Source organism: Dipteris shenzhenensis, chromosome 2 (assembly GCF_047967505.1).
Source record: "Dipteris shenzhenensis isolate YYH24624 ecotype China chromosome 2, Dip_SZ_1.0, whole genome shotgun sequence".
NCBI lineage: Eukaryota > Viridiplantae > Streptophyta > Polypodiopsida > Gleicheniales > Dipteridaceae > Dipteris > Dipteris shenzhenensis.
The window spans coordinates 627021-699109 of NC_141597.1; the positions used below are offsets into that span (position 1 = coordinate 627021).

General features: G+C 49.2%; 2 non-coding genes and 4 pseudogenes across 2 annotated transcripts; all 6 read left to right on the plus strand.

The window, feature by feature from the left end:
• The first annotated feature begins 17687 nt into the window (after positions 1–17687).
• Positions 17688–17806, plus strand: LOC147904179 (5S ribosomal RNA; annotated as a pseudogene).
• Positions 17807–20684: 2878 nt separating this feature from the next.
• Positions 20685–22290, plus strand: LOC147904180 (18S ribosomal RNA; annotated as a pseudogene).
• Positions 22291–22604: 314 nt separating this feature from the next.
• On the plus strand, positions 22605–22756 carry LOC147904181 (5.8S ribosomal RNA). The gene has a single exon (XR_015543656.1). It is a non-coding gene; the product is annotated as a 5.8S ribosomal RNA (ribosomal RNA).
• Positions 22757–58611: 35855 nt separating this feature from the next.
• LOC147904182 (5S ribosomal RNA) lies at positions 58612–58730 on the plus strand (annotated as a pseudogene).
• A 5899-nt stretch (positions 58731–64629) lies between these two features.
• LOC147904183 (18S ribosomal RNA) lies at positions 64630–66234 on the plus strand (annotated as a pseudogene).
• Positions 66235–66548: 314 nt separating this feature from the next.
• Positions 66549–66700, plus strand: LOC147904184 (5.8S ribosomal RNA). Its single transcript, XR_015543661.1, has one exon. It is a non-coding gene; the product is annotated as a 5.8S ribosomal RNA (ribosomal RNA).
• Positions 66701–72089: the final 5389 nt, after the last annotated feature.

The following is a 72089-nucleotide window of genomic DNA, read 5'->3' on the forward strand; positions in this document are numbered from 1 at the left end:
GGACGTGATATTGGACCGGGCCAATGTTTCCAACCCACAAGCAACATCAAATTCGAAAGAGGCCCCCTTGGCTGGATTTGCCTTGGAAGCCCACGTGCGAGATGAACAAGCCAAGCATCACCTAGCCAAAATGTCCACCCCGCTTCCAACATGATATCAAGGGACGACGCTATGCTGGGCCAATCTTTCCACCCCACACACAGCATCAACCGACCACTTGCCACCTGTCCAAGTGAAGCAACTTGCTCTTCCGGCCAGAACTTCCAACCTGCCCATAGTAAAACATGCCCCAATGGCTTGATCTTTCTTTCAACACCTGTCATCTCCATTGGCTTAGGCAATAAGCCCAAGTAACAAGGAGGAAAAGAATCCGAGCCAATACTTAGACTCGTTTTTGACTCTTCCAGTCGGATCATTACGTTAACGCACTGCTTCCATTCTTTCCATGCGTCTTGCCACGTTGACTTTGAATATTTGTGCATGACCCACGAGAGAATTTTGCGTTTTTGGAGAGTTTGATTTGGGCGCTTCGTCGTTTTCTTCACCCTTCGCGCCACTTCTCTTCCTGACCCGCTTCTTCTCATCCTTACCCGTTTTGCACAAGTCCTTCCACCTCGTCGCGGCTTCTTCTCATCACGTTCCTCTCTTGAACACCGCACTTCCTTGCACCTTGGACCTTCCGCCCTGTATCTTCTTTGCGCTCCACAACCTAGACCCGTTCTCCTCTTCGTTTCTTCATCTTGGTCCTTCAATACATAACGCCTTCCATGTTCAACTCTTAAGGCATTTCTACTCTAATAACACATATGGTAGGAAAGTCCCCCCTTCCGTCTCCCAAGTTGTAAGCCCGCCATATGAGCCGGAGGCAATTTTAAAAGGGAGAATGTTAAGGGGTAGCGTAGAATTCTATGTAAAGTTCAATGGTCGTCCTATCTCCGAATGTAAATGGCTCCCCGAAGCCTGGATGATAGACAACTATCGTGATATGGTCTTGAAATATTATGCATACGCTTGGAGAGGGCTTCAAGCTCTTTTGTAACCCGCGAGAGTATATGGAAGGTCAAGCTCTCAAGGTGCTTGAGACCCCTCTTGGCATGTATGCATTTTCTCTCATGAATAAACGTTCTAAGACCGTTCTTGTGCAAATATTTTCTATATCTCAATTCTTGATGCTCCTTTGAATGTTGGCACAATCACGCACCTTGAAACGTGGAAACGTAAGGGTGACTCACGGAAGGCAAGGGGGTGGGATGAGGACGGCACTGCGTGGGCACGGACTACACGCACCGCACTTGCACGGAGGGCCCATTGTGAGGTAAAAAATGTTCCCCTGTCAGGTTCGTTCGACATTTCTGGCCCCGTTTTGGAAAACCATAGCAGAACTGGCATTATTTGGCTAAGTGTTGGAAGCAGGACCTTACATTTATTATAAGGAAGTCAATGTTAGGGTTGACCTACCGTGAGTGTTCGGAGCGTTTTTTGGGCAAAGGAGGCGCCGCGGTGCCTAGCGGCTAGCCACTACTATAAGAAAGTCAACATTAGGGTTGACCTACCGTGAGTGTTTGGAACGTTCTTTGGGCGAAGGAGGCGCCGCGGTGCCTAGCGGCCAGCCACTACTATATGGAGGATAGTGCTCTCTCATGCTATGTTGATTTGGATGAGGAAAACATCAGCAGCTGTTTATGCTCCCTCTTGCTTGTAAATATATTCTGTTGCAATCAAGCACGTTTTAGCGACCGTTTGGCACTCCATCTAGTACCGCTCTGCCAGTAACGTCATCATGCCATCTTGTGAGTTGTATCCTCGTGGTGCACATTGAAGCGCACGCATAGGAAAGCAAAACGTGGGACGGGTTGAAGGCACGTGAAAGCGAGTGGGGAACGGTGAGGGCCATTTGCATTCTCCATACCATTGTATAAACCGTGAACCATTGGGTACCGAACCGGGACATTGGGATAGCCCGAAGGGGCCTAACGTGCTGACCCACGTAACGGTCGTTAACTGGGAAAGAAAGTGGGCTAAACAGGGCATTGCGTGGTGGATGTTCCTGTGGGTCTTGGAGACCCATGTGATTCTGCAGACCAAGGTGTGTGAAGCCTAAGGGCTTGCCCAGTGGGGCGTGGTGCTAAGTGGGGAAAACGGTAGACGGCCTGGGCAGGGGTCCTGTTGGGATAAGTTGCACATAAGGGGATTGTGGTATCAAAAGAGACATTAAGGGAGGCTGGGACTTGGAAACGGGTCCGACGTAAGGTGCTCACAACTGGAGACTAAGTCCGGAATGACCCGGCCCTTACACTTGGTATCAGAGCAAACCTCAAGGTATCGCGAGCCTTCGAGGAGGATCCTGTATCGAGGTATGGCGTCATGTGATGGACAAGGTCAATCTAACGCACAAGGGAAGGATGCAATACTACGGGCGATGAGAAGTAGGAAGTCAGAAATGGAAGCCGCAGTGGATGTGATGAGGGCAGTTCCAGAGTGGGTGAACGTCCTCTTGAGCAAGGATATGGGGTACTTGCAGCGGCTCATGTCGCGGCATGACACGGAGGGTAAAACGGCCAAGTGGCGCCGTGAATTCATGGTGGTCTTTAAGCTGGTGATGCAACTCTATGTGAAGAAGGAATTGGAAGATGATGCGGAGGAGTCCGGGAGCGAAACGGAGGATGAAACGTCGGATGAGTCAGAAAGCGGCTCAGAAAGTGAAAGTGAAGATGAGGATTGGGAGGAGGAAGAAAGACGCAGATGGAGTCAGGAATGGTGGCAGGCCCAAGCAGAAAGGAGAACAAGATCTGAAACGGTGGCCAAAGAGACAAAAGGGATGGACAGCGGAAGCATGGAAGCGGAACCGTGTCATGGGAGTGCAAGGTGTGCCCCAAGGAAGATGACCGGCAAATAGGTGATGGATGTCCCAAAGGGTGTGAAGCCCCGAGAAAACAGTGTAGGAGCCGTGAGGTGCAAAGAGAATCGTGTGGGAGCCGAGAGGTGCATGCAGGGTGTGAAGCCCCGAGTGAACGGCACAGGAGCCATGAAATGTATGGAAAATGGCGCAAAAGACGCAAGATGTGGAAGCAGTGACCCGAGAGGCACGTTTGGGAAAACAAGTGATGGGAACCCTCGAGACGCGATAAGGGTTGGGAAGACCCAAGTCGCGAGAAGTGCGGTGACAGGGACGGAAGGCGCGAAAGGTTTGAGTGGCGCAAAGCAAAGGAAGAGCAGTGTCGTTGTACCAAAGAAAGATCAAAGAAATGCTCAAGGTGAGGAGGTCGATACGAGGACCGCGGGAGGTGTAGGCCGAAGACCCAGTGACATGGTAGGCCTGGAGAAAACTCGAAGAAACGCTCAAGGCATGCAGGTCATGAAGGAAAACGTGAAAGGCATGGCGACAGAGATGGAAGGCACGAAAGGTTTGAGTGGCACGAAGGAAACAAAGAGCAATGCCGTTGTAACAAAGAAAAGTCAAACAAACGCTCAAGGTGAGGAGGTCAGGAGAAGGAGCACGGAAGGTGTAGGCCGACGACCCAGTGACGTGGTAGGCCCGAAGGAAACTCGAAAAAACGCACAAGGCGTGCAGGTGAATGATGAAAATGCGAAAGGTGCGGGAAGGAAACGGGAAAGTGCGTAAGGCACAAACGGAGGAAAGGGAGCGGAAGCGATGCAAAACGGCGAACAGGTGCAAGATGGAAGCTTGGAAGGCGAAGTGGGATGGCAAGTGGAAGCTTGGGATGAAGAAGAGGAACGGCACTGGGGCAAGGTCAAGCGAGCGATCAGAAGCCCGTGGCAACGCAAAGGCATGTGCAGAAAGGATGCCGAGACAGAAAGGGAAAACGATGATGCGATGGAGCATCAGGTGAAGGCAAGAGACATAAAGGGAAAATGGAGGTGGACAGGTGCAGGTCCAGGTAGACGTAGAGGCATGACCCGAAGGGAAGCCTTAGGGCAGAGGATAAAGCGTGAAGAAGAAGAAGAAAGGGAGAAGGTGATCACGGCCAAGGGGATGGAAGGACGTGTGATGAGGCCAAGGCGTGAAGCGCAAACGGCGAAGGATGAAGCGAAAACGATGGAAGGCGAAAAGGAAACGGCGGATGGAAAAGGAGTCAAGGCAAGGCAAGGAAGAACGGCGGGAAGAATGAGTGGAACGATGAAAAGGCCAAGGCATGAAGAGGAAACGATGGAAGGAAAAGAGGAAACGGTGAAAGATGAAGCGGAAACGGCGGTTGGGAAAGAAGAAAAGGAAAGGCAAGGTAGAACGGTGGGAAGGATCAAGGAATGGATGAGAAGGCCACGGTTTCAAGGAGAAACGGCGGATGAAGAAGTGGCCAAGATGAGACAAAGAGGTGGAAGGTGGATGCATAGGTGCAGGGTGACATGTAGGCCAAGGGAGCAGGATGAGGTCAAGAAGGACCAAAATGAAGAAACGAAGAGAAGAACGGGTCTAGGTTGTGGAGCGTGAAGAAGATGCAGGGCGGAAGGTCCAAGGTGCAGGAACGTGCAGTGTTCAAGAGAAGAATGTGATGAGAAGAAACCGCGACGAGGTGGAAGGACTTGTGCAGAACGAGTGAGGATGAGAAGAAGAGGGTCTGAAAGAGAAGTGGTGCGAAGGGTGAAGAAAACAGTGAAGCGCACAAGTCCAGTTCTCCCAAAACATAAAATCATCTCTTGGGTGATGCACCAATATTTGAAATCAACGTGGCAAGACGCATGGAAAGAATGGAAGCAGTGCGTCAACACAATGATCCGACTGGAAGAGTAAAAAACGAGTCTAAGTATTGGCTCGGATTCTTTTCCTCCTTGTTACTTGGGCTTATTGCCTAAGCCAATGTTGATGACAAGTGCCGAAAGAAAGATCAAGCCGTTGGGGCATATTTTACTTTGGGTAGGTTGGAAATTCTGGCCGGGTGAGCAAATTGGTTCACTTGGATAGGTGGCAAGCGGCAAGCTGATGCTGTATGCGGGGTGGAAAGATTGGCCCGGCATAGTGTCGTCCCTCGATATCATGTTGGAAGCAGTGTGGAAATTTTGGCCAGGTGATGCTTGGCTTGTTCATCTCGCACGTGGGCTTCCAAGGCAGATCCGGCCAAGGGGGCCTCTTTCGAATCTAATGTTGCTTGCGGGTTGGAAACATTGGCCCGGTCCAATGTCACGTCCCGATGTTACCTTTTTGGCAGGTTGGAAATTTTGGCCGGGGAATCTATCCAAACGGCTAATTTTTCTTTTTTGGAAACTATATGCATATGCGGTGACCCCTCTAAAACGTCAAAGCTTGAGGCACCGTTTGCTTTGTAAAATATGTTGTAAAATTACTTCATTCTTAACATTCTTTACCCCCCATTATGAGGAGAAGGCAAATTTTGATGCCCATGTAAAAAGTCATACTAGCGCGTGTGGCGTCACTCATTCGAGACGTTCTCGGATTGAGGTTAGGCTTTTGTGTGTGTGTGTGGCCACTCACTTAAGTCACCTTGGTGAGGCTAGGCTTTTGTGTATAGCCGGCAATGCTCTCCCTTTAATTGATGAGGAGAAGGCAAATTTTGATGCCCAACTAAGAGGTCATACTAGTGCATGTCTGGCCACTCATTCGAGACGTTCTCGGATGGAGGTTAGGCTTTTGTGTGTGTGTGTGGCCACTCACTTAAGTCACCTTGGTGAGGTTAGGCTTTTGTGTATAGCCGGCAACGCGCCCCATTTAATTGATGAGGACATCAATTCTTTTGAACCCGGGAGAGTATAAGAAAGTCAACGTTAGGGTTGACCTGTCGTGAGTGTTTGGAACGTTTTTTGGGCGAAGGAGGTGCCGCGGTGCCTAGCGGCCAGCCACTACTGTTACGGACCAGGTCTTCGGGACTTAGATTTTTCTTCTATGCAGCGGATATTTCTTGACCCGGCCCGCTAACCTCAAGCGCACCTAGGACTCACCAGCCCCAGATACACCCAGAGCTATCCGCAGCTCGTTTGCATTCCGCGACACCTTTGTGTTTTCCAGCCAAAATGGGCCCTGGCACGTCCTGCACCTAGATGGCCGTTTCCAATCCCAACCACGACGCGTCCTCCCCTAGACCGCCGTTCACGGATCCTCTGATCCCCATGCCCCTTTCATGGGCGACTGATCCCCAAACGGTTCCGGCTCCCCGCTTGTATCCCGGTCTATCGGTGAAGACACACAGACTCACGGGTCTGTGCAACACCTGACCTTCCTTGGCTAGCCTCCCCGATTCACAATTCACACAGAACACCCACCGCACGACGTTCCATCTTTAGCCCAACTTGCTTAGAGAGTTACACAACGGTTCACGAGTATTTACAATGGTATAAAAGGAATGGGCCGCTCACCGTTCCCCGCTCACGTTCACGTGCACTCATGCCCTTCCCACATTTTGCTTTCTGGTGTGTGCCCACACAAGTGCACCACAAGATCACAACACGTAAAATGGCCCGAGACGTTACTTGCAAGAAAGTACTAGAAAGAGTGCCAAACGATGGCTTGATAACGCTAGACTGCAAGAAAGAGTATTTACAAGCAACTGAGCGCACAACCGCATCATTATGTTTTCCTGCAGGATGCAACCTCACATGCAGGGAGACAACCTTCCATATACTCTCCACGGCTCCAAAAGAGCTTGAGCTCCGTCTCAAGCGTGGAGGCTTCAAAACCAAAAGCCTAACCCCAAACAAGATTGACTCGAGAGGGTGGCCACACGACGCACACAAGAGCCTAACCTCGATTCCGAAATGCCCCGAATGAGTGGCCACACACGCGCTAGCTACCTCAACGTCAAACTTTGCCTTCTCCTCATAATGGCGGGCACAATTTGACATGAAACAATATTGTTACACAATATGGGTGAATACTTACAACGGGGATATTTTTTGTACAAACGCCTTAAGCACACATAAAACGTTTGAAGATCATACATGTGAGCGCCTTAGCAATGGAGCTTTAATTGGAAGTACAAGTCCATGCCTGCATAGATGATCGTGAGTGCATTCGGCTGGGGAGTTTGGAATTAATACACAACCAAGATAGTTTATCCTGGCCAAAACTTCCACCCCGCATGAAGCGTATGGTCTGGACGTACTGCGGCGCCGGGCCAAAATTTCCAACCCGCCCATAGCATCACCTTGTAAGAGAGCCCCAACGGTGAGATGTATGGCATTGAAGCACCAATGAGAAGGTATGTCGCACCAGGCCAGTCTTTCCAACCTGCCTGCATCATCACGTTGGCGGAACACGCCAACGGCAACATATGTGCCATTGATGTGCCGATGACGAGGTATGCTACGTCTAGCCAGTCTTTCCGACTTGACTGTAGCATCACGTTGACGAAACGCCCCAACGGTGGAATATATGCCATTGAAGCACCGATGACGAGGTATGCCGCGCCAGGCCAATCTTTCCAACCCGCATGCAGCATAATGTTTGGCGGCTGAGTCCGTCGGATCTGTTCTACTGAGGTGCTTGTTTTGGACGCTGCCTCATGCCCCTGCGTGAGACTAGAGAGCAACATCCCCCTTAGTAGCCTAGTTTGCTTAATGGAGTAGTTTGGAGTGTGCACTTCTATCCTCTCACTTGGACCAACCGCTCGGTACACAATCATGTTATCACTTCTATCCCCAGGTGAGGCATCCAATCGCATCGGTGGCCAGACTTTCCATCCAACCCTCATCAAAACATCACTATGCCCTTGAGGCAAGATCAACACTATGAAGCTCCGTTTTCCCTTTACTGTCTCAAAACCCGACTTTACATCTTTATGTTCCTGGACCACTATTCTACATGCAACTCTTGACTTCCTACACCAACTCGCGGTCTTGCCGTTTCTGGGTTTGCTCCCCTGTTGCCTTTCTATGCTCATCCTCCCATTGCATGTCATTGTTTTTCTCACCCTTCGCAGCATCCCAATCCACGTTCCGGTTCTTTGTTCCTCTTTCCCTTGGCCTGTCTCCTCTTCGCGGTTCATATCATGAGCCTCATGGCGGCTCCTCCTTTGCCTCCCTGTCCACCGTCCACGTAACTTGTTCCCCCTCATCACTTGTTCATCTTGGACCTCTATGCCCAGATCTTGATTGGCCTCCCGTCCCCTTTGTCGTGACCAAAACGGCCACCTCCTCATCATGGTACCAACTTTGCTCGTTCTTTGTGTAGGTATGTTCACATTCACCTCGGGCTGTTGCATTGCACTTCGAGGCCCACTATGTCGTGACCTCATCCTCCCCATGGTCTTTCCTTCACGTTTCCAACATGGTTCCTCCCGATCCAGGGTCTCTTCCAATTGTCCATCATCCTCTGGGCTCACGGCGCCCACTTGTTCATCTTCTTTTTGTTCCCTTGGGCTGACGGTGCCCACCTGTTCATCCCTTTGCTTCTGTTCCTTGCGGCCTTGTGCGCCGCTCCGCACTGGCATACTATGGCCTTTCTCGCCATTCTTCCCTAGCACATTCCGGCTCATCTCACCCGATCCCACTTGCTCTCACTGTGGCTCATGTCGCCTCTTTGCATCTGTTCATCATGGCCTGGCTTGCCGTTTTCACCCCGACTTCGATTACCCTTTCCATCACCGACTCTGCTTGAACAGAGTCTCTACATCACGGCTCTTTCTGAGCCCACGGTTCCACTTGAACCCACACTCGGTGTTTTTGCCACGGCTCGTCTTGAGCCCACATTTCCATTCTGCGTCACTGTTCCTCTTGACCCTTCATTAGGTCTGCCCTGCCTTGGATCCACGGTTCCTCCTTGACCGTTCTTTTTCTTCTTCGCGGCTCCTCCTTGGTCGTTCACCTTTGTCTCTTGCACGGCTCCTCCTTGGCCGTTCTCCTTTGACTTCCCCACTGCTTGTGGTTCAATCCTTGACTGCCACCATCTCTGGCTCCACCGTCGCTGTTCTTCCTCTTCTAGATCTGCATTCTCCAGCTCCATCGCTGTTTCTGCTTCTGACTCTTCCCCTGAGTCCGTTTCTGAGTCACTTTTCGGTTCCACGGTCGGTCTGAATTCACCCTTGAGGTAAATATCATAGACAAGTCTGAAAACCACAAAGAACTCATGGCGCCACTTCTCAGAGTCACCCTCCATATCGAAACGGTGGACTAGCCCTTGAAGGTAGCTCATGTCCTTCTTAATCAAGACCGTCACCATTCTGGCACCTTCCCATAATCTCGACCGCCGTTCACACTATGCTCTCGTCTGCATTTTCCAATGGTAAACTCTGACCTGCTTTCATCATCATCCCCTTATCCATGGCAACTTGACTTCAGACCTTCCCACAATGTTGCGCACCACTATGGTCCGTTCTGTCACCAAGCGTCTCCCACCTCTGCGTTTCCCGTCTTCCGCGTCTTCCGTCCTCTAAGCTCTGATACCAAGTGTTACGGACCAGGTCTTCGAGACTTAGATTTTTCTTCTATGCAGCAGATATTTCTTGACCCGGCCTCCTAACCTCAGGTGCACCTAGGACTCACCAACCCCAAATACACCCGGAGCTATCCGCAGCTCGTTTGCGTTCCACGACACCTTTGCATTTTCCAGCCAAAACGGGCCCTAGCACGTCCTGCACCTAGACGGCCGTTTCCAATCCCAACCACGACGCGTCCTCCCCTAGACCGCCGTTCACGGATCCTCTGATTCCCATGCCCCTTTCATGGGCCACTGCTCCCCAAACGATTCCGGCTCCCCGCTTGTATCCCGGTCTATCGGTGAAGACACACAGACTCACGGGTCTGTGCAACACCTGACCTTCCTTGGCTAGCCTCCCCGATTCACAATTCACACAGAACACCCACCGCACGACGTTCCATCTTTAGCCCAACTTGCTTAGAGAGTTACACAACGGTTCACGAGTATTTACAATGGTATAAAAGGAATGGGCCGCTCACCGTTCCCCGCTCACGTTCACGTGCACTCATGCCCTTCCCACATTTTGCTTTCTGGTGTGTGCCCACACAAGTGCACCACAAGATCACAACACGTAAAATGGCCCGAGACGTTACTTGCAAGAAAGTACTAGAAAGAGTGCCAAACGATGGCTTGATAACGCTAGACTGCAAGAAAGAGTATTTACAAGCAACTGAGCGCACAACCGCATCATTATGTTTTCCTGCTGGATGCAACCTCACATGCAGGGAGACAACCTTCCATATAACTACTATATCGAGGATAGTGCTCTCTCATGCTATGTTGATTTGGATGAGGAAAACGTCAGCGGCGGTTTATGCTCCCTCTTGCTTTTAAATATATTCTGTTCCAATCAAGCGCGTTTTAGCGACCGTTTGGCACTCCATCTAGTACCGCTCTGCCAGTAACATCATCATGCCATCTTGTGAGTTGTGTCCTCATGGTGCACGTTGAAGCGCACGCACAAGAAAGCAAAACGTGGGATGGGTTGAGGGCACGTGAAAGCGAGTGGGGAATGGTGAGGGCCATTTGCATTCTCCATACCATTGTATAAATCGTGAACTGTTGGGTACGGAACCGGGACATTGGGATAGCCCGAAGGGGTCTAACATGCTGACCCACGTAACGGCCATTAACTAAGAAAGAAAGTGGGCTGAATAGGGCGTTGCGCGGTGGACGTTCCTGTGGGTCTTGGAGACCCCTGTGATTCTGCAGACCAAGGTGTGTGAAGCCTAAGGGCTTGCCGAGTGGGGCGTGGTGCTAAGTGGGGAAAACGGTGGAGGGCCTGGGCAGGGGTCGTGTTGGCATAAGCTACGAATAAGGGGATTGTGGTATCAGAAGAGACATTAAGGGAGGCTGGGACTCGAAAACGGGTCCGACGTAAGGTGCTCACAACCGGAGACTAAGTCCGGAACGACCGGGCCCTTACAACTACTATATGGAGGATAGTGCTCTCTCATGCGAGGTTGATTTGGATGAGGAAAACGTCAGCAACTGTTTATGCTCCCTCTTGCTTGTATATACTTTCTGTTGCAATCAAGCACGTTATGGCGACCGTTTGGCACTCCATCTAGTACCGTCTTGCAAGTAATGTCATCATGCCATCTTGTGGGTTGTGACCTTGTGGTGCACATTGAAGCGCACGCACGGGAAAGCAAAACGTGGGACGGGTTGAGGGCACATGAAAGTGAGTGGGGAACGGTGAGGGCCATGTGTGTTCTCCATACCATTGTATAAACCGTGAACCGTTGGGTACCGAACCGGGACTCGAGGTGAGCCCGAAGGGGTCAAACGTGCCGACCCACGTAACGGCCGTTAACCAGGAAGAAAACATGGGCTGATTAGGACGTTGCACGGTGGACATTCCTGGGGGTCTTGGTGACCCGTGTGATTCTACAGACCGACGATCGTGAAGCCTAAGGGCTTGCCTAGTGAGGCATGGTGCAGAGTGGGATAAACGGTGGACGGCTTGTGCCAGGGGTCGTGTTGGCTAAGCTGCGCATAAATAAAGGGGATTTGGTATCAGAACAGAGACGTTAAGGGAGGCTAGGACTCGGCAATGGGTTCCACGTAAGGGTGCCACGACTTGAGACTAAGTCCAATACTACCGGACCCTTACACTTGGTATCTGAGTAAATCTCAAGGTATCGCGAGCCTTCGAGGCAGATCCTGAATCGAGGTATGGCGTCACGTGACGGGCAAAGTCAATCTTACGCACAAGGGAAGGAGGCAATACTATGGGCGATGAGGAGTGGGAAGCCGAAGATGGAAGCCGCAGTGGACATGATGAGGGCAGTTCCAGAGTGGGTGAATGACCTCCTGAGCAAGGACATGGGGTACTTGGAATGGCTAGTGTCGAGGTATGACACGGAGGGTGACACGACCAGGTGGTGCCGTAAATTCATGGTGGTATTCAAGTTGGTGATGGAACTCTGTGAAGAAGGATTTGGAGGATGACGCATAGGAGTCCGGGAGCAAAACAGAGGATGAAACGGTGAGTTGGAGATCGGCTCGGAAAGTGAAAGTGAAGATGCGGACTCAAAGGAGGAAGAACGGCGCAAGTGGAGTCGGGTATGGTGGCAGGCCCAAAGTGAAAGGAGAACCGGATCCGAAACGGCGGCCAAAGAGACAAAAGGGATGACCAGTGGAAGTAGGGAAGCGGAACCGTGTCGTGGGAGTGTGAGATGCACCCCAAGGAAGACGATCGGCAAAAAGGTGACTTGGGGTCCAACCGAGGTGATGGACATCACAGAAGACGGGAGGCCCCAAGCGGGTAGCACAGAGTGTGCGAAGCCTCGAGTGAATGGCGCGGGAGCCGTGAGATGCCTGGGAAACAGCACAGAAGGTGCGAGGTGTGGAGGTAGTGACCCGAGAGGCATGTTGGTGAAAACAGGTGGTGCAAAACCCCAAGACGCTATAAGCGTGATGAAGACCCGAGGCACGAGAAGTGCGATAACGGTGACCAGAGGCACGAAAGGCACAGTGAAGGAGACGAGAGGCGCAAGAGGTGCGGGAGGCGCGAAAGAAAAGAAGAGGAGTGCCATTGTACCAAAGTCAAATCAAATAAATGCTCAAGGTGAGGAGGTCGGGATAAGGAGCACGGAAGGTGCAAGCCGTTTGCATAAATTCCCCGGCCAAAATTTCCAACCTGCCAAAAAGGTAACATCGGGACGTGATATTGGACCGGGCCAATGTTTCCAACCCACAAGCAACATCAAATTCAAAAGAGGCCCCCTTGGCTGGATTTGCCTTGGAAGCCCACGTGCGAGATGAACAAGCCAAGCATCACCTGGCCAAAATGTCCACCCCGCTTTCAACATGATATCAAGGGACGACGCTATGCTGGGCCAATCTTTCCACCCCACACACAGCATCAACCGACCACTTGCCACCTGTCCAAGTGAAGCAACTTGCTCACCCGGCCAGAACTTCCAACCTGCCCATAGTAAAACATGCCCCAATGGCTTGATCTTTCTTTCAGCACCTGTCATCTCCATTGGCTTAGGCAATAAGCCCAAGTAACAAGGAGGAAAAGAATCCGAGCCAATACTTAGACTCGTTTTTGACTCTTCCAGTCGGATCATTACGTTAATGCACTGCTTCCATTCTTTCCATGCGTCTTGCCACATTGACTTTGAATATTTGTGCATGACCCACGAGAGAATTTTGCGTTTTTGGAGAGTTTGATTTGGGCGCTTCGTCGTTTTCTTCACCCTTCGTGCCACTTCTCTTCCTGACCCGCTTCTTCTCATCCTTACCTGTTCTGCACAAGTCCTTCCACCTCGTCATGGCTTCTTCTCATCACGTTCCTCTCTTGAACACCGCACTTCCCTGCACCCTTGACCTTCCGCCCTGCATCTTCTTTGCACTCCACAACCTAGACCCGTTCTCCTCTTCGTTTCTTCATCTTGGTCCTTCTTGACCTCATCCTGCTCCCTTGGTCTACATCTCACCCTGCACCTATGCATCCACCTTCCACCTCTTTGCCTCACCTTGGCCTCTTCTTCATCTGCCGTTTCTCCTTGAAACCTTGGCCTTTTCATGCATTCCTTCATCCTTCCTGCCGTTCTACCTTGCCTTGCCTTTCCTTCTTTCCCATCTCACGTTTCCTCTTTTCCTTCCGTCATTTCATCTTCGCCTTCCGCCGTTTCCACTTCATGCCTTAGCGATTTCATCGTTCCCTTCATCCTTCCTGCCGTTCTACCTTGTCTTGTCTTGCCTTCTTTTCCAACCGCCGTTTCCGCTTCACCTTTCACCGTTTCTGCTTCATGCCTTGGCCTCATCACACGTCCTTTCATCCCCTTGGCCGTCACTACCTTCTTTTCTTCCTCTTCTTCCTCACACTTCCTCCTCTGCCCTAAGGCTTTACTTCGGGTCATGCCTCTACGTCTATCAAGACCTGCACCTGTACTCCACCGTTTTCCCTTTCTGTCTCTTGTCTTCATCCCATGCTCTTCCACTTCGCCGTTTTCCCTATTTGTCTCGGCATCCTTTTTGCACATGCCTCTACGTTGCCACGGGCTTTTGATTGCTCTCTTGTCCTTGCCCTAGTGCTGTTCCTCTTCTTCATCCCAAGACTCCGCTTGCCATTCCACTATGCCTTCCATGCTTCCATCTTCAACCTGTTCGCCGTTTTGCATCACTTCCGCTCCCTTTCCACCGTTTGTGCCTTGAGCACTTTCCCATTTCATTCCTGCGCCTACCGCATTTTCTTGGGTCACCTGCACGCCTTGTGCATTTTTTCGAGTTTCCTTCAGGCCTACCACGTCACTAGGTCTTTGGCCTGCACCTTCCGTGCTCCTTATCCCGACCTCCTCACCTTGAGCGTTTATTTCATTTTTCTTTGGTACACTAGCACTGCTCTTCGTTTCCTTCGCGCCACTCAAACCTTTCGCGCCTCCCATCTCCGTCACTGCGCTTCTCGCGCCTTGGGTCTTCATCACGCCTATAGCATCTCGGGGTTTCACATCACCTATTTTCACCAACGTGCCTCTCGGGTCACTGCTTCCACACCTCGCGCCTTCCACGCCGTTTCCCACACATATCACAGCTCCCATGCTGTTCACTCGGGGCTTCACACCCTCCATGCACCTCACGGCTCCCACTCCGTTCCCTTTGCACCTCACGGCTCCAGCGCTGCTCTCTCGGGGCTTCGTACACTTTGTGCTACCTGCTTGGGGCCTCGCGGCTACCCGCTTGGGGCCTCGTGTCTTTTGGGACGTCCATCACCTCGATTGGACCCCAAGTCACCTGTTTGCCGGTCGTCTTCCTCGGGGCGCATCTTGCACTCCCACAACACGGTTCTGCTTCCCTGCTTCCGCTAGTCATCCCTTTTGTCTCTTAGGCCACCATTTCGGATCCGGTTCTCCTTTCTGCTTGGGCCTGCCACCATTCTTGAATCCACCTACGCCTTTCTTCCTCCTCCGACTCCTCATCTTCACTTTCACTTTTCAAGCCGCTTTCTGACTCATTCGATGTTTCATCCTCCGTTTCGCTCCCGGACTCCTCTGCGTCATCCTCCAATTCCTTCTTCACGTAGAGTTCCATCACCAACTTGAAGACCACCATGAACTCATGGTGCCACCTGGTCGTTTTACCCTCTGTGTCATACCTTGATACTAGCCGCTGCAAGTACCCCATATCCTTGCTCAGGAGGACGTTCACCCACTCTGGAACTACCCTCATCACATCCACTGCAGCTTCCATTTCCGACTTCCCACTTCTCATTGCCCGTAGTATTGCTTCCTTCCCTTGTGCATAAGATTGACTTTGCCTATCACGTGACGCCATACCTTGATACAGGATCCTTCTCAAAGGCTCGCGATACCTTGAGGTTTGCTCTGATACCCAGTGTAAGGGCCCGGTAGTTCTGAACTTAGTCTCCAGTTTTGAGCACCTTACGTCAAACCCGTTGCCGAGTCCCAACCTCCCTCAATGTCTCTTTCTAATACCAAATCCCCTTTATGCGCAGCTTATCCCACACGACTCCTGGCCCAGGCCGTCCGCCGTTTTTCCCCCTTTATGCACGTGGGTCGGCACGTTTGACCCCTTCGGGCTCACCACGAGTCCCGGTTCGGTACCTAACAGTTCACGGTTTATACAATGGTATGGAGAATGCAAATGGCCCTCACCGTTCCCCACTCGCTTTCATGTGCCCTCAACCCATCCCATGTTTTGCTTTCCTGTGTGTGCACTTCAACGTGCACCACGAGGTCACAACCCACAAGATGGCATGATGACATTACTGGCAGAGCGGTACTAGATGGAGTGCCAAAAGGTCGCTAGAACGCGCTTGATTGCAACAGAATATATTTACAAGCAAGAGGGAGCATAAACGGCTGCTGACGTTTTCCTCATCCAACTCAACTTAGCATGAGAGAGCACTATCCTCCATATAGTAGTGGCTGGCCGCTAGGCACCGTGGTGCCTCCTTCGCCCAAAAAACGTTCCGAACACTCACGGTAGGTCAACCCTAACGTTGACTTTCCTATAACTACTATATGGAGGATAGTGCTCTCTCATGCGAGGTTGATTTGGATGACGAAAACGTCAGCGGACGTTTATGCTCCCTCTTGCTTGTATATACTTTTTGTTGCAATCAAGCGCATTCTGGCGACCGTTTGGCACTCCATCTAGTACCATCTTGCCAGTAACGTCATCATGCCATCTTGTGGGTTGTGACCTTGTGGTGCACGTTGAACTCCACGCACGGGAAAGCAAAACGTGGGACAAGTTGAGGGCATGTGAAAGTGAGTGGGGAACGGTGAGGGCCATGTGTGTTCTCCATACCATTGTATAAACCGTGAACCATTGGGTACCGAACCGGGACTCCAAGTGAGCCCAAAGGGGTCAAACGTGCTGACCCATGTAACGACTGTTAACTAAGGAAAGGTGGGCTAATCAGGACATTGCACGATGGACGTTCCTTGGGGTCTTGGTGACCCGTGTGATTTTGCAGACCGAAGACCGTGGAGCTTAAGGGCTTGCCCAGTGGCACGTGGTACAGAGTGGGATGAACGGCAGATAGCCCGTGCCAGGGGTCGTGTTGGCTACGCTGTGCATAAAGGGGATTTGGTATCATAACAGAGACGTTAAGGCCAGGCTAGGACTCGGCAACCGGTCTGACGTAAGGGTGCCACGACTTGAGACTAAGTCCGAAACTATTGGGCCCTTACAACTATTATATGGAGGATAGTGCTCTCTCATGCGAGGTTGATTTGGATGAGGAAAACGTCAGCGGCCGTTTATGCTCCCTCTTGCTTGTATATACTTTCTGTTGCAATCAAGTGCATTCTAGCGACTGTTTGGCACTCCATCTAGTACCATCTTGCAAGTAACGTCATCATGCCATCTTGTGGGTTGTGACCTTTTGGTGCACATTGAAGCGCATGCATGGGAAAGGAAAACGTGGGACAAGTTGAGGGCATGTGAAAGCGAGTGGGAAACGGTGAGGGCCATGTTTGTTCTCCATACCATTGTATAAACCGTGAACCGTTTGGGTACTGAACCGGGACTCGTGGTGAGCCCGAAGGGGTCAAATGTGCCAACCCACATAACGGCCGTTAACCGGAAAAGAAACGTGGGCTGAACAGGACGTTGTGCAGTGGACGTTCCTGGGGGTCTTGGTGACCCATGTGATTTTGCAGACCAAAGAACGTGAAGCCTAAGGGCTTGCCCAGTGGTGCATGGTGCAAAGTGGGATAAACGGCAGACGGCCCGCTGTGCCAGGGGTCGTGTTGGCTAAGGTGCACATAAAGGGGATTTGGTATCAGAACAGAGATGTTAAGGGAGGCTGGGACTCGGCAATGGGTCCGACGTAAGGGTGCCACGACTTGAGACTAAGTCCGAAACTACCGGGTCCTTACAACTATTATATGGAGGATAGTGCTCTCTCATGCGAGGTTGATTTAGATGAGGAAAACATCAGCGGCTGTTTATGCTCCCCCTTGCTTATTTATAATCTCTGTTGCAATCAAGTGCGTTCTAGCAACCTTTGGCACTCCATCTAGTACCATCTTCCAAGTAACGTCATCATGCCATCTTGTGGGTTGTGATCTTGTGGTGCACGTTGAAGCGCACGCACGGGAAAGCAAAACGTGGGACATGCCCCCCCTCCTCCCCCTTCCCTCATCCCCCCTTGTGCGCATCCTCCCCACCATCCCCCCTTGCACCCATGTGCCCCCCCACCCGCCCATCCCACTTGTGCGCATGCGCCCCCCCTTGCGCGCATGTTGCGTATCCCCCATTGCGCCCCCCCCTACCTTTACAAAATAAGACAATACTGATTTCTCACGCTTGTTTGTCATGGTGCAGTCACACCAGCGCTAATACACCAAATCCCATCAGTTCTCCGCAGTTAAGCGTGCTTGGGCCAGAATAGTACTATGATGGGTGACCTCCTGAGAAGTCCTGGTGCTGCACCCTTTTGGCCCCCGAGGTTAGCGGTCTTGCCACGCCTTGGTATCCCTGACCGTCGACCTCACCCAATACGCCCGGCCGACGCTCTCCTGTCGCGCACACCCTAATACCCGTGCGCACGTGTTGCCAAGGACCCCATCGCGCAACGTCTTGATGCCACGCTCAATATCACGCGATCACTCACAACCTCCCGATGCCATGATCGTGCCCGCAATGCCACACGCACCTGCAGTAGTGTCTTGACCCCCCGTCATAGTCCCGATGTGACATCCTGCGCACCTGTAGCATCCCATCCCCCATGATGCCATCAATGCCCCATGCACCCGCAACGTCTTGGCCCCTGAGCACCCCCGTCACCCCGATGCCTTGCGCACCTAAATGCCACCACACCCCCATCCCATGATGGTGCCTCGGGATCTCGGGTCGGGTCGGGATGCGTGGCGCCCCGAGCACTCGCGTGGCACCAAGAACACTATCCCACCCCCGGACGATGCCTCGCGTACCCATGCCTCCAAACCGATGCCATCGCGACCCCGTCCCATGGTGGTGCCTTGGGCTCTCGGGTCGGGTCGAGATGCGTGGTGCCCCAAATGCTGCCATGCCCCTTGCGATGCCCCGTGCACCCACGCCTCCAACCCAATGTCGCCACGCCCCTGTCCCACGGTGGCACCCCAGGCCCCTTAGTCGGGTCGGGATGCGTGGTGCGCCAAATGCTGCTGTGCCTCAGCCATGACCTATGGAGCCGTGCCTCCAACCCGATGCTACCGTGCCCCCGGTGATGCCTCGTGCAACCACGCCTCCAACCTGATGACACCGTGCCCCCATCCCACGGTGGTACCTCGGCCTCCCGTGTTGGGTCAGAACATGCGGCAAGGCCCCGAGCACCCATGACGCTGTCATGCCCTCGGCCACAACCTATGCGCCCATGCCTCTAACCCGAGGTTGCCGTGCCCCTGGCCACACCCTGTGTGCCTGCACCTCCAACCTGACGCTACCGCACCCCCGACGACGACCTGTGTAGCCCCGCCTCCAACCCGACGCCGCCGCGCCCCTGTCCCACGGTGGCACCTCGAGCTCTCGAGTCAGGTCGCGACGCGTGGTGCCCCGAGCACTACTGCACCCCCGGCCATGTCTTGCATGCCCACGCCTCCAACCCGATGTCGCAGCCTCGGCCATGCTCGACGTGCCCGCACCTTCAAATCGATGCTACCGTGCCCCCCAGTGAGGACCCACATAGCCCAACCTCCAACCCGAGGTCGTTGCGCCCCCGTCCCACAATGGCGCATCGGGCTCCCGAGTCGGGTCGCGACGCGTGGTACCCCGAACACTGTCTCGCCCCCGGCCACGCCCTATGCACCCACGCCTCCGACTCAACGTCGCCCCATGTTGCGCACCTCCAACCCAACGCTGCGGCACCCCCGACGACGCGACCTGCGCACACTCGTCTCCAACCCGATGCTGTCGTGCCTCCGTCCCACGGTGGCACCTTGGGCTCCTGAGTCGCGTCGCGACGTGTGGTGCCCCGAACGCTACCGCACCCCCGGCCACGTCCTACGTGCCCACACCTTCAACCCGATGTTGCCGCGTCCATTGACCATGCCCCGCGCACCCGTACCTCCAACCCGATGCAGTCGCGCCTCCGACGGCGACCCGTGCACCCCCCTCCAACCCAACGCCGTCGTGCCTTGGGCTCCCGAGATGGGTCGCGACAAGTGGTGCCCCGAATGTTGTTGCACCCTGGCAATGTCCTGTGCGCCCACGATTGCAACCTAATGCTGTTGTACCCTCAGCCTTGCCCCATGCACCTCTTGTCGTAGCAACCCGACGCCGTCGCACCCCCGTCCCATGGCACCTCGGGCTCTCGAGTCGGGTCGGGATGCATGGTTCCCCAAACATTGCCGCGCCCCCGGCCACGTCCCATGCGCCCACGCCTCCAATGCCCCCACGACTGTAACCCGATGCTGCCGCGCCCTCGACGATGCCCTGCGCACCCCTCACCGTGGCAACCCGACCCCACCGTGTCCCTGTCCCATGGTGGTGGCTCGGGCTCATGAGTCGCGCCAGGATGCGTGGTACCCCGAACGTTGCCATGCCCTCAGCCACGCCCATGCCTCCAACCCGACATCGCCCCCGACCATGCCCCACACACCCGTGCCTACAACCGACGCTGTCGCACCCCCATGATGCCCCGTGCACCCATGCCTCTAACCGATATCGCCGCGCCCCTGTCCCATAGTGGCGCCCTAGACTCCCGAGTTGGCTCGCGACGTGTGGCGCACGGAACACTGTCGCACCCCCGACCACGTCCCATGCACCCACGCCTCCAACACAACGCTGCCATGCCCCTGACCGTGCCCCGCGCACCCACGCCCCCATCGGGTTGGAAAGATTGGCCTGGCGCGGCATAAGGGTCGTGGTGTGGTGAGGCATCTGGTCCCCCACCCCTCTTGTGACTACTGAAGGCTCCATGGGTGGGTGAACCCTCCTCTCTACCGAACGTTTTGGCCGTTTTCGTGCATGCTCGTCTTGCGAGATTGGGCACGGTCGTTGCAGTCGGCGATCTAGTAGGCGATGAGGGACTGCAAGTAGCGTCTTAGATGGGCATGCCACCGTTTGGGCACTGTATGATCAAGGATTCCGTCAGTGCTTCCCATCGCGGATGGACATTGTGGCCTCTATACCTACAGATGGTGGTGAACCTTGTGCGATAGACCATTGATGGGTTCCAGCTCCGTGAGGACTTGATCCTAGGGGTTGTGAGTCACTCTAAACGGGTGTGTTTCGGAACGGGCGATCCGACCATTAATGGCATTGGGTCGCCTCGGCTCAGCCCCGAAGTGCGATAGGCAAGGCAACATGAAAGGTGCTTGGGCTGCCATTCGTGACCCTCGTGTGCCGGTGGACCTACCTTGTGCGGTACCCGGGCATGTGTAGGTGACGCGTTTTGTGGGCAAGCGAAATGCCTTTGGATGGCAGGGTGTGCCTTGGCCCTTGTCGATGAGCACGGTTCACCCTCCCGGGGTGGGTTGCCTCCCACAACCGCATGCCACATTGTGTGCAGAGAATTAGGGTTCGAATCTGGAGAGGGAGCCTGAGAAATGGCTAGCAAGTGCACAAATTACCCAATCCCGACACAGGGAGGTAGTGACAATAAATAACAATACTGGGCTTTTACAAGTCTGGTAATTGGAATGAGTACAATCTAAATCCCTTAACGAGGATCCATTGGAGGGCAAGTCTGGTGCTAGCAGCCGCGGTAATTCCAGTCCAATAGCATATATTTAAGTTGTTGCAGTTAAAAAGCTCGTAGTTGGATCTCAGGGTGGGGCGAGTAGTCCGCATCTTTTGGTGTGCATTGGTCGCTCCATTCTTTCTTTTGGGGAGACGCTCCTGGCCTTAGTTGGTTTTGGGACGTGGATTCGGCGATGTTACTTTGAAAAAATTAGAGTGCTCAAAGCAAGCCAATGCTCTGAATACATTAGCATGGAATAACGTGATAGGACTCTGGTCCTATTGTGTTGGTCTTCGAAACCGGAGTAATGATTAATAGGGACAGTTGGGGGCATTCGTATTTCATTGTCAGAGGTGAAATTCTTGGATTTATGAAAGACGAACTACTGCGAAAGCACTTGCCAGGGATGTTTTCATTAATCAAGAACGAAAGTTGGGGGCTCGAAGACGATTAGATACCGTCCTAGTCTCAACCATAAATGATGCCAACTAGGGATTGGCGGATGTTACTTCGATGACTCCGCCAGCACCTTATGAGAAATCAAAGTTTTTGGGTTCCGGGGGGAGTATGGTCGCAAGGTTGACACTTAAAGGAATTGACGGAAGGGCACCACCAGGAGTGGAGCTTGCGGCTTAATTTGACTCAACACGGGGAAACTTACCAGGTCCAGACATAGTAAGGATTGATAGATTGAGAGCTCTTTCTTGATTCTATGGGTGGTGGTGCATGGCCGTTCTTAGATGGTGGAGTCATTTGTCTAGTTAATTCTATTAACGAATGAGACGTTAGCCGGCTAACTAGTTACACGAAGGATCCTCTTCGTGGCCAACTTCTTAGAGGGACTATGGCCATCTAGGCCATGGAAGTTTTAGGCAATAACAGGTCTGTGATGCCCTTAGATGTTTTGGGCTGCACGCATGCTACACTGATGAATTCAATGAGTTTACGACCTAGACTGAGAGGCCTAGGTAATCTTTTGAAATTTCATCGTGATGGGGATAGATCATTACAATTATTGATCTTCAACGAGGAATTCCTAGTAAGCACGAGTCATCAGCTCACGTTGACTACGTCCCTGCCCTTTGTACACACTGCCTGTCGCTCCTACCGATTGAATGGTCCGATGAAGTTTTCGAATTGCAGCGACGCCGGTGGTTCGCTGTCGGTGACGTTGTGAGAAGTTCATTAAGCCTTATCATTTAGAGGAAGGAGAAGTCGTAACAAGGTTTCCGTAGGTGAACCTGCGGAAGGATCATTGACACACATCTGTTTGAAACACTATCAACCATGGACATAATGTCGAGGGGCCGCACTCAAAGGCATGACTGTCAGCGCCACCCTCCCTACCGAAGCCGGGCGAAAGTAGGCGTGGCATCAGGTCGGGTGGCCCGTCAGCTGTGCAGCAGGGGTGGGGATCTTCCCTCGTCTGCTGCACGGGCAGCCCCCTCCTCCGTGCCTCAGCACGGGGCTGCATGATAAACCTTTTGCCCCCTTCATGGGGGGTGCGAGGCACCGTAGAAATGCGATGGTCTGATCTCCCTCCCTCGTGGAGGATGTAACACAAGTAAAAACGACTCTCAGCAACGGATATCTTGGCTCTTGCAACGATGAAGAACGCAGCGAATGCGATACATAGTGTGAATTGCAGAATTCTGCGAATCATCGAGTCTTTGAATGCAACTTGCATCCACGACTTGTCCAAGGGCATGCCTGTCTGAGCGTCCTCACCACAACCACACCCCTAACCCCTCCTCTTTGAGAGGGGCCGAGCGGCGGAGCTAGCCATCCGTGATGCCTCTCTGGGGTGGTGCGGTCGGCTGAAATGGATCTATGGCACCGAGTGGCGAGGTGTCGCAAGGGTGGTCCGCCCCTCATGGGGCGGTAGTTTGCAGATGAATCGCCCAGAGGTGCATGTGCGAGTGCCGACGAGCTCCCCCCGTATTGGAACATGGACCTCAGATTAGGCAAGGCTACCCGCCGAGTTTAAGCATATCACTAAGCGGAGTAAAAGAAACTAACGACGATTTCCCTAATAGCAGCGAGCAAACCGGAAAGAGCCTAGCTTGAGAATCGTGCGGCCTCGCCACGCAAATTGTAGTCTGGAGAGGCGTCCTCTGCAACGGACCGGGCCCAAGTCCCCTGGAAAGGGGCGTCGGAGAGGGTGAGAGCCCCGTCGAGCTCGGACCTTGTTGCTTCGCAAGGTGCCGTTGGCGAGTCGGGCTATTTGGGAATGCAGCCCTAAGCTGGTGGTAAATTCCATCCAAGGCTAAATATGGGCAAGGGACTGATAGCAAACAAGTACCGCGAGGGAAAGATGAAAAGTCCTGACTTTGAAAAGAGAGTTAAAAAGTGCTTAAAATTGCTAGGAGGGAAGCGAATGGAGGCTACAGGTGCGCCCCGATCGGATGCGGAACGGTGAGAGCTAGTCCACCGCTCGATGCGGGGTGCTGGTCAGTGCAAGCCGATGCAATGGCACAAGAGCGGGCTTTCGATGGCCCGCCTATGCCGTCATGTCGGCTGAGGCATGAAGCGCGCACCACTCGTGGCGGGCTTTACGCACCTCGTGCACTCAGTTGCTTGTAAATACTCTTTCTTGCAATCTAGCATTATCAAGGCATTGTTTGGCACTCTTTCTAGTACTTTCTTGCAAGTAACGTCTCGGGCCATTTTACGTGTTGTGATCTCGTGGTGCACTTGTGTGGGCACACATTGGAAAGCAAAACGTGGGAAGGGTGTGAGTGCACGTGAAAGTGAGCAAGGAACGGCGGTGAGCGGCCCATTCCTTTCATACCCTTGTAAATATTCGTGAACCGTTGTGTAACCTTCTAAGCAAGCTAAGCTAAAGGTGGAACATCGCGTGGTGGGCATTCCATGTGAATTATGAATCGAGGATCCTATCCAAGGAAGGTCAGGTGTTGCGCAAGCCCGTGAGTCTGTGTGTCTTCACCGGTAGGCCGGGATACAAGTGGGGAGCTGGAACCGTTTGAGGAGCAGTGGCCCAGGAAAGGGGCGTGAGGATCAGAGAATCCGTGAACGGTGGTCTAGGGGAGGACGCGCTATGGCTGGGAGTGGAAACGATTATCTAGGGGCAGGATGTGCTAGGGCCCGTTTTGGCTGCTAAACGCAGAGGCGTCGGGGTCTAGGGGAGGATGCGTTGTGGTTGGGAGTGGAAACGGCTGTCTAGGTGCCGGACGTGCTAGGGCCCGTTTTGGTTGGAAAACGTAGAGGCATCGCAGAATGCAAACGAGCTGAGAATAGCTCCCGGTGCATCTAGGGCTAGTGAGTCCTAGGTGCGCCTGAGGTGAGGGGGCCGAGTCAAGAAATATCCACTGCATAGGAAGAAAAACTAAGGCCCGAAGACCTAGTCCCTCACAACTATTATAAGGAAGTCAACGTTAGGGTTGACCTACCGTGAGTGTTCGGACCGTTTTGGGGCGAAGGGAGGCGCCGCGGTGCCTAGCGGCTAGCCACTATTATATGGAGGATAGTGCTCTCTCATACAAGGTTGTTTTGGATGAGGAAAACGTCAGTGGCCCTTTATGCTCCCTCTTGCTTGTAAATACTTTCTGTTGCAATCAAGCGCGTTCTAGCGACCGTTTGGCACTCCATCTAGTACCGTCTTGCAAGTAACGTCATCATGCCATCTTGTGGGTTGTGATCTTGTGGTGCACGTTGAAGTGCACGCACGGGAAAGCAAAACGTGGGACGAGTTGAGGGCATGTGAAAGTGAGTGGGGAACGGTGAGGGCCATGTGTGTTCTCCATACCATTGTATAAACCGTGAACTGTTTGGGTACTGAACCGGGACTCGAGGTGAGCCCGAAGGGGTCAAACATGCCGACCCATGTAATGACCATTAACCAAGAAAGAAACATGGGCTGATCAGGATGTTGCGCGGTGGACGTTCCTAGGGGTCTTGGTGACCCGTGTGATTCTGCAGACCGAAGAACGTGAAGCCCAAGGGCTTGCCCAGTGGGGCGTGGTAAAGTGGGATAAATGGCAAATGGCCCGTGCTAGGGGTCGTGTTGGCTAAGCTGTGCATAAAGGGAATTTGGTATCAAAAAGAGACAGTAAGGGAGGTTGGGACTCGGAAATGGGTCCGACATAAGGTGCTCACAACCGGAGACTAAGTCCAGAACTATTGGGCCCTTACACTTGGTATCAGAGCAAACCTCAAGGTATCGCGAGCCTTCGAGGCGGATCCTGTATCGAGGTATTGCATCACGTGACAGGCAAAGTCAATCTTACGCACAAGGGAAGGAGGCAATACTATGGGTGATGAGGAGTGGGAAGCCAGAGATGGAAGCCACAGTGGATGTGATGAGGGCAGTTCCAAAGTGGGTGAATGTCCTCCTGAGCAAGGATATGGGGTACTTGGAATGGCTAGCCGTATGACACCGAGGTGAAACGGCCAGGTGGCGCTATGAGTTCATGGTGGTGTTTAAGTTGGTGATGGATCTATATGTGAAGAAGGAGTTGGAGGATGATACAAAGGAGTCCGGGAGTGAAACGGAGGATGAAACAGCGAGAGTCAGAGAGCGGCTCGAAAAGTGAAAGTGAAGATGAGGACTCGGAGGAGGAAGAAAGGCGCAGGTGGAGTCAGGTATGGTGGCAGGCCCAAGCAGAAAGGAGAACCGGATCTGAAACAATGGCCAAAGAGACAAAAGGGATGACTAATGGAAGCAGGGAAGTAGAACCGTGTCATGGGAGTGTGAGATGCGCGCCAAGTAGGATGATCAGCAAACAGGTGACTTGGGGTCCAACCGAGGCGATGGACGTCACAGAAGATGCGAGGCCCCAAGTGGGTAGCACGGAGTGTGCGAAGCCCCGAGTGAACGGCACGAGAGCCGTGAGATGCATGGAGGGTGCAAAGCCCCGAGTGAACGGCGCAGGAGTCGTGAGATGCATGGGAAACGGCGCGGAAGGCACGAGGTGTGGAAGCAATGACCCGAGAGGTGCATTGGTGAAAACAGGTGGTGCGAACCCCTGAGATGCTATAACCATAGTGAAGACCCGAGGCACGAGAAGCACGATAACAGTGACCAGAGGCGTGAAAGGCGTAGTGACGGAGACGAGAGGCACGAGAGGTGCGGGAGGCGTGAAAGAAACGAAGAGCAGTGCCATTGTCCCAAAGTCAAATTAAACAAACGCTCAAGTGTGAGGAGGGTGGGATGAGGAGCACGGAAGGTGCAAGCCCAAGACCAAGTGACGTGGTAGGCCCAAAGGAAAGTCAAAAAAATGCTGAAGGCGTGCAGGTGACCAATGAAAATGCAGTAGGCACAGGATTGAAATGGGTAAGTGCTCAAGGCACAAACGATGGAAAGGGAGTAGAGGTGATGAAAAACGGTGAACAAGTTCAAGATAGAAGCATGGAAGGCATAGTGGAATGGCAAGTGGAGATTTGGGCACTGGGGCAAGGTCAAGAGAGCAATCAGAAGCCCGTGGCAACGCAGAGGTGTGTGCAGAAGAGATACCGAGGTAGAAAGGAAAAACGCCGAGGTGGAGAAGCATGAGGTGAAGACAAGAGATGGAAAGGGGAAATGGTGGAGTACAAGTGCAGGTCTAGATAGATGCAGAGGCATGACGCGAAGTGAGGCCTTAGGGCAGAGGAGAAAGCATGAGGAGGAAGAAGAAGAAAAGAAGGTGATGACGGTCAAACTCTCACAACCTATTTTCAAAAATTTCTCTCCTAGCCTATTGGGCACGCAACAATTTTTCCCAAAAAAAAAAAATCTATTACAAATTTCTCTCTCAACGTCAAAACCACTCAAACCTCCCTACCTATTGCGTATGCAACAACTTCAAAACAAAATTTAATCATAAATCTCTCCAAAAAACTCCTCAATAAAAGAAGAACAATCTATTACAAATTTCTCTCTCAACCTCAAAACCACTCAAACCTCCCTACCTATTGCATACGCAACAACTTCAAAACAAAATTTAATCATTAATCTCTCCAAAAAACCCCTCAACAAAAAAAAACAATCTATTACAAATTTCTCTCTCAACCTCAAAACCACTCAAACCTCCCTACCTATTGCGTATGCAACAACTTTAAAACAAAATTTAATCATAAATCTCTCCAAAAAACTCTTCTCACGACACTTTATTACAAATTTCTCTCTCAACCTCAAAACCACTCAAACCTCACTACCTATTGCGCATGCAACAACTTCAAAACAAAATTTAATCATAAATCTTTCCAAAAAACTCTTCTCATGACACTTTATTAATATAAGAAATCCATTTATAATATTTTTACTCCATAATATAATAAATTTTTATTAACTAATATTAAAATATAATTTTGTTAAATATATATATTATTAATCTATAAATTAATATAATTATTATATAAATAAATATATAAATACATTAATTTGAAAAATATAACTTGAAAGGGAGGTCTTCTAGCATATGTGCTTTATATAATACTTATTCTTAAAACAATGAAGAATTAGTGAATATATTGCTATTCTATACATTATTAACTTAAAAACTAATATAAATATCATTTAATTATTATATACATTTAAATAAATATATAAATTATTAATATTATACATTAATAACATTTAAAATTATGTAGATTATATACTAATAACCTTTCAATTTTAAAAAGTAGTCAATTAAAGAATTGAATTAATTTAAAAAATAAGAAAATATTAGATTTTACACACGTACTTTTAGCACATATGCTTTTCTTTCATGTGTATAATACTTGTTAGTTAGTCGAAGAATGAAAAATTAGATAATGCATTTGTAAGGTAGGTATTTAAAGCCATAGAATCTAGAAGAGGTTTAGCATACTTACTTATCTTTGTTACTATGTGTAATACTTTGCAAAAGCCTTAAACAAAGTTTAAGGCTTTGCACAAAACTACAGTATCATTGCATCCATATCATTTTTTTACTTTAGCAACCACCAGATATCCATGGTGTCCATGATATGGAATACATATTTCTTCTGAATATTTCTTATCACATACTTTTTCATTTCTTTTGATACACCATGCAGCATGAATGTAAGAAAATATGAATCGGTGTGCTTTTAGCCTAAGTACTTCTCCCTAATCAGTAGGATACTTTGACTAGGTAGACTTATAATTACTTAAAGTAAAGCCTTTGCAAAGGATTGTACCTTCTGATATACCATGCAGCATGAATGTAAGAAAATATGAATCGGTGTGCTTTTAGCCTATGTGCTTGTCCCTATTCAGTAGGATACTTTGACTAGGTAGACTTATACTTACTTAAAGTAAAGCCTTTGCAAAGGATCGTACCTATAAACAAAACACTTTGGAAAGCATATAACATATAGTCTATATATATCTAAACTAAATACTTTGGAATGCATATTTTATATAGTCCATATACCTTAAATCTTATACCCTAAATCTTAAATCCTAAAGTTTCCTAAATCTTAGGTTATACAATCTAAGCTCTTAAACTTATATAACAATTATAATCCCTAAACCCTAAACCTTAAACCCTAACCCCTATAACTTAAATTCTAAAACCTAATTTTCAATCCTAAACCCTAAATTCTAGACTCTAAGCTCATGATCTTATATACTAAACCCCAAACCCTAAAATCTAAAACCTAAATCCTAAATCCTAAACCCTAAAACAATAATCATAAACCCTAAATGCTAAATCCTAAACCCTAAACCCTAGTTTCTAAACCCTAAACCCTAAACCCTAAAAACATAATCATAAATCCAAAACCCTAAACACTAAATCTTAAATCCTAAGCCCTAAATCCTTAACCCTAAATACTAAACCCTAAACCCTAACCCTAAAATACAATCAAAATTTAATGGATTTTTTCAATTTGTGTAATAGGTTTGATATATCCCGGGTGATCTGGTAAGACAATCATTTGGCTAATAACTTCGTATGGTGAAGTCCACCCCATGCACTAGCTTCCAACATCCATCATGTGATGTGAGTGAAATGGATTTCTGAACATCCTACCACCTAATGTGACTCAAATGGATTTCTAAATATCCATCATGATCCTTACTGGAAATGATATATTATATTGGTGTCACATAGAAAGAGATTGGTTGAACTGAACGCATTGAAAGCGATGAATTGAGGAAGTCATATAGGAAAGTGACTTATGCTATACTAAAGATAGCCATACATGGTGATCAACCATGATAAGAGAGTATTTTGAGTTGTAACTAAAATGTGCACATGGTAGAGCTAAAGATGACTAGCTAGAAAATGAAGTCCTACCACAAAAATTATACACATGTAATTAGTGAGTATGAGATCTCAAATAATAATATCCCAAAAATATAGACAAAGTGAAACCATGGTGTTACATTCCCTCCATCACTAAAACAGTTGTCCTCAATTGGCAACCTTTAGGCAAAGGTACTCAACTAAAGTGCTTCCATATACAACTGTATAAAATGAAGGTAATCAGCAAGAATCACTATAGGTGCATGTGAGGCTATATGGCTCAGAAGACTATTGTCAGAAACAGATTACTTTGATGACTAAAAGCCAACAACAATATACTATGATAACCAATCGGCTCGAGCATTGGCCAAGAATCCAGTATATCACTCCAAGACAAAGCACATTGATGTCAGAGAGCACTTCATCAGAGAAAGACTGTTACTTGGTGACATCACACTACAACATTATGATTAGTAAAGAGAATGATGCAGACATCTTTACCAAACCACTCGGTAAAGAGCTATTCAAGAAACACCGACTAGCTCTTGGTTTGACACAAAGGAAGGACATTCCCATTAAAGGGGTATGATGGAATGTAATGTTCATTCCTTCTTCGATTCCCGAGAATCATCATCTTACTTCATGATGTTGATCTTGAGGAAAGGTGTTGAGAGTTCACGCTCAACATCATGTGATCACTTGTACATAGCACCATCATGTGATCATATGTGCATAGCACTAACCCAATAGAGTGCTATAAAGGAAAGGGTTAGATCCTCTAACCCTAACCCTAACCCTAAATGGGTTTGTATATATTGTACATTTTCAACTAAATCTAGTGTACAGTTAGTCATTTGTGGTGTGCTCTCTAGCTGTGCCCTCTCTTCTCATCTCCACTCTTCTCCTCTCCCCTCTTTATATTTTGTCAGGGTACTACCCTAAAAGATCAATACAAATCAAAGCAGAGACCTCACGATAGGAGAAGATGGTATTGGGTAGTGGCAAACATCTAGCTTGGAGAGTGTTATCTACATCGACAATAATGTTTTCAACTTCTTAGGATTCTCTTGTACAAGATACTTCTGCAACTATTCAAGCTGATAATACTTCTATTATGTTACTAGACTGTCAACTTGAGCATGATAAGTCTATGCATGACTCACAGATGCCAAATGCTATTCATACTGAGGACCATATGGGCATGCCTACTTCAATTGAGGTTTGCATTGAGGAGGATAAGTCGGACCCTCTTTCTCCTACAGATGAGTCGCAACAATATTTTTCTGCCATGGATTCTTTGAATTCAGGAATGGATGCATGCCATCAATAAGTTATCTCTTCTATGGATACTCAGGTGGCTCCATGTCATTAGTTGGGGAACTACTAATACTTCTTCTTTTGTACTTAAAGACATGCATCCCTTGCTACAAGCTGTCTTTGACCCTATTATACAAAAATTTCGCCTAGCTTTCTATGTCAAGAAAGCTCACAAGGGTCCGAAGAAAATCTTTTTTGATGATGGTTTGGTTATGCCCCTCCATTTGCTTTTAGATTAGAATCAGATTACTCTGGAGGATGTGGTCTTCATGTCCTCTCCTTCGGCATCCTACTTTTTGTACATCTTTTCCTTTGATACCTTAGCCAAAAAGATTACCATCGGCCAAGAGAAAATTGAATTCCTTGGCGTCCACATACGTAAGGGAGCCATCCAAATGCAGGACCATGTCTTTAAGGCCCTCTTAGCCTTTCTTGATGAGATTCGGGATCGTACCCAATTGCAATGATTCCTCAGGTGCCTAAACCACATTGCTCCTTTCTATGAATAGCTTGCTAGAGACCACTTTCATCTTCAACTATGCCTTCGAAAAGATAGTCCTCCCTGGGGTTTGGCCCAAACTCAAGCAGTTCAACATATCAAAGAAAATGTACAACATCTGCCAACTCTCAACATCCCTTCTACTTCTGGTACCCTGGTTATTGAAACAGATGCTTCAGACCACTTCTAGGGTGTCGTTCTGCTTGAGCATGCTCCAACCTAGGAGATCCTCTATGCCTATCACTTAGGAACATTTCAAGGAGCAGAACTAAATTATCATTCAATTGAGAAGGAGATCCTTGCGATTAAGCACGCTATTTAGAAGCTTGAGCTTTTCATTTTTAATCGAGAGTTCATTGTTAGGATAGATAACTAGAACTTCAAAATGTTATGCACGTGCTGCATTGATAAACAGATTGGTCATGGCTGTCTTGCATGATGGTAGGAATTCTTTACCATGTACGACTTTTCTATCGAGTAAATAAAGGGCAGCACCAATGTTCTCCCTAATATGTTGTCCCGTGAAGGTGCTCCTTATTGTTGGCAAGCTCGATGGATTACTTCTTCCCACTGGGAATGGACCCCACATTGAGTGAGTCTCTATCCAAGTCATGATGATTAGACACTTTCCACTTTGGATAAGACCTTCATCATGACCAATATACAAAGATTCTTTAGAGATAAATATGTAATCTGGTGATTAGACACTGCACAAGGTCCGAGGTAAGACCTTCACCTTTATGTCTTGTCATTGTACAAATGATTCGCTCACAAGGAAGTGGATCATAGCTCAACCTCCACTCAGATAGTGCGATCATGAAGAGCCACTCAGAAGCCACTCAGCTGTCTCTATATATGAGCATCGTTGGCTCCTTTGCAAGGTAGAGTCTGCCTTGCAGAGCTTGTATACTTCAGTTTTCTTGAGCAATATATTTAGCTTTCCCTCCTTCTTGTCTTCAATTTGACTTCCACTCCTTACTGCCGTGGTTCTTTGCATGCCTGTCTCATATCCGCCATTTGTCATAATTTACAAGTTGTTCTTCGCCATTGAACGTCCTCATATGTTTACCGCACCTCGTTTATATGTACAGATTAAGGGTTTATCTATGAAACCAAAGTCTGAACACTATGCAATCCTTGTCCGTTCTGTCAATTATTTAGTGTCTACTATTAATCTTGCTATTCCTAGACATGTAAATACAAAGGATGAGTGTATCCTTTATGGCAAGACCAATGCTGAAGTCACAAGGTTCAAGTTTCATGCTCTCCCTATGCTAGCTGAGTAGGAGATGGACTATCAGTCGGTCAATCATATGGCCGAGTCCCACTCAAATTATGAGAACATCATAGCATCTGAATGCATACATCCAAGGCTCATGGTTCGACCTGTCCAATGGCCTAGATCTTCTACCTCTAAAGATGCTAAAAAGGATTGGTAATGCCTCTCCTGCTATTTGTGAGCAATTCGTAGGCCATTACAATTTCTACTCGCCTACTACATTTTCCAAGCCTCGACATTCTAAATGTGCCTATGGCTCCACGGCCTTCCCAAAGGTTTGCAAGTTCCACTGGAGATGGCGCTACTCTAGATGCCCACAACGGTTTCTTCGTTGCCATTTTGCAAGGTCAAGTCCATTGGATGTTTTATTTGCGGCAAGAAAGACCATTTCGCCCGTGACTGCACCAAAAAGCCTCGGAATCCTCAGTAGAAACAATTAAAAGGTTTCTTTGCTTATATGGTCGACCATCTTGAGCGTTGCGAGGTTGTATCACAAGGCAGTTCGAATGAATCAATCCTAGAGTGTTCTAAATCTGACACTCAGCAGTGCCTCCATTGTCAGCTGCATGATTCCTATGATTACTCTCATGACTACTACTGCTCTATAAGGTCTGATGAAGATGACCCCAATGTTTGGAGCCTCATGAATTATCCTCTTCAATGCAGCCCCTTCCATGTTGACATCGAAATATCTTCTAGTAGCTCTGATGATACACCAGAGGAACCTCCTCTTCCAAAAGTACATGCCCCCTTTGTTGGGCGTAGTTCCGACCGAGGCAAAGCCCAAGGATGAGGATTCAATAGAATTGCACTAGAGACATACCAAAGACTTTAAGACTTCAGAAGAACTCTCAGATTCTTCTCTCGCCACTCTAGTCTATCGTCTTCTTCCAGCAGATCAATATTCTGGTCCATCCATTTTTAGGCCTCCTCATAGTGTACATGATTCTTCTCCCTATTTTTTTCCTTCTCCCTTTTGGAAGACACTTGTTACTACACTTTCTGTTCTAGCCCCTCCTTTCCAACCTTCTAGTAGATTGGCAATGCAACGCCCTATGTGCATGGACCAGTTTGAAAGTTTAGGCATCAGCATTGACATCCGTGTCCATCTTAAAATAATCACTGACAATTGTAAAAAGTTGCAGGCTTCTATTGACTCCATGGATAGGAAAGTGGGTTAACATCTCACCCAATGCAAGTTATACTTTCTTGCAACAGACACTGGTCCCTCTACAAGCGTGCTTTCCTTACACGACTTCTTCCAGCAACTTGCTAAGCCAGTTTGCAACCCCATGAAGACCTGGCTCATTAGCATCCAGATTTAGCCTGCAGGTATTACTCCATATATGCTTATTGCTTCAGTTGATACTAGTTCAAGATTCAACATTTGTATATACCGTGCTCTGTTGAGATATCGAGCTTCACTCGTGATATGCCAGGGTGACCATTGTGCATTTATGTCACCGACTTGTTAGCTGTAGATACGGTTGGTACACCATGCATGAATAATAGCTGGACGACAGCTATCCTTATGTACTCTAGTTTGTGGCTCAGTTAGTATGCCACCTTAGTTAGCTGAGTTTGGTTTGAGACCCACATATAGGGTTCTCCTATTTCTTTGTACTAGAGTTCTTTTGGCTTACACAACTAAGAAGAGGAAAATAGTTTTCAGCCTCCACCTTTGTGTGTATTCCCCCATTGTGTATGTGAGAAAGCCACAAGTGAGACTCCTTCCCTCTCTCCCACTATCTTCACATGGTATCAGAGCCTGGTTCGTGGTAAGGAGCTCAAGAAAGAAAACCAAGTTTGCAGTGTCTTAGTAAGAGGACCAGTGTTGCTTTCCTTTTTCGAGTTTGGGAGCAAATCTCTGCAGGTAGCACAGTCGAAAGTGCAAGAGTGCACTGTCTAAGATTGAGATGCCCTTCACAGTGTGGCCATTTTGAAGGCGGAAGTTCTTCGCAAGCACTCAAAAAAAGGCCATATTTTTTACTGTGTGGCCACTGCTCTGCAGGTCGGTGAAAAGTGCTGTAGAAATTGCATCGTATGCCTGTGTGCAGAGATACTGGGAGTTGTAGAATCATCCTTGTTGCCTATTGATGCAAAATCATCACTAGGAAGTGACTGTGTGGTCAAATACCACTTTCATCAGTTTTGCAGATCTGCCCGTGTGAGGCAAAAGCTGTGTTTTTTTGCAGTAATAGAATATTTTACACTGTTCTATAATGGCATCTGATTCTCTTTCATAGATTGTCACTGAAAAGCTTGACAAGAACAACTTCCAGGCATGGAAGTTTAGAATGATGAATTTCCTTATGGAAAAAGGCTATTGGGAGTTCATTATAGGAATGAAGAAGAACCAATTCTTTCTAATGTTCCCAATCAACAAGAAATGCAGGCATTTAAAGGATGGCATGAGAGAGCCAGAAAAGTTATGTACTGGCTTTCGATCAGTATTTCAGATTCTATGATTGTGCATATTCAGGATGCAAGTATGCCAAAGAAAGCATGGGATACTTTAGCAAAAATGTACAGCACAAATATGCAAGCCAGGAAAATGCAGCTCAAGTAGGAGTTGCACAATGTGTAGAGAGAAAATATGAGCATCAATGACTACCACATGAAGGTGAAGAAAATTGCAGATGCACTTGCTTCCATTGGGTCACCAGTGGAAGATGATGATCTAGTTTCTATGACCTTGAATGGTCTAGGAAAGGATTATGCACAGTTCCGGACATCCATTGCCGTCCGTGAAAAATTTCTTGATTTTGAGGAGTTGTTTGCTCTTCTAATTTCTGAAGAGCAAAGAAATGGTGGTGCATCTTCTTCAGGAGGAACTTCAAAAGAAACTATCTTCTACTCAAATGCTGGAAGAGGTAGAGGCAGAGGTAGAGGAGGCTGATTTGGAGGCCATGGTAGAAATCAAAATATGCAGCAAACTCAAGAGTCCTTTGGAGGAGGACGTGGTAACTCTAGAGGCAGGGGAAGCCAAAGAGGTCATGGTGGATGGCAGAGAGGTCAAAATGCAAACAGTAATGTTGAATGCTACTATTGTGGTAAAATGGATCATATGGCTAAAGACTGCTACAAAAAGCAGAATGACATCATGAATGGAAAATTGCAGCAAGGGATTATGCATCCTCTAGTAGACAGGGTGATGACAGAAATGAGCATCTGTTATGGTGCAGCACATGACCAATTTTGTGACAAGTGCAGAAGAAAGCAATGATGTGTGGTATGTTGACTCAGGTGCATCAAACCACATGACAGGTCATGCAGAATGGATGCAGGATGCAAGGAAAATGGAAAGACCAAGATTTGTGGAGACTGGTGATGATACTGCACATCCTATTATGCAGATTGGTAAAATTCCTTTGTCTATGTAGGATGGGAAAAAGAAATACCTGTCTGATGTATTTCATGTCCCGAACATCACCAAGCACCTGGTTTTCTGTTGGTCAAATGGTTGAGCAGGGCTTGCAGGTCAGATTTAATCCTCATGGATGCTTTGTTGAGGATATGAAAAATAACAGTCACTTGATAGCAAAAGGAAAGAAGAAGGGCAGGATGTTTATGCTGGATGCGGACATGCCTGAATTGAGTGCAGCAATGTTTGCACATGGGACCGGTGTAGTTGCAGATATTGATATCTGGCATAAACGCATTGGTCATGTTAATGTACAGTGACTTAAATCAATGCAAGCCCAAAATATTGTTGTAGGATTGCCTAAATTCAAGGTTGCAGAAATGCATAAGGTATGTGAAACCTGTCAATTTGGAAAACAGGCAAGGAAACCATTTCCTAGGCATGTTCAAGAGAGTAAGAAGCCATTGGAAATCCACTTTGATGTGTGGACTACTAAAGCTGCATCTATTGGAGGCTGTCATTATTTTGTCACTTTTATTGATGACTATAGCAGAAAAGTTTGGGTGCAATTTATGAAAAAGAAAAGTGAAGTGTTTGGGCATTTCAAAGCTTTTAAAGCTATGGTTGAAAAAGAAACAAGCCTGCAAATAAAATGCCTAAGGTCAGATGGAGGGGGAGAGTACCTCTCAAATGAGTTTGCAAGGTTCCTGCAGGAGCATGGCATAAAGCAGCAATATTCATGCAGTCATACCCCACAGCAAAATGGACTTGTAGAATGGAAAAACAGGCATATTGCAGAGGTATCTCGGGCCATGCTAAATAAAAAATACCTACTAGATTATTATTGAGCTGAAGCAGTTGCTACAATAGTTTACATAATGAACAGGACTCCCACTGCAGCAATACATGGCATGACGCCAGAGGAGATGTATACTGGTAGGAAACTAGATATTTCTCATTTGAAAACTTTTGGTTGCATTGCCTATGTTCATGTGCCAGATGAGTTGAGGTCCAAGTTGGATCCAAAAGCTGAGAAGTGCATCTTTATTGGTTATTCTCTATAGCAGAAAGGGTATAGATGCTATAACCCTTCTACTCGTAAGTTTACAATGAGTAGAGATGTTGTTTTAAATGAGATGAGCAGCTGGTATAAACCAGTAAATGTGATTGATGATATAGATGCACAAAATGGTAATGCTGCACATAATTCACAGCAGCAATCACAATATTAGTGGACCTGTAGTGTCCTCTAGCAGTGGTTCACATACTTCACCATGGACATGCAGATTGAGATAGGGAGAATCTCCTCAAAGCAATGCAGATAATGGTATGCAGATATCACAAAAAGGAAAAGAGAAGGTAGATCAGCCCATGTTTGATGTGAATGCAGGTCACTCTTATGTGGATGGTGAAGCCAATGGCTCAGAACAGAGCATTGATGATGAGTTGGGTATTCCTTCTGTTGTTACACCTGCAGTAAGGAAGACTAGGGATGTTTTGAGAGCACCTGGAAGTGAGCCTATTTTGCGCAGGTCTACCAAAGCTAGGTATCCTATGGATAGGTTGAAATATGATGGATTTACAGCCATTCACTATGCCTATATGGTCAAAGTGATACAGGAACCAAAACCCAGTTCTTTTGAGCAAGCCATGGGAAAAGAAAAATGGGAGAAAGCCATGGATGAAGAAATGGATGCCTTAGAAGAAAATGCTACATGGGAATTGGTGCCTTTGCCTAAAGACAAGAATGCAATTGGCTGTAAGTGGGTTTATAAGGTGAAGCACAGTGCAGATGGTTCTGTGAATAGATACAAGGCAAGATTAGTTGTCAAGGGGTACGCACAAACATATGGGATTGATTATGAAGTAACATTCAGTCCGGTTGCAAGGATGGCAACTGTAAGAGCAGTCATTGCTATGGCTGCATCAAAGGGATGGTCTTTACATGAGATGGATGTAAAGAATGCCTTCTTGCATGGTGATTTGCAAGAAGAGGTCTTTATGGAGCAGCCACCAGGTTATGTTCATGCTGTCTATCTTGAGTTTGTTTGCAGGTTGAAGAAAGCATTGTATGGCTTGAAGCAAGCACCTAGAGCATGGTTTGACAAGATAGGACAATATCTTGTCACTATTGGCTTTCTGATTTCCAAGGTAGATTTCTCACTTTATGTGAGAAAAACAGAGAAAGGTATTATGCTGCTTGTCATCTATGTTGATGATTTGATCATCACAGGTGATAGTGATGAGGATATCCTTCATGTGAAAATGCTATTGAAGCACAAGTTTGAGATGAAGGATTTGGGAGAGCTATGTTATTTCTTGGGCATTGAGGTGATTAGATCACCAAGTGGGATATGGCTCTTGCACAGGCAGTATGGATTGGACATGCTGTCCAAATATGGGATGATAGGTTGTAAGCCTATTTCAGCTCCTTTGGAGCAGAATGTGAAGCTAAGCGCAGATGCAAGTGAGCTTCTGGAAGACCCTACTATGTACTAACGCATAGTAGGAAGTTTGATTTATATGACTATTACCAAGCCAGATTTGAGCTATGTTGTTTGATTGGTAAGTCAATTCATGCAGGCTCCAAGGAAACCGCATTTGGATGTGGCTAGACGCATACTCAGGTATGTGAAGTCCACATTGTAGTATGGACTATTTTATGAGGCTAGGGTTCAGATACAGTTGCATGGATACACTGATGCTGATTGGGTTGGTAGTATTTCTGATAGACGATCTACCAGTGGATATGTGTTCTCTTTTGGGAGTGCTGCAGTCACTTGGAGTAGCAAGGAATAGCCTACAGTTGCCTTGTCGAGCACAGAGGTTGAGTACAGGGGTGCAGCAATGGCTGCATGTGAGGTAGCTTGGTTGCATAAGCTACTTTATGATATGCATCAGTCTACAGATGGGCCAGTTGTCATTTACAAGCGAGATGGTATTAACCATTCAAGGTATGCTTGTTCATCTTCCTGCCAAGGAACATCTGAAGAAGGTTTTGAAGCCTCTTGAAGAAGATTTAGTAATAGTCCACCAGTGCTCCTCTCCATTTTCCCTTGATTATGTTAAGCCTCCTTTGGAGTATGATCCCACGCTTGTGGCCTCCCCAATGCCTTCACCAGCAACATTCAGCCCCTAGGCAATGGACGATGCACAACACCCTCTTTAGGGAACAGAGTTAGAAGTATATATCAATAGTCTTCTCCAAGTAGATGAGCATAAGAATTTGCATGCCTCCATGCATACTCTACATCTTTTGTCTTTCCTACAAGATATGTAGGAAAAGTTTCTTTGTGATTGCAGTAGCGAGTCTCCTCTCACGTTCAAGCATATCTTCCAACATCAGGTCTCTCTCCCCCTACGAGAAGGATCCAAACCTTTCAAGGAGAGTTCGTACAGTTTCACACAAGAGGACAAAAGGTTGTGCAATCAGGAAATCCAAGAACTCCTGAATATGGGCCTCATCTCTCACTCGTGGTCTGAATGGGTAGCAAAAACCTTCTATGCCAACAAGCACTTTGAGCAAAAAAGGGGTAAGAAACAGCCTAGTGATTAATTACAAGTCGCTCAACAAATGTTTACTCTTTGTCTCTTACCCCATTCCATATAAAGAGTACTTGATGCAAAAGATATGTGGTTCAACCATCTTCTCCAAGTTCAACTTGAAGGCAGGGTTTTGGTAGGTCGGCGGCCTCCAGCTTGAAGACCGCCATAATACAGGGTTCGTGGTTTCCTAAGATTTCTACCAATGTAATGTTCTTCCATTTGGTCTTAAAACTGCCCCGGTAGCGTTCTGAAAGTTTATGGACTCCATTTTCACTCCATATGACTCTATTTGTCTTGTATATATAGATGATATTCTTGTCTATAGCAAAGATGTAAATTCCCACCTCAAACATTTGATGATTGTGTATGACTTGCTTGAAGGCAAAGGCTTGGCCCTCTCAGCCAAAAAGATTACCATCGGCCAAGAGACAACTGAATTCCTTGGCGTCCACATACATAAGGGAGCCATCCAAATGAAAGAGCATGTCCTTAAGGCCCTCTTAGCCTTTCCTAATGAGATTCGGGATCGCACCCAATTGCAACAATTCCTCGGGTGCCTAAACCACATTGCTCCTTTCTATGAAGAGCTTGTGAGAGACCGGTTTCATCTTCAACTATGCCTCCACAAAGATGGTCCTCCCTGGGGTTCGGCCCAAACTCAAGCAGTTCAACATATCAAAGAAAAGGTACAACATCTGCCAGCTCTCAATATTCCTTCTGCTTCTGGTACCCTGGTTATTGAAACAGATGCTCCAGATCATTTTTGGGGTGCCGTTCTGCTCGGGCGTACTCCAACCTAGGAGATCCTCTGTGCCTATCACTCCGGAACATTTCAAGGTGGAGAACTAAATTATCATTCAATTGAGAAGGAGATCCTTGAGGTTAAGCGCACTATTCAAAAGCTTGAACTTTTCATTCTTAATCGAGAGTTCATTGTTCAGAAAAATAACAAAAACTTCAAAACTTTCTCCACACACCGCATTGATAAACAGATTGGACGTGGCTGTCTTGCACGATGGTAGGAATTCTTTACCATCTATAACTTTTTGGTCGAGTGGAAAAAAGGCAGCACCAATGTTCTCCCTGATATGTTATCCCATGAAGGTGCTCCTTATTGGCAAGCTTGAAATGGTGGATTACTTCTTCTCACTGGAAAACCTGGCACTGAGTGAGTCTCTATCTAGGTCATGATGATTAGACACTATCCACATTGGATAAGACCTTCATCATGACCAATGTACAAAGATTCTTTAGAGATAAGTATGTAATTGCTTGCAAAAGATTTGCATCAAATATTGCCATTTCTCTAGCTGGGCACTCTACCACTATTGATGTCTATCAACTCGAGTCACAAGGAGTTGACCTTGTTATTGGCAACGACTTCCTCAACCATCACCTTCCCTTTGGCTTCTCTACAAGCGAGATGGTATTAACCATCCAAGGTACGCTTGTTCATCTTCCTGCCAGGGAACATTTGAAGAAGGTTTTGAAGCCTCTTGAAGAAGATTTGGAAATAGTCCACCAGTGCTCCTCTTCATTTTCCCTTGATTATGTTAAGTCTCCTTTGGAGTATGAGCCATGCCTGTGGCCTCCCCAATGCCCCCTTCAGGGAATAGAGTTTGATATGGAGGAAAAGTTTCTTCATGATTTCAGCAGCAAGTCTCCTCTTGCATTCAAGCATATCTTCCAACATCAGGTCTCTCTCCCCCTATGAGAAGGATCCAAACCTTTCAAGGAGAGTTCGTATGGTTTCACACAAGATGACAGAAGGTTGTGCAATCAGGAAATCCAAAAACTCCTAGATATGGGCCTCATCTCTCACTCGTGGTCTGAATGGGCAATAGCAGCCTTCTACATCAATAAGCACTCCGAGAAAAAAAGGGGTAAGAAATGGCTTGTGATTAATTACAAGCCTCTCAACAAATGTTTACTCTTTGTCTCTTGCCCTATTTCAAATAAAGAGTACTTGATGAGAAAGATATCTGGTTCAGCCATCTTCTCCAAGTTCGACTTGAAGGCAGGGTTTTGGCAGGTTAGCCTCTAGCCTGAACCATAAAACAGAGTTCATGGTTCCCCAAGGTTTCTACTAATGGAATGCTCTTCCATTCGGTCTTAAAACTGCCCCGATAGAGTTCCAGAAGTTTATGGACTCCATTTTGGGATCTTGTGAGGGGCCTTTGTGCATCATCAAGTGTGGGACTGAAAGGATCAGAAGGAGAAGGAGAAGGTGCAGGAGTATCAAATATTCAGGGGGAGGATCAATATATTCAAGGGAAAAAGGGGATGAACATTGGTGAACAATTTGTAAGTCTTCCAAAAGTGGCTTAAGTACCTTCTTGAGTTTTTCTCAAGCCAGAAGACAAACAAGAGTTCCTTTGATGGCGAGGACCATCTCTATAATAGAGAATTCAAAAGGAAGATGGCAGTTAAGAAAATCATTACCTATAACCATATCAACTCCTTGAGATTCTAGTTGGTAGAAGTTGATGGTGGTGAGTTGACCGCCAAGGGATATTCAGAAGCAAAGCGTTTACAAGCTATTACGCCATCGCCCATAGTAGAGCCATGCATTTGGTCATGTGATGGCAATTTAGCCCAACATGATTGTGGGAGTGCTCTATATTTACAAATATTGAAACCGAAGCCAGTATCTATAAGAGCAACTAGCGAATAAGGAGAAACATTAGGAAAATCTAACTGTACATTGATCAATCATGCCTTCATAGGATTGCAAACTGAGGAAGCAAGTTGGGTAAAGAAGTCATTAAGAGAGAAAGCATTGGCAAAAGGGATAGAATGAGTAGATGGGCTTGCTTCTGTGGAAAAGGAGTAGAGCTTACACTGGGTGAGATGTTCTGCCACTTTCTGATCAAGAGAGTCAACTGATGACTGAAGCTTTGTGCAATTCTCCTTGATTATTGTAAGATGAATTCTTAGTCCACTAATATTTTGTGATTGATGATGTAGATGCACAAAATGGTAATGCTGCATAGAATTCATAGCAATAATCACAAAATATTAGTGGACTTGTAGTGTCCTCTAGCAGTGGTTCACATACTTTGCCATGGATAGGCAGATTGAGATCAGGAGGATCTCCTCAAAGCAATGCAGATAGTGGTACGCAAGTATCACAGAAGGGAAAAGAGAAAATAAATCATCCCATGGTTGATGTGAATGCAGGTCACTCTTATGTGGATGGTGAATCCAGTGGCTCAGGAACAGAGCCTTGATGAGGAGTTGGGTATTCCTTCTATTGTTACACCTAGAGTAAGGAAGACAAGGGATGTTTTGAGAGCACCTGGTAGTGAGCCTATTTTGCGTAGGTCTACCAGAGTTAAATATTGTGTGGATAGGCTGAAATATGATGGATTTACAGCCATTCACTATGCCTATATGATCAAAGTGATACAAGAACTAGAACCCACTTCTTTTGAGCAAGCCATGGGAAAAGAAAAATAGGAGAAAGCGATGGATGAAGAAATGGATGCCTTGGAAGCAAATGCTACATAAGAATTGGTGCCTTTGCTTAAAGACAAGAATGCAATTGGCTACAAGTGGGTTTATAAGCTAAAGCACAATGCAGATGGTGTGTGAACAGATACTTTCCAAGATTAGTTCTCAAGGCGAATGCACAGACATATGAAGAAACATCCAGTCTGGTTGCAAGGATGGCAATCGTAAGAGAAGTCATTGCTATGGCTGCATCAAAGGGATGGTCTTTACATCAAATGGATGTAAAGAATGCTTTCTTGCATTGTGATTTGCAAGAAGAGGTCTATATGGAGCAGCCACCAGGTTATGTTCATGATGTTCATCCTAAGTTTGTTTGCAGGTTGAAGAAAGCCTTGTATGGCTTGAAGCAAGCACCCAAAGCATGGTTTGACAAGATAGGACATTATCTTCTCACTATTGGCTTTTAGATTTCCAAGGCAGATTTCTCACTTTATGTGAGAAAAACAGAGAAAGGCATTATGCTGCTTGTTATTTATGTTGATGATTTGATCATCACAGGTGATAGTGATGAAGATATCCTTCATGTGAAAATGCTATTGAAGCAGAAGTTTGAGATGAAGGATTGGGAGAGCTACGTTACTTCTTAGGCATTGAGGTGATTAGATCCACAAGTGGGATATGGCTCTTGTAGAGGCAGTATGGATTGGACATGCTATCCAAATATTGGATGACAGGCTGTAAGCCTATTTCAGTTCCTTTGGAGCAGAATGTGAAGTTGAGCGCAGATGCAGGTGAGCTTGTGGACCAGTCAAATTCCAAAAATTTATGGATTCAGTTTTTAGTCCCTACCACTCTTTCTGCCTTGTATATATTGATGATATACTTGTGTATAGTAAGGATCTCTCTTCTCATCTCAAACACTTACAAATTGTATATGATCTCCTCAAAAGCAAGGGTCTGGCACTCTCGGCCAAGAAGATTATGATAGGACAAGAGACTATAGAGTTTCTTAGTGTACATACTCATAAGGGTGCTATCCAAATGCAAGATCATGTTCTTAAGGCCCTCCTTGCCTTTTCGGATGAGATACACAATGGGGGAATACACACAAAGGTGGAGGCTGAAAACAGTTTTCCTCTTCTTAGTTGTGAAAGCCAAAAGAATTCTCTCTTCGTACAAAAGGAATAGGTGAACCCTATATGTGGGTCTCAAACCAAACTCAGCTAACCTAGGTGGCATACTAACTGAGCCACTAACTAGAGTACATAAAGATAGTTGTCATCTAGCTATTATTCATGGGCGGTGTACCAACCACATCTGCAGCTAACAAGTCGGTGACATAAATGCACAACGGTCACCCTGGCATATCATGAGTGGAGCTCGATATCTCAACACTCCCCCTCGAGCTCTCAATCCAAAAATGTTCTCTTCTCTTCAACAAATGCAGGAACGGTTTGTAGCAGTGAATCTCTGCTTGCATTCAAGCATGTATTCTAGCATCAGGTCTCCTTGCCTCTCCATGATGGGTCGAAGCCTTTTAAAGAAAGCCCATATGGTTTTACTCAACAAGACTGAGTCCTCTCCAATTAGGAAATTTCTCAGCTTCTTACGATCGGTCTTATTTATGAGCCTCGTTCTGAATGGGCTGCAGCTGCCTTTTATGTGAACAAACACTCTAAACAGAAGAGAGGAAAAAGTGGCTTGTAATCAACTACAAGCCCCTTAACAAGTGTTTGCTCTCACTCTCTTACCCCATTCCAAATTAAGAATATCTGATGTAGAAGATTACAGGCTCAATGATCTTCTCCAAGCTTTCAAAGTAGTCAAAAGAGGAAGGACACTGCAAAGTATTAGGGGCAACTGGTTGGGAAGGTGGAGCAGGAGTAGAAAGAGTATGGACAGGAGTGCGCCATAATGGCACAAACGGAGGAAAGGGAGCGGAAGCGATGCAAAACGGCGAACAGGTGCAAGATGGAAGCTTGGAAGGCAAAGTGGGATGGCAAGTGGAAGCTTGGGATGAAGAAGAGGAACGGCACTGGGGCAAGGTCAAGCGAGCGATCAGAAAGCCCGTGGCAACGCAAAGGCATGTGCAGAAAGGATGCTGAGACAGAAAGGGAAAACGATGATGCGATGGAGCATCAGGTGAAGGCAAGAGACATAAAGGGAAAATGGAGGTGGACAGGTGCAGGTCCAGGTAGACATAGAGGCATGACCCGAAGGGAAGCCTTAGGGCAGAGGATGAAGCATGAAGAAGAAGAAGAAAGGGAGAAGGTGATGACGGCCAAGGGGATGGAAGGACGTGTGATGAGGCCAAGGCGTGAAGCGCAAATGGCGAAGGATGAAGCAAAAACGACGGAAGGCGAAAAGGAAACGGCGGATGGAAAAGGAGCCAAGGCAAGGCAAGGAAGAACGGCGGGAAGAATGAGTGGAACGATGAAAAGGCCAAGGCATGAAGAGGAAACGATGGAAGGAAAAGAGGAAACGGTGAAAGATGAAGCGGAAACGGCGGTTGGGAAAGAAGAAAAGGAAAGGCAAGGTAGAACGGTGGGAAGGATCAAGGAATGGATGAGAAGGCCACGGTTTCAAGGAGAAACGGCGGATGAAGAAGTGGCCAAGATGAGACAAAGAGGTGGAAGGTGGATGCATAGGTGCAGGGTGACATGTAGGCCAAGGGAGCAGGATGAGCTCAAGAAGGACCAAAATGAAGAAACGAAGAGAAGAACGGGTCTAGGTTGTGGAGCGTGAAGAAAATGCAGGGCGGAAGGTCGAAGGTGCAGGAACGTGCGATGTTCAAGAGAAGAATGTGATGAGAAGAAACCGCGACGAGGTGGAAGGACTTGTGCAGAACGAGTGAGGATGAGAATAAGAGGGTCTGAAAGAGAAGTGGTGCGAAGGGTGAAGAAAATAGTGAAGCGCACAAGTCCAGTTCTCCCAAAACATAAAATCATCTCTTGGGTGATGCACCAATATTTGAAATCAACGTGGCAAGACGCATGGAAAGAATGGAAGCAGTGCGTTAACGCAATGATCCGACTGGAAGAGTCAAAAACGAGTCTAAGTATTGGCTCGGATTCTTTTCCTCCTTGTTACTTGGGCTTATTGCCTAAGCCAATGTTGATGACAAGTGCCGAAAGAAAGATCAAGCCGTTGGGGCATATTTTACTTTGGGTAGGTTGGAAATTCTGGCCAGGTGAGCAAATTGGTTCACTTGGACAGGTGGCAAGCGGCAAGCTGATGCTGTATGCGGGGTGGAAAGATTGGCCCGGCATAGTGTCGTCCCTCGATATCATGTTGGAAGCAGTGTGGAAATTTTGGCCAGGTGATGCTTGGCTTGTTCATCTCGCACGTGGGCTTCCAAGGCAGATCCGGCCAAGGGGGCCTCTTTCGAATCTAATGTTGCTTGCGGGTTGGAAACATTGGCCCGGTCCAATGTCACGTCCCGATGTTACCTTTTTGGCAGGTTGGAAATTTTGGCCGGGGAATCTATCCAAACGGCTAATTTTTCTTTTTTGGAAACTATATGCATATGCGGTGACCCCTCTAAAACGTCAAAGCTTGAGGCACCGTTTGCTTTGTAAAATATGTTGTAAAATTACTTCATTCTTAACATTCTTCACCCCCCATTATGAGGAGAAGGCAAATTTTGATGCCCATGTAAAAAGTCATACTAGCGCGTGTGGCGTCACTCATTCGAGACGTTCTCGGATTGAGGTTAGGCTTTTGTGTGTGTGTGTGGCCACTCACTTAAGTCACCTTGGTGAGGCTAGGCTTTTGTGTATAGCCGGCAATGCTCTCCCTTTAATTGATGAGGAGAAGGCAAATTTTGATGCCCAACTAAGAGGTCATACTAGTGCATGTGTGGCCACTCATTCGAGACGTTCTCGGATGGAGGTTAGGCTTTTGTGTGTGTGTGTGGCCACTCACTTAAGTCACCTTGGTGAGGTTAGGCTTTTGTTTATAGCCGGCAACGCTCCCCCTTTAATTGATGAGGACATCAATTCTTTTGAACCGGGGAGAGTATAAGAAAGTCAACGTTAGGGTTGACCTATCGTGAGTGTTTGGAACATTTTTTGGGCGAAGGAGGCGCCGCGGTGCCTAGCGGCCAGCCACTACTGTTACGGACGAGGTCTTCGGGACTTAGATTTTTCTTCTATGCAGCGGATATTTCTTGACCCGGCCCGCTAACCTCAAGCGCACCTAGGACTCACCAGCCCCAGATACACCCAGAGCTATCGTTTGCATTCCGCGACACCTTTGTGTTTCCCAGCCAGCCCTGGCACGTCCTGCACCTAGATGGCCGTTTCCAATCCCAACCACGACGCGTACTCCCCTAGACCGCCATTCACGGATCCTCTGATCCCCATGCCCCTTTCATGGGCGACTGATCCCCAAACGGTTTCGGCTCCCCGCTTGTATCTCGGTCTATCGGTGAAGACACACAGACTCACGGGTCTTCACAACACTTGCCCGATTCACAATTCACACAGAAAACCCACCGCATGACATTCCACCTTTAGCCCAGCTTGCTTAGAGAGCTACACAACGGTTCACGAATATTTACAATGGTATGAAAGGAATGGGCCGCTCACCGTTCCCCGCTCACGTTCACGTGCACTCATGCCCTTCCCACATTTTGCTTTCTAGTGTGTGCCCACACAAGTGCACCATAAGATCACAACACGTAAAACGGCCCGAGACGTTACTTGCAAGAAAGTACAAGAAAGAGTGCCAAACGATGGCTTGATAACGCTAGACTGTAAGAAAGAGTATTTACAAGCAACTGAGCGCACAACCGCATCACTATGTTTTCCTGCAGGATGCAACCTCACATGCAGGGAGACAACCTTCCATATACTCTCCACGGCTCCAAAAGAGCTTGAGCTCCGTCTCAAGCGTGGAGGCTTCAAAACCAAAAGCCTAACCCCAAACAAGATTGACTCGAGAGGGTGGCCACACGACGCACACAAGAGCCTAACCTCGATTCCGAAATGCCCCGAATGAGTGGCCACACACGCGCTAGCTACCTCAACATCAAACTTTGCCTTCTCCTCATAATGGCGGGCACAATTTGACATGAAACAATATTGTTACACAATATGGGTGAATACTTACAACGGGGATATTTTTTGTACAAACGCCTTAAGCACACATAAAACGTTTGAAGATCATACATGTGAGCGCCTTAGCAATGGAGCTTTAATTGGAAGTACAAGTCCATGCCTGCATAGATGATCGTGAGTGCATTCGGCTGGGGAGTTTGGAATTAATACACAACCAAGATAGTTTATCCTGGCCAAAACTTCCACCCCGCATGAAGCGTATGGTCTGGACGTACTGCGGCGCCGGGCCAAAATTTCCAACCCGCCCATAGCATCACCTTGTAAGAGAGCCCCAACGGTGAGAGGTATGGCATTGAAGCACCAATGAGAAGGTATGTCGCACCAGGCCAGTCTTTCCAACCTGCCTGCATCATCACGTTGGTGGAACACGCCAACGGCGAGATATGTGCCATTGATGTGCCGATGACGAGGTATGCTACGTCTAGCCAGTCTTTCCGACTTGACTGTAGCATCACGTTGACGAAACGCCCCAACGGTGGAATATATGCCATTGAAGCACCGATGACGAGGTATGCCGCGCCAGGCCAATCTTTCCAACCCGCATGCAGCATAATGTTTGGCGGCTGAGTCCGTCGGATCTGTTCTACTGAGGTGCTTGTTTTGGACGCTGCCTCATGCCCCTGCGTGAGACTAGAGAGCAACATCCCCCTTAGTAGCCTAGTTTGCTTAATGGAGTAGTTTGGAGTGTGCACTTCTATCCTCTCACCTGGACCAACCGCTCGGTACACAATCATGTTATCACTTCTATCCCCAGGTGAGGCATCCAATCGCATCGGTGGCCAGACTTTCCATCCAACCCTCATCAAAACATCACTATGCCCTTGAGGCAAGATCAACACTATGAAGCTCCGTTTTCCCTTTACTGTCTCAAAACCCGACTTTACATCTTTATGTTCCTAGACCACTATTCTACATGCAACTCTTGACTTCCTACACCAACTCGCGGTCTTGCCGTTTCTGGGTCTGCTCCCCTGTTGCCTTTCTATGCTCATCCTCCCATTGCATGTCATCGTTTTTCTCACCCTTCGCAGCATCCCAATCCACGTTCCGGTTCTTTGTTCCTCTTTCCCTTGGCCTGTCTCCTCTTCGCGGTTCATATCATGAGCCTCATGGCGGCTCCTCCTTTGCCTCCCTGTCCACCGTCCACGTAACTTGTTCCCCCTCATCACTTGTTCATCTTGGACCTCTACGCCCAGATCTTGATTGGCCTCCCGTCCCCTTTGTCGTGACCAAAACGGCCACCTCCTCATCATGGTACCAACTTTGCCCGTTCTTTGCGTAGGTATGTTCACATTCACCTCGGGCTGTTGCATTGCACTTCGAGGCCCACTATGTCGTGACCTCATCCTCCCCATGGTCTTTCCTTCACGTTTCCAACATGGTTCCTCCCGATCCAGGGTCTCTTCCAATTGTCCATCATCCTCTGGGCTCACGGCGCCCACTTGTTCATCTTCTTTTTGTTCCCTTGGGCTGACGGTGCCCACCTCCTTTGCTTCTGTTCCTTGCGGCCTTGTGTGCCGCTCCGCACTAGCATACTATGGCCTTTCTCGCCATTCTTCCCTAGCACATTCCGGCTCATCTCACCCGATCCCACTTGCTCTCACTGTGGCTCATGTCGCCTCTTTGCATCTGTTCATCATGGCCTGGCTTGCCGTTTTCACCCCGACTTCGATTACCCTTTCCATCACCGACTCTGCTTGAACACGGTCTCTACATCACGGCTCTTTCTGAGCCCACGGTTCCACTTGAACCCACACTCGGTGTTTCTGCCATGGCTCATCTTGAGCCCACATTTCCATTCTGCGTCACTGTTCCTCTTGACCCTTCATTAGGTCTGCCCTACCTTGGATCCACGATTCCTCCTTGACCGTTCTTTTTCATCTTCGCGGCTCCTCCTTGGCCGTTCACCTTTGTCTCTTGCACGGCTCCTCCTTGGCCGTTCTCCTTTGACTTCCCCACTGCTTGTGGTTCAATCCTTGACTGCCACCATCTCTAGCTCCACCGTCGCCGTTCTTCCTCTTCTAGATCCGCATTCTCCAGCTCCATCGCTATTTCTGCTTCTAACTCTTCCCCTGAGTCCGTTTCTGAGTCACTTTTCGGTTCCACGGTCGGTCTGAATTCACCCTTGAGGTAAATATCATAGACAAGTCTGAAAACCACAAAGAACTCATGGCGCCACTTCTCAGAGTCACCCTCCATATCGAAACGGTGGACTAGCCCTTGAAGGTAGCTCATGTCCTTCTTAATCAAGACCGTCACCATTCTGGCACCTTCCTCATAATCTCGACCGCCGTTCACACTACGCTCTCGTCTGCATTTTCCAATGGTAAACTCTGACCTGCTTTCATCATCATCCCCTTATCCATGGCAACTTGACTTCAGACCTTCCCACAATGTTGCGCACCACTATGGTCCGTTCTGTCACCAAGCGTCTCCCACCTCTGCGTTTCCCGTCTTCCGCGTCTTCCGTCCTCTAAGCTCTGATACCAAGTGTTACGGACCAGGTCTTCGGGACTTAGATTTTTCTTCTATGCAGCGGATATTTCTTGACCCGGCCTCCTAACCTCAGGTGCACCTAGGACTCACCAACCCCAGATACACCCGGAGCTATCCGCAGCTCGTTTGCGTTCCGCGACACCTTTGCATTTTCCAGCCAAAACGGGCCCTAGCACGTCCTGCACCTAGACGGCCATTTCCAATCCCAACCACGACGCGTCCTCCCCTAGACCGCCGTTCACGGATCCTCTGATTCCCATGCCCCTTTCATGGGCCACTGCTCCCCAAATGATTCCGGCTCCCCGCTTGTATCCCGGTCTATCGGTGAAGACACACAGACTCACGGGTCTGTGCAACACCTGACCTTCCTTGGCTAGCCTCCCCGATTCACAATTCACACAGAACACCCACCGCACGACGTTCCATCTTTACCCCAACTTGCTTAGAGAGTTACACAATGGTTCACGAGTATTTACAATGGTATGAAAGGAATGGGCCGCTCACCGTTCCCCGCTCACGTTCACGTGCACTCATGCCCTTCCCACATTTTGCTTTCTGGTGTGTGCCCACACAAGTGCACCACAAGATCACAACACGTAAAACGGCCCGAGACGTTACTTGCAAGAAAGTACTAGAAAGAGTGCCAAACGATGGCTTGATAACGCTAGACTGCAAGAAAGAGTACTTACAAGCAACTGAGCGCACAACCGCATCATTACGTTTTCCTGCTGGATGCAACCTCACATGCAGGGAGACAACCTTCCATATAACTACTATATCGAGGATAGTGCTCTCTCATGCTATGTTGATTTGGATAAGGAAAACGTCAGCGGCGGTTTATGCTCCCTCTTGCTTTTAAATATATTCTGTTGCAATCAAGCGCATTTTAGCGACCGTTTGGCACTCCATCTAGTACCGCTCTGCCAGTAACATCATCATGCCATCTTGTGAGTTGTGTCCTCATGGTGCACGTTGAAGCGCACGCACAAGAAAGCAAAACGTGGGATGGGTTGAGGGCACGTGAAAGCGAGTGGGGAACGGTGAGGGCCATTTGCATTCTCCATACCATTGTATAAACCGTGAACTATTGGGTACCGAACCGGAACATTGGGATAGCCCGAAGGGGTCTAACATGCCGACCCACGTAACGCCCATTAACTAAGAAAGAAAGTGGGCTGAATAGGGCGTTGCGCGGTGGACGTTCCTGTGGGTCTTGGAGACCCGTGTGATTCCGCAGACCAAGGTGTGTGAAGCCTAAGGGCTTGCCGAGTGGGGCGTGGTGCTAAGTGGGGAAAACGGTGGACGGCCTGGGCAGGGGTCGTGTTGGGATAAGCTACGCATAAGGGGATTGTGGTATCAGAAGAGAAATTAAGGGAGGCTGGGACTCGAAAACGGGTCCGACGTAAGGTGCTCACAACCGGAGACTAAGTGTGGCACGACCGGGCCCTTACAACTACTATATGGAGGATAGTGCTCTCTCATGCGAGGTTGATTTGGATGAGGAAAACGTCAGCGACTGTTTATGCTCCCTCTTGCTTGTATATACTTTCTGTTGCAATCAAGCACGTTATGGCGACCGTTTGGCACTCCATCTAGTACCGTCTTGCAAGTAATGTCATCATGCCATCTTGTGGGTTGTGACCTTGTGGTGCACATTGAAGCGCACGCACGGGAAAGCAAAACATGGGACGGGTTGAGGGCACATGAAAGTGAGTGGGGAACGGTGAGGGCCATGTGTGTTCTCCATACCATTGTATAAACCGTGAACCGTTGGGTACCGAACCGGGACTCGAGGTGAGCCCGAAGGGGTCAAACGTGCCGACCCACGTAACGGCCGTTAACCAGGAAGAAAACATGGGCTGATTAGGACGTTGCACGGTGGACATTCCTGGGGGTCTTGGTGACCCGTGTGATTCTACAGACCGACGATCGTGAAGCCTAAGGGCTTGCCTAGTGGGGCATGGTGCAGAGTGGGATAAACGGTGGACGGCTTGTGCCAGGGGTCGTGTTGGCTAAGCTGCGCATAAATAAAGGGGATTCGGTATCAGAACAGAGACGTTAAGGGAGGCTAGGACTCGGCAATGGGTTCCACGTAAGGGTGCCACGACTTGAGACTAAGTCCGATACTACCGGGCCCTTACACTTGGTATCTGAGTAAATCTCAAGGTATCGCGAGCCTTCAAGGCAGATCCTGAATCGAGGTATGGCGTCACGTGACGGGCAAAGTCAATCTTACGCACAAGGGAAGGAGGCAATACTATGGGTGATGAGGAGTGGGAAGCCGAAGATGGAAGCCGCAGTGGACATGATGAGGGCAGTTCCAGAGTGGGTGAACGACCTCCTGAGCAAGGACATGGGGTACTTGGAATGGCTAGTGTCGAGGTATGACACGGAGGGTGACACGACCAGGTGGTGCCGTAAATTCATGGTGGTATTCAAGTTGGTGATGGAACTCTGTGAAGAAGGATTTGGAGGATGACGCACGGAGTCCGGGAGCAAAACAGAGGATGAAACGGTGAGTTGGAGATCGGCTCGGAAAGTGAAAGTGAAGATGAGGACTCAAAGGAGGAAGAACGGCGCAAGTGGAGTCGGGTATGGTGGCAGGCCCAAAGTGAAAGGAGAACCGGATCCGAAACGGCGGCCAAAGAGACAAAAGGGATGACCAGTGGAAGTAGGGAAGCGGAACCGTGTCGTGGGAGTGTGAGATGCACCCCAAGGAAGACGATCGGCAAAAAGGTGACTTGGGGTCCAACCGAGGTGATGGACATCACAGAAGACGGGAGGCCCCAAGCGGGTAGCACAGAGTGTGCGAAGCCTCGAGTGAACGGCGCGGGAGCCGTGAGATGCCTGGGAAACAGCACAGAAGGTGCGAGGTGTGGAGGTAGTGACCCGAGAGGCATGTTGGTGAAAACAGGTGGTGCGAAACCCTAAGACGCTATAAGCGTGATGAAGACCCGAGGCACGAGAAGTGCGATAACGGTGACCAGAGGCACGAAAGGCACAGTGAAGGAGACGAGAGGCGCAAGAGGTGCGGGAGGCGCGAAAGAAAAGAAGAGGAGTGCCATTGTACCAAAGTCAAATCAAATAAACGCTCAAGGTGAGGAGGTCGGGATAAGGAGCACGGAAGGTGCAAGCCATTTGCATAAATTCCCCGGCCAAAATTTCCAACCTGCCAAAAAGGTAACATCGGGACGTGATATTGGACCGGGCCAATGTTTCCAACCCACAAGCAACATCAAATTCAAAAGAGGCCCCCTTGGCTGGATTTGCCTTGGAAGCCCACGTGCGAGATGAACAAGCCAAGCATCACCTGGCCAAAATGTCCACCCCGCTTCCAACATGATATCAAGGGACGACGCTATGCTGGGCCAATCTTTCCACCCCACACACAGCATCAACCGACCACTTGCCACCTGTCCAAGTGAAGCAACTTGCTCACCCGGCCAAAACTTCCAATCTGCCCATAGTAAAACATGCCCCAATGGCTTGATCTTTCTTTCAGCACCTGTCATCTCCATTGGCTTAGGCAATAAGCCCAAGTAACAAGGAGGAAAAGAATCCGAGCCAATACTTAGACTCGTTTTTGACTCTTCCAGTTGGATCATTACGTTAATGCACTGCTTCCATTCTTTCCATGCGTCTTGCCACGTTGACTTTGAATATTTGTGCATGACCCACGAGAGAATTTTGCGTTTTTGGAGAGTTTGATTTGGGCGCTTCGTCGTTTTCTTCACCCTTCGTGCCACTTCTCTTCCTGACCCGCTTCTTCTCATCCTTACCTGTTCTGCACAAGTCCTTCCACCTCGTCATGGCTTCTTCTCATCACGTTCCTCTCTTGAACACCGCACTTCCCTGCACCTTGGACCTTCCGCCCTGCATCTTCTTTGCACTCCACAACCTAGACCCGTTCTCCTCTTCGTTTCTTCATCGTGGTCCTTCTTGACCTCATCCTGCTCCCTTGGTCTACATCTCACCCTGCACCTATGCATCCACCTTCCACCTCTTTGCCTCACCTTGGCCTCTTCTTCATCCGCCGTTTCTCCTTGAAACCTTGGCCTTTTCATGCATTCCTTCATCCTTCCTGCCGTTCTACCTTGCCTTGCCTTTCCTTCTTTCCCATCCCACGTTTCCTCTTTTCCTTCCGTCATTTCATCTTCGCCTTCCGCTGTTTCCACTTCATGCCTTAGCGATTTCATCCTTCCCGCCGTTCTACCTTGTCTTGTCTTGCCTTCTTTTCCAACCACCGTTTCTGCTTCACCTTTCACCGTTTCTGCTTCATGCCTTGGCCTCATCACACGTCCTTTCATCCCCTTGGCCGTCACTACCTTCTTTTCTTCCTCTTCTTCCTCACACTTCCTCCTCTGCCCTAAGGCATTACTTCGGGTCATGCCTCTACGTCTATCAAGACCTGCACCTGTACTCCACCGTTTTCCCTTTCTGTCTCTTGTCTTCATCCCATGCTCTTCCACTTCGCCGTTTTTCCTATTTGTCTCGGCATCCTTTCTGCACATGCCTCTACATTGCCACGGGCTTTTGATTGCTCTCTTGTCCTTGCCCTAGTGTTGTTCCTCTTCTTCATCCCAAGACTCCGCTTGCCATTCCACTATGCCTTCCATGCTTCCATCTTCAACCTGTTCGCCGTTTTGCATCACTTCCGCTCCCTTTCCACCGTTTGTGCCTTGAGCACTTTCCCATTTCATTCCTGCGCCTACCGCATTTTCTTGGGTCACCTGCATGCCTTGTGCATTTTTTCGAGTTTCCTTTGGGCCTACCACGTCACTAGGTCTTTGGCCTGCACCTTCCGTGCTCCTTATCCCGACCTCCTCACCTTGAGCGTTTATTTCATTTTTCTTTGGTACACTAGCACTGCTCTTCGTTTCCTTCGCGCCACTCAAACCTTTCGCGCCTCCCATCTCCGTCACTGCGCTTCTCGCGCCTTGGGTCTTCATCACGCCTATAGCGTCTCGGGGTTTCACATCACCTATTTTCACCAACGTGCCTCTCGGGTCACTGCTTCCACACCTCGCGCCTTCCACGGTGTTTCCCACACATATCACAGCTCCCATGCCGTTCACTCGGGGCTTCACACCCTCCATGCACCTCACGGCTCCCACCCCGTTCCCTTTGCACCTCACGGCTCCAGCGCTGCTCTCTCGGGGCTTTGTACACTTTGTGCTACCTGCTTGGGGCCTCGCGGCTACCCGCTTGGGGCCTCGTGTCTTTTGGGACATCCATCACCTCGATTGGACCCCAAGTCACCTGTTTGCCGGTCGTCTTCCTCGGGGCGCATCTTGCACTCCCACAACACGGTTCTGCTTCCCTACTTCCGCTAGTCATCCCTTTTGTCTCTTAGGCCACCATTTCGGATCCGGTTCTCCTTTCTGCTTGGGCCTGCCACCATTCTTGAATCCACCTACGCCTTTCTTCCTCCTCCGACTCCTCATCTTCACTTTCACTTTTCAAGCCGCTTTCTGACTCATTCGACGTTTCATCCTCCGTTTCGCTCCCGGACTCCTCTGCGTCATCCTCCAATTCCTTCTTCACGTAGAGTTCCATCACCAACTTGAAGACCACCATGAACTCATGGTGCCACCTGGTCGTTTTACCCTCTGTGTCATACCTTGATACTAGCCGCTGCAAGTACCCCATATCCTTGCTCAGGAGGACGTTCACCCACTCTGGAACTACCCTCATCACATCCACTGTAGCTTCCATTTCCGACTTCCCGCGTCTCATTGCCCGTAGTATTGCTTCCTTCCCTTGTGCAAAAGATTGACTTTGCCTGTCACATGATGCCATACCTCGATACAGGATCCTTCTCAAAGGCTCGCGATACCTTGAGGTTTGCTCTGATACCAAGTGTAAGGGCCCGGTAGTTCTGAACTTAGTCTCCGGTTTTGAGCACCTTACGTCAGACCCGTTGCCGAGTCCCAACCTCCCTCAATGTCTCTTTCTAATACCAAATCCCCTTTATGCGCAGCTTATCCCACACGACTCCTGGCCCAGGCCGTCCGCCGTTTTTCCCCCTTTATGCACATGGGTCGGCACGTTTGACCCCTTCGGGCTCACCACGAGTCCCGGTTCGGTACCTAACAGTTCACGGTTTATACAATGGTATGGAGAATGCAAATGGCCCTCACCGTTCCCCACTCGCTTTCATGTGCCCTCAACCCATCCCATGTTTTGCTTTCCTGTGTGTGCACTTCAACGTGCACCACGAGGTCACAACCCACAAGATGGCATGATGACATTACTGGCAGAGCGGTACTAGATGGAGTGCCAAAAGGTCGCTAGAACGCGCTTAATTGCAACAGAATATATTTACAAGCAAGAGGGAGCATAAACGGCTGCTGACGTTTTCCTCATCCAACTCAACTTAGCATGAGAGAGCACTATCCTCCATATAGTAGTGGCTGGCCGCTAGGCACCGTGGTGCCTCCTTCGCCCAAAAAACGTTCCGAACACTCACGGTAGGTCAACCCTAACGTTGACTTTCCTATAACTACTATATGGAGGATAGTGCTCTCTCATGCGAGGTTGATTTGGATGAGGAAAACGTCAGCAGACGTTTATGCTCCCTCTTGCTTGTATATACTTTTTGTTGCAATCAAGCGCATTCTGGCGATCGTTTGGCACTCCATCTAGTACCATCTTGCCAGTAACGTCATCATGCCATCTTGTGGGTTGTGACCTTGTGGTGCACGTTGAACTCCACGCACGGGAAAGCAAAACGTGGGACAAGTTGAGGGCATGTGAAAGTGAGTGGGGAACGGTGAGGGCCATGTGTGTTCTCCATACCATTGTATAAACCGTGAACCGTTGGGTACCGAACCGGGACTCCAAGTGAGCCCAAAGGGGTCAAACGTGCTGACCCATGTAACGACTATTAACTAAGAAGGAAAGGTGGGCTAATCAGGACATTACACGATGGACGTTCCTTGGGGTCTTGGTGACCCGTGTGATTTTGCAGACTGAAGACCGTGGAGCCTAAGGGCTTGCCCAGTGGCACGTGGTACAGAGTGGGACGAACGGCAGACAGCCCGTGCCAGGGGTCGTGTTGGCTACGCTGTGCATAAAGGGGATTTGGTATCATAACAGAGACGTTAATGCAGGCTAGGACTCGGCAACCGGTCTGACGTAAGGGTGCCACGACTTGAGACTAAGTTCAAAACTATCGGGCCCTTACAACTATTATATGGAGGATAGTGCTCTCTCATGCGAGGTTGATTTGGATGAGGAAAACGTCAGCGGCCGTTTATGCTCCCTCTTGCTTGTATATACTTTCTGTTGCAATCAAGTGCATTCTAGCGACTGTTTGGCACTCCATCTAGTACCATCTTGCAAGTAACGTCATCATGCCATCTTGTGGGTTGTGACCTTTTGGTGCACATTGAAGCGCATGCATGGGAAAGGAAAACGTGGGACAGGTTGAGGGCATGTGAAAGCGAGTGGGAAACGGTGAGGGCCATGTTTGTTCTCCATACCATTGTATAAACCGTGAACCGTTTGGGTACTGAACCGGGACTCGTGGTGAGCCCGAAGGGGTCAAATGTGCCAACCCACATAACGGCCGTTAACCGGAAAAGAAACGTGGGCTGAACAGGACGTTGTGCGGTGGACGTTCCTGGGGGTCTTGGTGACCCATGTGATTTTGCAGACCAAAGAACGTGAAGCCTAAGGGCTTGCCCAGTGGGGCATGGTGCAAAGTGGGATAAACGGCAGACGGCCCGTGCCAGGGGTCGTGTTGGCTAAGGTGCACATAAAGGGGATTTGGTATTAGAACAGAGATGTTAAGGGAGGCTGGGACTCGGCAATGGGTCCGACGTAAGGGTGCCACGACTTGAGACTAAGTTCGAAACTACCGGGTCCTTACAACTATTATATGGAGGATAGTGCTCTCTCATGCGAGGTTGATTTAGATGAGGAAAACATCAGCGGCCGTTTATGCTCCCCCTTGCTTATTTATAATCTCTGTTGCAATCAAGTGCGTTCTAGCGACCTTTGGCACTCCATCTAGTACCATCTTCCAAGTAACGTCATCATGCCATCTTGTGGGTTGTGATCTTGTGGTGCACGTTGAAGCGCACGCACGGGAAAGCAAAACGTGGGACATGCCCCCCCTCCTCCCCCTTCCCTCATCCCCCCTTGTGCGCATCCTCCCCACCATCCCCCCTTGCACCCATGTGCCCCCCCACCCGCCCATCCCACTTGTGCGCATGCGCCCCCCCTTGCGCGCATGTTGCGTATCCCCCATTGCGCCCCCCCCTACCTTTACAAAATAAGACAATACTGATTTCTCATGCCTGTTTGTCATGGTGCAGTCACACCAGTGCTAATACACCAAATCCCATCAGTTCTCCGCAGTTAAGCGTGCTTGGGCCAGAATAGTACTATGATGGGTGACCTCCTGAGAAGTCCTGGTGCTGCACCCTTTTGGCCCCCGAGGTTAGCGGTCTTGCCACGCCTTGGTATCCCTGACCGTCGACCTCACCCAATACGCCCGGCCGACGCTCTCCTGTCGCGCACACCCTAATACCCGTGCGCACGTGTTGCCAAGGACCCCATCGCGCAACGTCTTGATGCCACGCTCAATATCACGCGATCACTCATAACCTCCCGATGCCATGATCGTGCTCGCAATGCCACACGCACCTGCAGCAGTGTCTTAACCCCCCGTCGTAGTCCCGATGTGACATCCCGCGCACCTGTAGCATCCCATCCCCCATGACGCCATCAATGCCCCATGCACCCGCAACGTCTTGGCCCCTGAGCACCCCCGTCACCCCGATGCCTTGCGCACCTAAATGCCACCACACCCCCATCCCATGATGGTGCCTCGGGATCTCGGGTCGGGTCGGGATGCGTGGCGCCCCGAGCACTCGCGTGGCACCAAGAACACTATCGCACCCTCAGACGATGCCTCGCGTACCCATGCCTCCAAACCGATGCCATCGCGACCCCGTCCCATTGTGGTGCCTTGGGCTCTCGGGTCGGGTCGAGATGCGTGGTGCCCCAAATGCTGCCATGCCCCTTGCGATGCCCCGTGCACCCACGCCTCCAACCCAACGTCGCCACGCCCTGTCCCACGGTGGCACCCCAGGCCCCTTAGTCGGGTCGGGATGCGTGGTGTGCCAAATGCTGCTGTGCCTCGGCCATGACCTATGGAGCCGCGCCTCCAACCCGATGCTACCGTGCCCCCGGCGATGCCTCGCGCAACCACGCCTCTAACCTGATGACACCGTGCCCCCATCCCACGGTGGTACCTCGGCCTCCCGTGTTGGGTCAGAACATGCGGCAAGGCCCCGAGCACCCATGACGCTGTCATGCCCTCGGCCACAACCTATGCGCCCATGCCTCTAACCCGAGGTTGCCGTGCCCCTGGCCACACCCTGTGTGCCTGCACCTCCAACCTGACGCTACCGCACCCCCGACGATGACCTGTGCAGCCCCGCCTCCAACCCGACGCTGCCGCGCCCCTGTCCCACGGTGGCACCTCGAGCTCTCGAGTCGGGTCGCGACGCGTGGTGCCCCGAGCACTACTGCACCCTCGGCCATGTCTTGCATGCCCACGCCTCCAACCCGATGTCGCAGCCTCGGCCATGCTCGACGTGCCCGCACCTTCAAATCGACGCTGCCGTGCCCCCCAGTGACGACCCACATAGCCCAACCTCCAACCCGAGGTCGTTGCGCCCCCGTCCCACAATGGCGCATCGGGCTCCCGAGTCGGGTCGCGACGTGTGGTACCCCGAACACTGTCTCGCCCCCGGCCACGCCCTATGCACCCACGCCTCCGACTCAACGTCGCCCCATGTTGCGCACCTCCAACCCAACGCTGTGGCACCCCCGACGACGCGACCTGCGCACACTCGTCTCCAACCCGATGCTATCGTGCCTCCGTCCCACGGTGGCACCTTGGGCTCCTGAGTCACGTCGCGACGTGTGGTGCCCCGAACGCTACCGCACCCCCGGCCACATCCTACGTGCCCACACCTTCAACCCGATGTTGCCGCGTCCATTGACCATGCCCCGTGCACCCGTAACTCCAACCCGATGCAGTCGCGCCTCCGACGGCGACCCGCGCACCCCCCTCCAACCCAACGCCGTCGTGCCTTGGGCTCCCGAGATGGGTCGCGACAAGTGGTGCCCCGAATGTTGTTGCACCCTGGCAATGTCCTGTGCGCCCACGATTGCAACCTAATGCTGTTGTACCCTCAGCCTTGCCCCATGCACCTCTTGTCGTAGCAACCCGACGCCGCCGCACCCCCGTCCCATGGCACCTCGGGCTCTCGAGTCGAGTCGGGATGCATGGTTCCCCAAACATTGCCGCGCCCTCGGCCACGTCCCATGCGCCCACGCCTCCAATGCCCCCACGACTGTAACCCGATGCTGCCGCGCCCCCGACGATGCCCTGCGCACCCCTCATCGTGGCAACCCGACCCCACCGTGTCCCTGTCCCATGGTGGTGGCTCGGGCTCGTGAGTCGCGCCAGGATGCGTGGTACCCCGAACGTTGCCATGCCCTCAGCCACGCCCATGCCTCCAACCCGACGTCGCCCCCGACCATGCCCCACGCACCCGTGCCTACAACCGACGCTGTCGCACCCCCATGATGCCCCGTGCACCCACGCCTCTAACCGATATCGCCGCGCCCTTGTCCCATAGTGGCGCCCTAGACTCCCGAGTTGGCTCGCGACGTGTGGCGCACGGAACACTGTCGCACCCCCGACCACGTCCCATGCACCCACGCCTCCAACACAACGCTGCCATGCCCCTGACCGTGCCCCGCGCACCCACGCCCCCATCGGGTTGGAAAGTTTGGCCTGGCGCGGCATACCTCGTCATCGGTACTTCAATGGCATATATTCCACCGTTGGAGTGTTTTGTCAACGTGATGTTGCAGTCAAGTTGGAAAGACTGGCTAGACGTAGCATACCTCATCATCGGCTCGTCAATGGCACATATCTCGCCGTTGGGGTGTTCCGCCAACGTGATGCGGCAGGCAGGTTGGAAATACTGGCCTGGTGCAACATACCTACGCATTGGTGCTTTAGTGGCATATATCTTGCCGTTGGGGCTTTCTTACAAGGTGATGCTATGGGCGGGTTGGAAATTTTGGCCCAGCGCCGCAGAGTACGTCTAGACCATACACTTCACGCAGGGTGGAAATTTTGGCCACGAGACACTATCTTGGTTGTGTATTGATTCCAAACTCCCCGGCCGAATGCACTCAAGATTATCTATGTGAGCATGGACTTGTGCTTCCAATTAAAACTTCTATGCTTCTATCCGTGTTGTAAATATTCATCCATGTGTAACAATATTGTTTCACGTCAACTTGTGCCCCCCATTATGAGGAGAAGGCAAAGTTTGACATTGAGGTAGCTAGTGGGTGTGTGGCCACTCATTCGGGGCGTTCCTGAATCGAGGTTAGGCTCTTGTGTGCATCGTGTGGCCACCCTCTCGAGTGAATCTTGTTTGGGGTTAGGCTTTTTGGTTGTGAAATCTCCACGCTTGAGACAGAGCTCAAGCTCTTTTGGAGCCGTGGAGAGTATATGGAAGGTCATGGTCTCCCCTACATGTGAGGTTTTGTCCAGCAGGAAAACGTAAACATGTGGTTGTGCGCTCAGTTGCTTGTAAATACTCTTTCTTGCAGTCTAGCATTATCAAGGCATCGTTTGGCACTCTTTCTAGTACTTTCTTGCAAGTAACGTCTCAAGCTGTTTTACATGTTGTGATCTCGTGGTGCACTTGTGTGGGCACACATTGGAAAGCAAAACGTGGGAAGGGCATGAGTGCACGTGAAAGTGAGCAGGGAACGATGAGCGGCCCATTCCTTTCATACCCTTGTAAATATTTGTGAACCATTGTGTAACCTTCTAAGAAAGCTGGACTAAAGGTGGAACGTCGTGTGGCGGGCGTTCCATGTGAATTGTGAATCGGGGATCCTATCCAAGGAAGGTCAGGTGTTGCGCAGGCCCGTGAGTCTGTGTGTCTTCACTGGTAGGCCGGGATACAAGTGGGGAGCCGGAACTGTTTGAGGAGCAGTGGCCTAGGAAAGGGGCGTGAGGATCAGAGGATCCGTGAACGGCGGTCTAGGGGAGGACGCGCTATGACTGGGAGTGGAAACGGCCGTCTAGGGGTAGGACGTGCCAAGGCCCGCCGTTTTGGCTGGTAAACGCAGAGGCATCACGGTCTAGGGGAGGACGTGTCATGGTTGGGAGTGGAAACGGCCATCTAGGTGCAGGACGTGCCAGGGCCCGTTTTGGTTGAAAAACGCAGAGGCATCGCAGAACGCAAAAGAGCTAAGAATAGCTCCGGGTGTATCTCAGGCTGGTGAGTCCTAGGTGCGCCTGAGGTGAGGGGGGCGGGTCAAGAAATATCCGCTGCATAGGAAGAAAAACTAAGGCCCGAAGACCTAGTCCCTCACAACTATTATATGGAGGATAGTGCTCTCTCATACGAGGTTGATTTGGATGAGGAAAACATCAGTGGTCGTTTATGCTCCCTCTTGCTTATAAATACTTTCCGTTGCAATCAAGCACGTTCTAGCGACCGTTTGGCACTCCATCTAGTACCGTCTTCCAAGTAACATCATCATGCCTTCTTGTGGGTTGTGATCTTGTGGTGCACGTTGAAGCGCACGCACGGGAAAGCAAAACATGGGACAGGTTGACGGCACGTGAAAGCGAGTAGGGAACGGTGAGGGCCATGTGTGTTCTCTATAGCATTGTATAAACCGTGAACCATTGGATACCGAACTGGGACTCGAGGTGAGCCCAAAGGGGTCAAACATGCCGACCCACATACCGGCTGTTAACCGAGAAAGAAATGTGGGCTGATCAGGACGTTGAACGGTGGACGTTCCTGGGGGTCTTGGTGACCTGTGTGAATCTGTGGACCGAATAACGTGAGGCCTAAGGGCTTGCCTAGTGGGGCGTGGTGCAAAGTGGGATAAACAGCGGATGGCCTATGCTAGGGGTCGTGTTGGCTAAGCTGCACATAAAGGGGATTGTGGTATCAAAAAGAGACATTAAGGGAGGTTGGGACTCAGCAACAGGTTCGACGTAAGTGGCTCACAACCGGAGACTAAGTCCGGAACTACCGGGCCCTTACAACTATTATATGGAGGATAGTGCTCTCTCATACGAGGTTGATTTGAATGAGGAAAACGTCAGTATCCGTTTATGCTCCCTCTTGCTTGTATATAATTTCTATTGCAATCAAGCGCATTTTAGCGACCGTTTGGCACTCCATCTAGTACCGTCTTGCAAGTAACGTCATCATGCCATCTTGTGGGTTGTGACCTTGTGGTGCACGTTGAAGCGCACGCATGGGAAAGCAAAACGTGGGACGGGTTGAGGGCACGTGAAAGCGAGTGGGGAACGGTGAGGGCCATGTGTGTTCTCCATACCATTGTATAAACCGTGAACCGTTGGGTACCGAACCAAGACTCGAGGTGAGTGCAAAGGGGTCAAACGTGCCGACCCATGTAACGGCCGTTAACCAGGAAGGAAATGTGGGCTAAGTAGGACGTCATGCAGTGGATGCTCCTGGGGGGTCTTGGTGACCCGTGTGACTCTGAGGACCAAAGAACATGAAGCCTAAGGGCTTGCCCAGTGGGGCGTGGTGCAAAGTGGGATAAATGGCAGACGGCCCATGCCAGGGGTCGTGTTTGGCTAAGCTACACATAAAGGGGATTTGGTATCAGAAAGACACATAAAGGGAGGTTGGGACTCGGCAACGGTCTGATGTAAGGTGCTCAGAACCGGAGACTAAGTCCGGAACTACCGGGCCCTTACAACTATATTATGGGGAGTGGTTCTCCTGCTTGTGGGCAAAGGCCGACCATTGAACGAGGGTCGTGGTGTGGTGAGGCATCTGGTCCCCCACCCCTCTTGTGACTACTGAAGGCTCCATGGGTGGGTGAACCCTCCTCTCTACCGAACGTTTTGGCCGTTTTCGTGCATGCCCGTCTTGCGAGATTGGGCACGGTCGTTGCAGTCGGCGATCTAGTAGGCGATGAGGGACTGCAAGTAGCGTCTTAGATGGGCATGCCACCGTTTGGGCACTGTATGATCAAGGATTTCGTCAGTGCTTCCCATCGCGGATGGACATTGTGGCCTCTATACCTACAGATGGTGGTGAACCTTGTGCGATAGACCATTGATGGGTTCCAGCTCCGTGAGGACTTGATCCTGGGGGTTGTCAGTCACTCTAAATGGGTGTGTTTCGGAACGGGCGATCCGACCATTAATGGCATTGGGTCGCCTCGGCTCAGCCCCGAAGTGCGATAGGCAAGGCAACATGAAAGGTGCTTGGGCTGCCATTCGTGACCCTCGTGTGCCGGTGGACCTACCTTGTGCGGTACCCGGGCATGTGTAGGTGACGCGTTTTGTGGGCAAGCGAAATGCCTTTGGATGGCAGGGTGTGCCTTGGCCCTTGTCGATGAGCACGGTTCACCCTCCCGGGGTGGGTTGCCTCCCACAACCGCATGCCACATTGTGTGCAAAGAATTAGGGTTCGAATCTGGAGAGGGAGCCTGAGAAACGGCTAGCAAGTGCACAAATTACCCAATCCCGACACGGGGAGGTAGTGACAATAAATAACAATACTGGGCTTTTACAAGTCTGGTAATTGGAATGAGTACAATCTAAATCCCTTAACGAGATCCATTGGAGGGCAAGTCTGGTGCTAGCAGCCGCGGTAATTCCAGTCCAATAGCATATATTTAAGTTGTTGCAGTTAAAAAGCTCGTAGTTGGATCTCAGGGTGGGGTGAGTAGTCCGCATCTTTTGGTGTGCATTGGTCGCTCCATTCTTTCTTTTGGGGAGACGCTCCTGGCCTTAGTTGGTTTTGGGACGTGGATTCGGCGATGTTACTTTGAAAAAATTAGAGTGCTCAAAGCAATCCAATGCTCTGAATACATTAGCATGGAATAACGTGATAGGACTCTGGTCCTATTGTGTTGGTCTTCGAAACCGGAGTAATGATTAATAGGGACAGTTGGGGGCATTCGTATTTCATTGTCAGAGGTGAAATTCTTGGATTTATGAAAGACGAACTACTGCAAAAGCACTTGCCAGGGATGTTTTCATTAATCAAGAACGAAAGTTGGGGGCTCGAAGACGATTAGATACCGTCCTAGTCTCAACCATAAATGATGCCGACTAGGGATTGGCGGATGTTACTTCGATGACTCCGCCAGCACCTTATGAGAAATCAAAGTTTTTGGGTTCCGGGGGGAGTATGGTCGCAAGGTTGACACTTAAAGGAATCGACGGAAGGGCACCACCAGGAGTGGAGCTTGCGGCTTAATTTGACTCAACACGGGGAAACTTACCAGGTCCAGACATAGTAAGGATTGATAGATTGAGAGCTCTTTCTTGATTCTATGGGTGGTGGTGCATGGCCGTTCTTAGATGGTGGAGTCATTTGTCTAGTTAATTCTATTAACGAATGAGACCTTAGCCAGCTAACTAGTTACACGAAGGATCCTCTTCGTGGCCAACTTCTTAGAGGGACTATGGCCATCTAGGCCATGGAAGTTTTAGGCAATAACAGGTCTCTGATGCCCTTAGATGTTTTGGGCTGCACGCATGCTACACTGATGAATTCAATGAGTTTACGACCTAGACTGAGAGGCCTAGGTAATCTTTTGAAATTTCATCGTGATGGGGATAGATCATTACAATTATTGATCTTCAACGAGGAATTCCTAGTAAGCGCGAGTCATCAGCTCACGTTGACTACGTCCCTGCCCTTTGTACACACTACCTGTCGCTCCTACCGATTGAATGGTCCGATGAAGTTTTCGAATTGTAGGGACGCCGGTGGTTCGCCGTCGGTGACGTTGTGAGAAGTTCATTAAGCCTTATCATTTAGAGGAAGGAGAAGTCGTAACAAGGTTTCCGTAGGTGAACCTGCGGAAGGATCATTGACACACATTTGTTTGAAACACTGTCAACCATGGACGTAATGTCGAGGGGCCGCACTCAAAGGCATGACTGTCAGCGCCACCCTCCCTACCGAAGCCGGGCGAAAGTAGGCGTGGCATCAGGTCGGGTGGCCCGTCAGCTGTGCAGCAGGGTTGGGGATCTTCCCTCGTCTGCTGCACGGGCAGCCCCCTCCTCCGTGCCTCAGCACGGGGCTGCATGATAAACCTTTCGCCCCCTTCATGGGGGGTGCGAGGCACCGTAGAAATGCGACGGTCTGATCTCCCTCCCTCGTGGAGGATGTAACACAAGTAAAAACGACTCTCAGCAACGGATATCTTGGCTCTTGCAACGATGAAGAACGCAGCGAATGCGATACATAGTGTGAATTGCAGAATTCTGCGAATCATCGAGTCTTTGAATGCAACTTGCATCCACGACTTGTCCAAGGGCATGCCTGTCTGAGCGTCCTCACCACAACCACACCCCTAACCCCTCCTCTTTGAGAGGGGCCGAGCGGCGGAGCTAGCCATCCATGATGCCTCTCTGGGGTGGTGCGGTCGGCTGAAATGGATCTATGGCACCGAGTGGCGAGGTGTCACAAGGGTGGTCCGCCCCTCATGGGGCAGTAGTTTGCAGATGAATCGCCCAGAGGTGCATGTGCGAGTGCCGACGAGCTCCCCCCGTATTGGAACATGGACCTCAGATTAGGCAAGGCTACCTGCCGAGTTTAAGCATATCACTAAGCGGAGTAAAAGAAACTAACGAGGATTTCCCTAATAGCAGCGAGCAAACCGGAAAGAGCCTAGCTTGAGAATCGTGCGGCCTCGCCACGCAAATTGTAGTCTGGAGAGGCGTCCTCTGCAACAGACCGGGCCCAAGTCCCCTGGAAAGAGGCGTCGGAGAGGGTGAGAGCCCCGTCGAGCTCGGACCTTGTTGCTTCGCAAGGTGCCGTTGGCGAGTCGGGCTATTTGGGAATGCAGCCCTAAGCTGGTGGTAAATTCCATCCAAGGCTAAATACGGGCAAGGGACTGATAGCAAACAAGTACCGCGAGGGAAAGATGAAAAGTCCTGACTTTGAAAAGAGAGTTAAAAAGTGCTTGAAATTGCTAGGAGGGAAGCGAATGGAGGCTGCGGGTGCGCCCCGATCGGATGCGGAACGGTGAGAGCTGGTCCACCGCTCGATGCGGGGTGCTGGTCAGTGCAAGCCGATGCAATGGCACAAGAGCGGGCTTTCGATGGCCCACCTATGCCATCATGTCGGCTGAGGCATGAAGCGCGCACCACTCGTGGCGGGCTTTACACACCTCGTGCACTCAGTTGCTTGTAAATACTCTTTCTTGCAGTCTAGCATTATCAAGGCATTGTTTGGCACTCTTTCTAGTACTTTCTTGCAAGTAACGTCTCGGGCCATTTTACGTGTTGTGATCTCGTGGTGCACTTGTGTGGGCACACATTGGAAAGCAAAACGTGGGAAGGGTGTGAGTGCACATGAAAGTGAGCAAGGAACGGTGAGCGGCCCATTCCTTTCATACCCTTGTAAATATTCGTGAACCGTTGTGTAACCTTCTAAGCAAGCTAAGCTAAAGGTGGAACATCGCGTGGTGGGCATTCCATGTGAATTATGAATCGAGGATCCTATCCAAGGAAGGTTAGGTGTTGCGCAAGCCCGTGAGTCTGTGTGTCTTCACCGGTAGGCCGGGATACAAGTGGGGAGCTGGAACCATTTGAGGAGCAGTGGCCCAGGAAAGGGGCGTGAGGATCAGAGAATCCGTGAACGGTGGTCTAGGGGAGGACGCGCTATGGCTGGGAGTGGAAACGATCATCTAGGGGCAGGATGTGCTAGGGCCCGTTTTGGCTGCTAAACGCAGAGGCGTCGGGGTCTAGGGGAGGATGCGTTGTGGTTGGGAGTGGAAACGGCTGTCTAGGTGCCGGACGTGCTAGGGCCCGTTTTGGTTGGAAAACGCAGAGGCATCGCAGAACGCAAACGAGCTGAGAATAGCTCCCGGTGCATCTAGGGCTAGTGAGTCCTAGGTGCGCCTGAGGTGAGGGGGCCGAGTCAAGAAATATCCACTGCATAGGAAGAAAAACTAAGGCCCGAAGACCTAGTCCCTCACAACTATTATAAGGAAGTCAACGTTAGGGTTGACCTACCGTGAGTGTTCGGACCGTTTTGGGGCAAAGGGAGGCGCTGCGGTGCCTAGTGGCTAGCCACTATTATATGGAGGATAGTGCTCTCTCATACGAGGTTGTTTTGGATGAGGAAAACGTCAGTGGCCCTTTATGCTCCCTCTTGCTTGTAAATACTTTCTGTTGCAATCAAGCGCGTTCTAGCGACCGTTTGGCACTCCATCTAGTACCGTCTTGCAAGTAACGTCATCATGCCATCTTGTGGGTTGTGATCTTGTGGTGCACGTTGAAGTGCACGCACGGGAAAGCAAAACGTGGGACGAGTTGAGGGCATGTGAAAGTGAGTGGGGAACGGTGAGGGCCATGTGTGTTCTCCATACCATTGTATAAACCGTGAACTGTTTGGGTACTGAACCGGGACTCGAGGTGAGCCCGAAGGGGTCAAACATGCCGACCCATGTAATGACCATTAACCAGGAAAGAAACATGGGCTGATCAAGATGTTGCGCGGTGGACATTCCTAGGGGTCTTGGTGACCCGTGTGATTCTGCAGACCGAAGAACGTGAAGCCCAAGGGCTTGCCCAGTGGGGCATGGTAAAGTGGGATAAACGGCAAATGGCCCGTGCTAGGGGTCGTGTTGGCTAAGCTGCGCATAAAGGGGATTTGGTATCAAAAAGAGACAGTAAGGGAGGTTGGGACTCGGAAATGGGTCCGACATAAGGTGCTCACAACCGGAGACTAAGTCCAGAACTATCGGGCCCTTACACTTGGTATCAGAGCAAACCTCAAGGTATCGCGAGCCTTCGAGGCGGATCCTGTATCGAGGTATTGCATCACGTGACGGGCAAAGTCAATCTTACGCACAAGGGAAGGAGGCAATACTATGGGTGATGAGGAGTGGGAAGCCAGAGATGGAAGCCACAGTGGATGTGATGAGGGCAGTTCCAAAGTGGGTGAATGTCCTCCTGAGCAAGGATATGGGGTACTTGGAATGGCTAGCCGTATGACACCGAGGTGAAACGGCCAGGTGGCGCTATGAGTTCATGGTGGTGTTTAAGTTGGTGATGGATCTATATGTGAAGAAGGAGTTGGAGGATGATACAGAGGAGTCCGGGAGTGAAACGGAGGATGAAACAGCGAGAGTCAGAGAGCGGCTCGGAAAGTGAAAGTGAAGATGAGGACTCGGAGGAGGAAGAAAGGCGCAGGTGGAGTCAGGTATGGTGGCAGGCCCAAGCAGAAAGGAGAACCGGATCTGAAACAATGGCCAAAGAGACAAAAGGGATGACTAATGGAAGCAGGGAAGTAGAACCGTGTCGTGGGAGTGTGAGATGTGCGCCAAGTAGGATGATCAACAAACAGGTGACTTGGGGTCCAACCGAGGCGATGGACGTCACAGAAGATGCGAGGCCCCAAGTGGGTAGCACGGAGTGTGCGAAGCCCCGAGTGAACGGCACGAGAGCCGTGAGATGCATGGAGGGTGCAAAGCCCCGAGTGAACGGCGCAGGAGTCGTGAGATGCATGGGAAACGGCGCGGAAGGCACGAGGTGTGGAAGCAATGACCCGAGAGGTGCATTGGTGAAAATAGGTGGTGCGAACCCCTGAGATGCTATAACCATAGTGAAGACCTGAGGCGCGAGAAGCACGATAACAGTGACCAGAGGCGTGAAAGGCGTAGTGACGGAGACGAGAGGCACGAGAGGTGCGGGAGGCGTGAAAGAAACGAAGAGCAGTGCCATTGTCCCAAAGTCAAATTAAACAAACGCTCAAGTGTGAGGAGGGTGGGATGAGGAGCACGGAAGGTGCAAGCCCAAGACCAAGTGACGTGGTAGGCCCAAAGGAAAGTTAGAAAAATGCTGAAGGCGTGCAGGTGACCAATGAAAATGCGGTAGGCACAGGAATGAAACGGGTAAGTGCTCAAGGCACAAACGATGGAAAGGGAGTAGAGGTGATGAAAAACGGTGAACAAGTTCAAGATAGAAGCATGGAAGGCATAGTGGAATGGCAAGTGGAGATTTGGGCACTGGGGCAAGGTCAAGAGAGCAATCAGAAGCCCGTGGCAACGCAGAGGTGTGTGCAGAAGAGATACCGAGGTAGAAAGGAAAAACGCCGAGGTGGAGAAGCATGAGGTGAAGACAAGAGATGGAAAGGGGAAATGGTGGAGTACAAGTGCAGGTCTAGATAGATGCAGAGGCATGACACGAAGTGAGGCCTTAGGGCAGAGGAGAAAGCATGAGGAGGAAGAAGAAGAAAAGAAGGTGATGACGGTCAAACTCTCACAACCTATTTTCAAAAATTTCTCTCCTAGCCTATTGGGCACGCAACAATTTTTCCCCAAAAAAAAAAATCTATTACAAATTTCTCTCTCAACCTCAAAACCACTCAAACCTCCCTACCTATTGCGTATGCAACAACTTCAAAACAAAATTTAATCATAAATCTCTCCAAAAAACTCCTCAATAAAAGAAGAACAATCTATTACAAATTTCTCTCTCAACCTCAAAACCACTCAAACCTCCCTACCTATTGCGTACGCAACAACTTCAAAACAAAATTTAATCATTAATCTCTCCAAAAAACCCCTCAACAAAAAAAAACAATCTATTACAAATTTCTCTCTCAACCTCAAAACCACTCAAACCTCCCTACCTATTGCGTATGCAACAACTTTAAAACAAAATTTAATCATAAATCTCTCCAAAAAACTCTTCTCACGACACTTTATTACAAATTTCTCTCTCAACCTCAAAACCACTCAAACCTCACTACCTATTGCGCATGCAACAACTTCAAAACAAAATTTAATCATAAATCTTTCCAAAAAACTCTTCTCATGACACTTTATTAATATAAGAAATCCATTTATAATATTTTTACTCCATATCATAATAAATTTTTATTAACTAATATTAAAATATAATTTTGTTAAATATATATATTATTAATCTATAAATTAATATAATTATTATATAAATAAATATATAAATACATTAATTTAAAAAATATAACTTGAAAGGGAGGTCTTCTAGCATATGTGCTTTATATAATACTTATTCTTAAAACAATGAAGAATTAGTGAATATATTGCTATTCTATACATTATTAACTTAAAAACTAATATAAATATCATTTAATTATTATATACATTTAAATAAATATATAAATTATTAATATTATACATTAATAACATTTAAAATTATGTAGATTATATACTAATAACCTTTCAATTTTAAAAAGTAGTCAATTAAAGAATTGAATTAATTTAAAAAATAAGAAAATATTAGATTTTACACACGTACTTTTAGCACATATGCTTTTCTTTCATGTGTATAATACTTGTTAGTTAGTCGAAGAATGAAAAATTAGATAATGCATTTATAAGGTAGGTATTTAAAGCCATAGAATCTAGAAGAGGTTTAGCATACTTACTTATCTTTGTTACTATGTGTAATACTTTGCAAAAGCCTTAAACAAAGTTTAAGGCTTTGCACAAAACTACAGTATCATTGCATCCATATCATTTTTTTACTTTAGCAACCACCAGATATCCATGGTGTCCATGATATGGAATAAATATTTCTTCTGAATATTTCTTATCACATACTTTTTCATTTCTTTTGATACACCATGCAGCATGAATGTAAGAAAATATGAATCGGTGTGCTTTTAGCCTAAGTACTTCTCCCTAATCAGTAGGATACTTTGACTAGGTAGACTTATAATTACTTAAAG